Here is a 68,576-nt window from a genome sequence, read left to right on the forward strand (position 1 = left end):
CTGGGGGCTGTTGAGGGATTTTTCCTAAGTTTTAATGGTTCTTAAAATTGAAATATCTATTAATTATACAGTCTTTCTTCTCATCTCAGAGATGAAGAGTTAAACTTGCAATTGATGGGCACATTAAACCAGCCCATTTGGGGAAAGGAGGGTAGTGGGAAAGGTGAAGCAAGCTGGAAGAGAGTGTGGTTGGAAATCTTGAGGACTCCGCCTTATGCCCTGGGCTGGAGTCTTTGCCCTCTGCTGAGAAAAATAAGTTGTGCAGGACATTTGATGACGTATGGGTTTATTATTAAATTCCATTTATAAGGGAGCTCCTCCATCACAGATTATTCATTCAGGCATGGTGGCGCATGCCTGTAATCCCAGCCACTTGAGAGGCTGAGGCAGGAGGATCTCAAATTCAAAGCCAGCTTCAGCAAAAGCGAGGCACTAAGCAACTCAGTGAGACTCTTGTCTCTAAATAAAATACAAAAGAAGGCTGGGGATGTGGCTCAGTGGCCGAGGCCCCCTGAGCTTAATCCCTGATACCCACCCCCCCAAAAAAAAGGCTCTTTGTATGACAATGTTCCATGAGTCTCTCCTGTTTCTGCATGTCTTATACGTAATGCACTTGATACTCTCTGTTCCAGACTGTCTTTCAAAGATGTCTGCACAGCAAAGGAGACAGTGTCTCCTTCTGGCGCAAAGGGCAAGCATGCTTACTACTCACTGCAACAGACTGGAGTTTACTAACTCAGGGCTTCTCTCCTGTAACACAAGCCATACAGTGCACATTACAGGAGGTGCTGGAGGCATTCATGTGTGCCCATGTGTGACAGCTCCATGGGACCCACAGGAAAGAGGAGCTGATGCAAACATGCTGAAGCTCATACTGCTCGCTGGACCTTGTGTTATGAAACCCTTTATTTCTAATCTAGAAGTCTCCTGTCTTCTCTCAGCACCCAGGCTGTGGTAGGCTAACTTGATAGCTTACTGATTAGGGTAAACTCTTAGACCCTTTGCAGTATTTTTTTTTTCCTTTGGTACCGGGGATTGAACTCAGGGGCACTAGGCCACTGAACCACATCCCCAGCCCTATTTCACATTTTATTTAGAGACAGGGTCTCATGAGTTGCTTAGTGCCTTGCTTTCGCTGAAGCTGGCTTTGAACTCACAATCCTCTTGCCTCAGCCTCCTGAGCCGCTGGGATTACAGGCACCCTTTACAGTTCTTGACACACTCTACTTAGAAATGGTTTATTCTCATATTTCAACATTCTTGAACACTGCTGATGAATTTACCTGAAGAAAAAAAGTGGATTCTTCACTGCTGGCTACAATACAGTAACTGTCTTTAAGAGACCATACGATATGAAAGCCTCTTTTATTTGCTTTCCCAGCAGATGCCTTCAAATGGGAAGTAGGCCGACGATACAATATAAAGGGAAAGCAAGAAATCTAAAAAGAGCAAAATACACTAAATGCACTGTCAGTATAAATAATCTGGGAAAGAAGACATAATTATAAATTCACTTTTTCCATGATCAGCAATCCTGTCTGAAGTAAACAAGGACAATTAATACTGTGCAAGATGATTTTGTTTTTAAATGGACCTCTAAGCCAAGATCTGTATCTCTGTATGGAACTGATTTTCAAAGGGACAGAAATGGTCTTTGATCTTTCTGAACCACTTGTCTTCAAATTCTTTCGAGGATGCAGTCACCAAGGCGGTCAGAGCTGCAGAGCCAATGTTCTTCACCTCTGAGTGAACTTCTTCTTTTATTTTTTCTTGAACGATATCTTCTCCCATAACCTGTAGCAGAATAAAAAAAATACTGTCCCAGTAAAAGAGGCAGCAGACATGGAACAGAAGATCAGGTTGTTCATCAACTACAAAGGCCTTCATACAAAAAGGGAAAGTACTTTAGCTACCAGGGAACACTTCCAACATATTCAAAAGATATCTATTCAGAATTTGTCATCCAAGGATCATGTATGTAACCATCACATACTTCCACTCTTCCTCCCGAGTGAAAGAATTGCTGAAGCCTGTCCTCATGCAGCTGCAGTACCATCTGGCCTCCTGGGAGCATCAAGTCAACCTTTTTCTATCAAGACACATGCCCTCAGTGAGAATGCAATTACAAGTGACTCTCCCTCTTGGAAAACAGCTGAGAGGACCAGGCAGAGCTTGGGCAGAATATGACTGCAGCTGTGCATGGGGCACAGGTTCCTATCACCTACAAGTTCCCTAAAGCCATCAAAAGCAGCAAACAATTGAGTAGTAGGAGCTAGGTTGCCTTTTCCTGACCCAAAAGGAGACCATGATCCTGCTGAAGCCTACCCAATCTTGTAAACTTAACAAGCACAGTTACCCAATGAAGGCACAACACTGCCCCCTACTGGTCAGAATCAGGCCAGGATGAACACAGGGTCACATCCCCAGATTCTGGGTTAGTTTCTCTTTGGTAAGACTCACAAAGTTAAGTTCTAGAAAGCCTTACCTGACATCTTCAAAATGTTGGAAGTGGTGCTAAACTGTTTTATACTTTTTTATGAAGGCCTTCACAAGCTTCTAAGTGATCAGCCTTACTAAAATTAAGTTCTAAAACATTTAATACCATTTGGCATGAAAGAATATTATAGAGTGGTCAAGCACGAATGCAGAAGAAATTTAGTAACATGGATTTGGACTAGATGATTTCTATGGCTCCTGCAAACCTGAGATCCAATTTCATGAAAACTCTACTTAATTAGAAATACAATCAAAAAATGGTTCTCAGTGGGTTTGAATCTTCATAGATCACACATTTTAGAGGAAACTGCAATGAGATGTGGAATATTTATTAAAGGATGGTATTTTATCAGGTCTAAGATACTTTTTGAATTTTGACATCTCTGAAATCAAGATGTAGTTTATGATGCATCACAGTGTAAATGGCATCTTATTTTTCTTTGGCACATCAAATAATAATGTTTTACAACTGATGACTTCCTAGATTCAATGAAGTACCAAATACTTATTACACGTTCAACATAGGGGAGTAAGTAAATAAATTATAGTTCATTCAAAAACTGGATGGATATAGCCATTAAAAATTATGTATTCAAATAATATTTAAGAATCTCGAATCATACCCATGTCACAGTGTTAGGTAAAAGTCACAAAATATAAGTTTGGCAGTTACTAAAAATGTTCAGCAGAGTTACATTATATGACCCAGCAATTCTATTCCTAGATATACATCCTTAAAGACAGGGACACAAACATACATGCATACTAATGTTCAAAGCAATATTATTCACAATATCCAAAAGGTGGAAACCACCCAGACGTATCCATCAACAGATGAGTGGATAAACATGGCACATACACATATAGGGATGAGGTTGTTTCGCTTTGATCTTCCCAGTACTGGGGAACAAACCCAGGGCCTCACAAATGCTAGGCAAGCACTTTACCATTGAGTTTTACCCCTACCCCTTTTTATTTTTTATTTTGAGACAAGGTCTCACTAATCTGCTCAGACCCACCTCAAATTCGCATTTCTCCTACATTACCCTTCTACACCACAGTCATGTGCCACAATGCCTAGCCATGAATGAAGTTCTGATATATGCTATCAAATGGACAATCCTTGACAACAGTATACTAAGCCAAACACAAAAGGGCAAATGTTGTATGGCTCCCCTTATTTGAAAAACCAAAAATAGTAAATTCACAGAAAGTAGTTTAGAGAATATGAGAGGTAGAGGGAGGAGGGCATGGGGAGGCTTTGCTTAATGGGTTTATAAATTTCTGTTTGGGGGGATGGAAAAATTTTTGAAATACAGTGGTGATGGTGGGACAACACTGTGAATTACTTAATGTCACTGAACTGTATGCTTAACATGATTATGATGGCAAATATTACGCTTTCTACATATATTTTATCAAAGTAAAAAAAAGGGGGGAGGGAAGAACCATCTCAAAATGGAAGATATATAAGAGACAAAAGGACCAAGTATAATATGTAGACTTTATCTGGATCTCAATTCAAATAAAACAACTAAAAATAAAAAGTAAAAGTATGCAATCAAAGAATATTTAAGCCTATAGGGTCTAGGTCATATCATAAGTCAATTAAAATGAAGGGAGTATAATACAAATAATCCTAAAGAGGGTCCAGACATTCATTACTTTTGAAAAGTTCCACAAGTGTCAGATGCATCGCCTAAGCACAGAACTATCATCCCACTCAAGTGACAGATTTCCCCAGCATGGGAAGAACATAATGATGTTTAAGACATGGTCTGGCTTATGAAGACCTAGAATTTAGATGAAGAGATGAGACATATTCCTGTAACTTTTTAGGGTTCAGAGAGCTATCTTTTCAAGCAACCACTTTATCTGAGTTTAAAGAAGGAAAAATCACCACAGGCAAGAGTATCCAGGAAAGCTGCCCCAATGTATGGGACCTCAGCTGAGATCTGAGGATGAGAAGCTAAGCAGGTAGAGACTGGAAGCCCCAGGATAGGTCTGCTAGAGATGGAAAGACTAGTCTAGTGGTGGCAAAAGATTGTGTAAGGAATTCTTGGTTAGTAAGTTTGGGGTTACACTCTGCAAGGCCTTGGATATCACATTAAAGATCCTAGATCAGACCTGACCTCAGAGGTAACAGGGACTCATCTTAGTTTTTAAACAAACAGGTAACATCGTCAAAGCAAGTCAAGATAGATTCAGGGGGAAAAGCCAGGAAGCAAGGTGAGACGAGACAGAGGCCACTGTGAGAGTCAACCTGAGGTGGAGAAGACTAGCTGCTAATGTGGAACAGAAACCAAAGATGGAAGCTGAAGGAGTGTGGGCTTTGGTGGGTGACTGGCAAGGCTAACCCTAGATGGAAAGAGGCCCAGAGCCAGTGAGGTTCCAGGTCTGGAAAGAAGAGTGACAGACAGTATCAAAGAAAAACAGTTAAGTCAGATGGCTCTTTCCAATGCTCCTCCACTTCCTGAGAGGGTCTGCAAGACTGACGTAAGTGCTTTCACGTCACTGGAAGTGACAGTAGAATAATCAATAACCATCTCAGTTACCTCCAGTAGTAACCAACCAGAGATGTGAGACAGTGCTCCAGAGCTGAGGCAAGAGACACAGACTAAAAGTAACCAACGCCAAGGTGACAACTGAAACCATGGGCACCATTACGATTTCAGAGATGGGAAAAGAAAGGCAAAGAGAAGAGAAAACTGAAGTGAAACCTTAGAAAACGTCATGCCACAGAAGAAACCAGGAGTCCCAAGAGGCAGAGGAACACTAAATAGCAGGGCATGGTGGCCCATGCCTGTAGTCCCAATTACTCAGGAGGTTGAGGCAGAAGGATCATTTGAGGCCAGTACTTGAGCCCAGCGTGGGAAACCCAAGAATGAAAATGAAGGTGAGGGCAGAGTGGAATGAGACAAAGGAAGGAAGGAAGGGAGGAAGGGGAGGAAGGGGTAGGAGAGGAGGAAAAAGGTAGGAAGGAAAGAGAGAGAAATATAGGAGATAAACAGGGTAGTGTAGCCTCTAAGAAGTAAAGAGACGATTTAAAAATGAGTGGCCAGGGCTGGGGTTGTGGCTCAGCAGTAGAGCACTTTCCTAACACATGCAAGGTACTGGGTTCCATCCTCAGCCCACATACAAATAAATAAATAAATTAAAGGTCCAACTACAACTAAAAAAAAAAAGTGAGTGGCCAACAGACATTCTACGCAAAGATAAAGGAAAACAAAGACTAAGGAAAGGCTGAGATACAATTACAAGAGGCAGGTGCCTGTGTGTATCCACGGGCTCAAGGGAAAAACCCTATAGGAGACAGAAAGTTACAAAGGCCAAAGGAGAGCAGACAGAGAACGCAGGGAAAAGTTCATAATGAACCAGCTTAGTGTTGGGAAGAGAGAAAGAAGACTGGCAGTAGAGATCTGCAGTTAAGTACCTTTTTTTCCCTTGCTGGTTATGAAACCCAGGACCTCAGGCACGCAAGGCAGATGATCTAGCACCCAACTTCAACCCTAGCCTCGCAATAAATACTTTTTAAAATCTTTATCTATTTGTTCTTTTGGTACTAGGATTAACCCAGGAGCATTTTACCATGGAGCTATATCCCCCACCCCTTTTTATTTTTTCTTTTGAGACAGGGGTCACCACCATACCCAGCATAATAAGTACTTTTTGAAAGAATGACAACAGGAAGTATACGGGTGAAGTCATTCTCAGGGAAGAGTACCAGAGCTGTCAAGTTTCAGTTGTGTACTGAAAGGAAGTAGCATGAAGAGCTTAAAACATAATCTCAAGTGCCATCTTTAAAAAATTTCAACAGTGTACTTTACAAAAATCCAGCTTTTTTTTTTTTTTTTAAGAGAGAGAGAGAGAGAGAGAGAGAAAATTTTTTTTAATATTTATTTTTTAGTTTTCGGCAGACACAATATCTTTGTTTGTATGTGGTGCTGAGGATCAAACGCGGGCCGCATGCATGCCAGGCGAGCACGCTACCGCTTGAGCCATATCCCCAGCCCCAAAAATCCAGCTTTTAAAAAAGAAAGTTAATATAAGATGCAAATGATGACATTTGTATTTCTCTGCAACCACCAAAGTAGTGACAGAGTGGAGCAGAAAGAAAACGAACTTGCAGCTGACCCACACTGGTTTTAGACAAGTGCTACCACTTAAGGGCCAACCTCAGGGGAGTCACAACCTCCCTGGGCTTCTATTCCAGCTCCATCTGTCCTCACCAGCTATGAGAATGAATGGAGGAAAAGCATATAAACCTGGCATAAATGTGAGCATTCATCCTTTAGTTTCTTCAGCATTAAAACAATGAAGGGCATTCAGGTGTCCCAGCAGGCAGGTGCCAACAAGTACTGGCAAGCACAGAACAGCCTTACAGGCAGGCTCACTGCAGGGTAAGGATGGTGAAGAGGCCACATAAAGGAGGGAGACACAGACCTTCTGTAGATGGGATTTGGTTGTTCCTTATAAAAATGGTGTCAGAGCCAGGAAAAATATCTGATGCCTTGTGTCTTATAAACCCAAGGGGTACACTTACCTCAGTGATCCACAGCAAAGTGTCTTCTTTGAAGCTGAAACTTTTCATTTTATCTTCAATTTCCTGTTGAGTCCTTAGGTTCTTCTCCAAAGCAAATGATGTTTGTTGCGATTGGGTGAACTGAAGTAAAAGTCTGAAAAACCAAAAAGTCCCCATGAGTGGGCTCCACAACATAAAGAGCCCCACAAGGCTCGAGAAGGCCGACCCTCAACAGAACTTTCACTTGAATTCCTATAGCTCCTTACTCTGAATAAACTGCCCATCTTTATGCTGGAAATTCATCTTTTCTAAAGTCAATAGATCAAAACGTCTCAGAGAGAGCTTTAGCCAGCAATACCTCAAAAGAGCTCCCTGTGGAAGGCAAGTGGCTAAAAGCACATATAATTTAGATTGAGAAAAACCACTTTCCAGTCAGACTCCCCCCCCCCCCCACCACCACCACCTAGATTTGTTTCTTTGAAGCCAGGGTTTTATGACCCTTCCATTCCCTGGACCTCACAGCATCTGGACCTCAAAGACTAACTAGCTTCACTGGTAACTTCAATTACCCAAAGCAGGGCCAAACCTTTGATGACCCTCTTACAACTACTCTGCAACTGCCTTACCACTGATGTCCCACGGTGATCCTAACCTGGTCCCCTCTCTTGCCGTTTCCCCCTCCATCCTCATGTGGCTCCTCCTCCTTCTTATAGAGAATGTGCAGATTTTCCCAATTTCCCTCTGGCCTCATTGGTCCCTGTGGCATGCCCAGGAGGACCAGGCTCTGCTATTTACTCATTTTGTGTACTGAGCAGTGCCAGACATGGCTCCAGGCACTGAGAGATACTGGAGAGAAGACAGACCTGGGCTGGCCTCACAGAACGGAAGGAGAGAACACACAAGCATAATTTCAGGTAGTTAAAAGTGCCACAAAAAATAATCCATGAGAGTGTGTCCTTAGAATGGGACAGTGCAGAAAGGTTTCCTGAGATACCATCCAAGTCAAGACCTAACTGATAGGGCACCAGCTAGGAGAATGTCTGAGGGAAGGGGCCTCCTGGCCAGGGGGAAGGAGGCCCTGACAGAAAAGTTTGATGTGTGAGAAAATTAGAAAGAGCATCAATATGGCCATGGCACAGCCAGGGGAAAAAATGCTGCTATGGAGCAAATATTCCCTAATTCCTGTCAAAACCCGACTGCCACTGTGTTGGTGTCCAGGCACAGGACCTTTAAGAGTTAAGTGCATGAATGCATTAAAGCCCTGTGTTGGGAGTGGGTTCCTGGTGTAAGCATGAGTTCAGCTAACTTCCTCTCTGGTCCACATGTGCATGCTCTCTCTTGCCATCTGATGCCCTCCATCATGATAGCAGAGTAGGAAGACCCTCATCAGAGGCTGGCACTTGATCTTGGACTTCCCAGGCCCCAGGATTGGGAGAAATAATCTTTTTTTTCTTCTTTTTTGGCATTGGAGATTAGGCTCTACCACTGAGCTACATTCCCAGCCCTTTTTTTGAGACGATTTCTCACTGAGTTGCTCAGGTTCTTGCTGAGTTGCTAGGGCTGACCTTCAATTTGTGATCCTCCTGGGTCACAAGAATGACAGGTATGTGCCATGGCACCCAGCTGTGTTTCTTCCTTGATAAATTAAGCAGTCCATGGTATTCTGTTATAGCCTCAGCTAACAGACAAAGACAAACGTGGAACTGAAGCAACTGCAATGGCGCTTTCTACAGGAGAAGGTAAAAAGACGCACTGCTGTCTCAGCGCAACCCGTTCATGTCACCTGCCCCGTGGCCGGAGGCAGTGACCATTTTGCCATACTTGCTTTCTTCCCTGTCTCTGTAGTCACTTGAAAACAGAGCTTTTCCTTTCTATATCACGTTCATTCATTCTCAACCTTCAGCCCTCTGCAGCTGTTCTTCTCTCCCTGTCCTCCTACTGAAATCGGCTGCTTAACAGCACAGACGACTTCCTAGTTCTCAAGCCCTCTTCTCAAGTAATCCTACTTGACCTCCACAACCACCCAATTGCTGATCTCCTTCTAATCCATAGCTCCCTTCTTCGAAGTGTGACTTTTATTTCCTAATGAACAACTCCAGATGGGTGAGCCACAGATGTTGAGCCTACATCATTCCTTCCACCCTGAATCTGCCCGGTCATCCTGTGTGTCTAATCTCAGCAAAAAGCAGCACCATCCACCCAGGACAAACTACCTTTCTCCTCACACCCATCCCCACACACTCAGCGGGCCTCCAAATCTTGTCGATTCCATACTGCAAGGACATAATTTTCTTCTTTTGTTTCCTTTACACGGTACTAGGTAAGACTCTACCACTATTCACCAACCATTCCACTGCCTCTTCACTGGTGTCCCCAATTCCAAATATCTTCTTCTAGACCATCATCCCAGCCACCAGGTCTCACTCTGAATCACTGCTCTGACCACACCACCTTCAAATACTCTCCAGGTCTTTAGCTCAAGGAGCAAAATCTTTAAGATGACATCTAACATCTTGTGCTAATAATAATAATAAAATAAAAAAAATCCAATAGCAGCGAAAGTACCAAAAGATAACATTTATCATTTGCCTACTATATACTGCACAGTACAGTAAGTACTTAGATACTTTAATACTACAACCCCACAAAGTAGGCATTTCCCCTATTCCTCCATCTATGAAGAGGAGGAGCCTGGAGCCCAGAGAGTTTTGCACAAGGTCAGACAGCTGGCAAGTGGAACAGCCCAGGTTCATTCACTCAACATCCACAATTCACTGAGTTCTTCAAAATCAGATCAGACTCCAAAGTCCTACCTCTTACTTCCTCTGCTTCTGGCATGGTCTACAGACTACCTACGGCTCGGCTCCTACCACACGCTGTTCTTACCACCAGACTGTGGCTGTTTTACACCAGCACCCCTGGCCCTTTGGGCTGTGCTTTCTCTTTACTCTGCATGCCTTCCCTTGCCTTGGGATTATAACAAGGAATGAGCAAGAACTGCATCTAATGATGGCCCTGGACTTCACAGCTTTGCCACTTTAGGAATGATTTTAATAGATTCCTAGTCCATCAAATAGGATCCTAACAGTAACCCCGGTCATGAGGATTGAGATGAAATCATGCACACGATTACTTAGTCCTTGGTTGGTGAGCATTCCCACCAGGTACATTTGGCAGAAACACCATCCCCTGGAAAGTCTCTGAAGCCTTGGTTCTTCCTGCCACACCAACAGCTCCCTTATCTTGTTCCCCATGGAATTCTGCTCACACTACTGATAAGCTATTTAGCACCTGTGTGCCAGTCACTGACTAGATAATTACAAAATTGTAAGGAGAGGGACTGTTTTTTTGTTTTGTTTTGTTTTAAACAATCTTTATGATCCTAGTACCAAGCAAGGGCCTGGCACATGTGCTTTTGAAAAAAAGTGACACAGTCAATGCCAACTAAGTATCTATGAAATAAATTTTAAAATTTGCCAAATAGATGCCACTTCTCACTTAAGCCTCATTCTTAATAGTTCTTGAGTTCTCCAGAGAGAAAATATAACAATAATCTCTATGTTCTCAAGATGGTGTCTATTTCTTCTCTCATAAATTATAGAACTGGTTAAGGGTATTTTCCCTGCCTTCTTCTCAAATTCTTATACCTTCAGGATTCAAAGTACTTGGAGTCCTTAGGGGCAAACCACGGGAATTATTTGTAGAATGAATTTAGAACTGTTTATTCACATGATCAGCAATTCAAACACAACAACAGATTTTCTTCAGATTTCTTTGGAATATATGAATAAAAATTTCCTTCTTTAAAACAGCTGTTTTCCCTTTTCCAATTTAATTTTCCTAATTTTTTTAGTGTTTTCCAAATTTAACATTCTACACTGAGCACTCACCCCAGTTGTATTCATTTTTTTTTTTAATCTTTATTTATTTTTATGTGGTGCTGAGAATTGAACCCAGTGCCTCACACGTGCGAGGCAGGCACTCTACTACTGAGCTATAACTCCAGCCCTGTATTCTTTTATTTTTATATATATATATATATATATATATATATATATATATATATTTTTTTTTAAGTTGGAGATGGACACAATACCTTTATTTTATTTATTTATTATGTGGTGCTGAGGATCAAACTCAGGGCCTCACATATGCGAGGCAGGCACTCTGCCACTGAGCCACAATCCCAGCCCCCAGTTGTATTCTTGAGCAACTAATAATGTTTCAAAGTTTTACGCAATGAAATGACATATGTTCAAAGGGGTCTGTCTAGATCATAGGAAAAATTCAAAAACATACACCAAGTCTTGCTTAGAACTTTTTGAAATAAATGAAATATATAAAATAAATGAAGCCTTTCCCTGAGCTCCTGCCCCACCCTGTCACACCACTCAGCTTACCTGGTTCGGATCAGAGAGGCACATGCTTTCATCTGCGTCTCTATCAACACGGCTTCTCCCTTTCCAGTCACACAATTCTGACTGTTTTTAAAAGCTTTCTCGGTTTTCTGGCCATTCCTGACACTTGCTTCCACAGAAAGCACAGAGCTCTCAGGCACAGTTTCAGGGAAACACAAAATACAATCCTTTCCTGAGTGTGGAAAGGAGGACAGGACAGTTTTATTACTTGAGGTGAAAGAGTTCTGTCTCTGAGATGATGCAATCGATGCTGAAAGAGCTGGCCCTAGATTCAGGTAAGCCTCTGCCAATTTGCCCCAGCTCCAAGGATTAAAAGGATGCAAAGAAATCAGTTTCTGCAGGCAGAAAATTGTTTTCTCCAAGTTCTGCAAACCTGAACAAATAGCAAGTTGGAGGTAGAGCACAGTGGTTAAATGGTCTGTATTGGTAGCTTTATTTTCCTGAGGAGAAAAGGAAAAAAAAAAAAAGATAAAAAACCGTAATTGTAAAGTGTTTTCCATATAAAATAGAAGATACCCCAAAAGATGTCTAATGTATACAACGTAAATTGTATGTTATACATTAGAAGTATCTTTCAGTACTCATACATTCTGAGTGAACTAAATATACTTCAATGGATCACAAGCTTGAAACCATAAACCAAGAGCAATACATACTACCTAGCAAAATAAACATCAGCCATCCCAAACATCCAAATGTCATAATAAAGTAACAATTCATGTAACAGTGACAAGTCCAGCACCAAAAAATATAAATGTCAGTTTGAATTCAATTTTTATCATTATCTTTGTTTTCAGCCAGACATCTAAAAAGACCCAAGCCAATTTTCTTAGGCCCTGTCCTAATGGTTCCATTTTAACATTCATGCTTTCAAAAAACCCAAAAGGTAGCTGGGCATGATGGTGCATGCCTATGATCCCAGCAACTTGTGAGACTGAGGCAAGAGGATTGCAAGTTCAAGGTCAGCCTCAGCAACTTAGTAAGGCCCCATGCAACTTAGTGAGACCCTGTCTCAAAAGAAAAAAATAAAAAGGGCTGGGGAGGGGCTGGGATTGTGGCTCAGTGGTAGAGAGTTTGCCTCACACATGCGAGGTGCTAGGATTGATCTGCGGCACCACATAAAAATAAATAAGATAAGGATATTGTGTCCATTTACAACTAAAAAGGGCAGCGGGGAGGGGGCCTGGGGATATAGCTCAGTGATTAAGCACTCCTTAGTTCAATTCCTGGTACAAAAAAAAAAAAGGTGATTTTTTTTTTTTTTTTAAGTCCATCTGACATCTTGCTGGGCTTAGAAATCTCGAACATGACAGCCCCGAACATGACAGCCCGAGCCCTGGGTGCTTCGTGATGCATCACAATTGAATCCAAATGCCTTCCCTGCTAATTCTACCAAGGCCAGCCATTTTTGGCCAGAGGAGGTTGCTTGGTTTCATTCTGATCAGAAAACCCTTTTTAAGTCTCCTTAACCAGAACCACCACCTCTTGCCTAACCTGCCATCTGGCAAATACCCTTTGGATTAGGAAAAATAAGCCTGCTTTTTCTAAAGTCTGCAGAAAGCAGATGGCAGATAACATTATCTTCAAGCTGCTGTGAAGGCTAAGGAAAGCCTGGCCTGTGAGTGCCCAGAGCAAGCTTCTGCACACAGCTATTCAGAGAGTGCAGCAGGAGCCAACTCCACGCTGCAGGCGAGAGCAACTGGCACGAAGTCAGGGGAAGCCTGTGGAGGCTGAGAATATTCCCAAATTAAGTGAAACAATATGAAATAAAGCCCCATACACTTTTGGTGATACTGCACCTCATCAAAGACTGAATATACCTTGTTTCATTATTATTATTTGGTGTCTAGCCTTCTCAACAAGACCATTAAGGTCCATGAGAATTTTTACTTAATGCTAAATTCATAGTGTAGAGCATAGTTCTTCAGCCACCATAGATGTTAATTAACATGTAAACATAGAGAGGTTAGATATCTTGCCTGAGGCCACACAGCTAATAAGCAGAAGAGTTATAGTCAAATATAATATAGTCTACAAATATAGATTTGCTATCTATTTTGTTCAACATTACACACTGATCTGTCCCTCTACAGAATGTGAGAAGACAAAAAACTATGAGGAAAAAAACAGTCCTGGGCCTGAGCTAACAGCAAAATAAGAGACCTCAAGTAGAGAAGAAATTAAAAAACAAAACATCAGGTTACTAGGAAATGAGAAAACCTTATAGATAGGCAGTATCCATTAGGGTAATATGCAAGAGACCCCCAAAAGGGGTGAGAACCACTAGTTCCCTGCCCAGCAGGTGCCCAGAAGACTGATAACCAGTTCTGAAAGTCCTGACATGTTACTGAAACCTTCTGCCTGGTCACCACTTGAGCTAAATGAAAAAAAAAAATCATTCTCTAAGCCACAGGAACAGATGCACTGAGTGAACCACAGAAATGGGACCTGGGGTCCCTGCTACTAATCTAGCTGCTGCTGCCTTTAGTGAAAAAGGAAGAGGGTTAAGTTCAAAGATGCCATACAAGAGCGAGGTGATGGAAAAGCAGAGCAGTGCTGTGTCTGAAAAGGCTCAAGCTGCTGTCGATTTGCAGACCAGGAAGACTGGGAATGAGCACAATTAAATCCTGACTTCAATGTTCATAGATTCTTTCCAGAGTAAAGATTAAGCTGCATTTGAATAAGAAAACAAATAACCCAATCAACAAATGGGCCAAGGAACTGAACAGACACTTCTCAGAGGAGGATATACAATCAATCAACAAGTACATGAAAAAATGCTCACCATCTCTAGCTGTCAGAGAAATGCAAATCAAAACCACCCTAAGATACCATCTCACTCCAGTAAGATTGGCAGCCATTATGAAGTCAAACAACAATAAGTGCTGGCGAGGATGTGGAGAAAAGGATACACTTGTACATTGCTGGTGGGACTGCAAATTGGTGCGGCCAATTTGGAAAGCAGTATGGAGATTCCTGGGAAAGCTGGGAATGGAACCACCATTTGACCCAGCTATTGCCCTTCTCGGACTATTCCCTGAAGACCTTAAAAGAGCGTACTATAGGGATACTGCTACATCGATGTTCATAGCAGCACAATTCACAATAGCTAGACTGTGGAACCAACTTAGATGCCCTTCAATAGATGAATGGATTAAAAAAATGTGGCATTTATACACAATGGAGTATTACTCAGGACTAAAAAATGACAAAATCATGGAATTTGCAGGGAAATGGATGGCATTAGAGCAGATTATGCTAAGTGAAGCTAGCCAATCCCTAAAAAACAAATGCCAAATGTCTTCTTTGATATAAGGAGAGCAACTAAAAACAGAGCAGGGAGGAAGAGCATGAGAAAAAGATTAACATTAAACAGGGACGAGAGGTGGGAGGGAAAGGGAGAGAGAAGGGAAATTACATGGAAATGGAAGGAGACCCTCATTGTTATACAAAATTACATATAAGAGGATGTGAGGGGAAAGGGAAAAAAAATCAAGGGAGAGAAATGAATTACAGTAGATGGGGTAGAGAGAGAAGATGGGAGGGGAGGGGAGGTGAGCGGGGATAGTAGAGGATAGGAAAGATAGCAGAATACAACAGTCACTAGTATGGCAATATGTAAAAACGTGGATGTGTAACCGATGTGATTCTGCAATCTGTATACGGGGTAAAAATGGGAGTTCATAACCCACTTGAATCAAACGTATGAAATATGATATGTCGAGAGCTTTGTAATGTTTTGAACAACCAATAAAAAAAAATAAAAAATAAATTAAAAAAGAGAAAAGAAAAAAAAAATATTAAGCTGCATTTGAGAGGATAGGCAGGAAAAGTTCAAGGTCAGCCTGGGAAACTCAGTGAGACCTCCATCTCAAAATAAAACTAAAAAAGCTGGGGGTGTAGCTCATTGGTCGAGTGCTTGCCTAGGATATGCAAGGAGCTGGGTGCCATCTCCAGCATCAAAAAGAAAAAAAGAACGGAAGGAAGAAAGAATGAGTGGATTGATTAACTTGCAATTAATAGAGAAGGGGAAAGAAAGAACAAAACACAGCTGGATTTTACACTCTTAAAGGACTTTGAGAGGTTGAAGTCCTAGGCAGTGAAGCCCTGGGCTAACAAAGATGAATGAGATGGAGAAAGACAACTCAGTAAATGCTTTTGGGGCTGACCTCTGATGACCTACATCCATGGGGCCCAAGATCTGTGTGATAGTGTCTCACTAACACCCAAAAAGAAGGAAAACTGGTCTTTTTATACTATGACTGGTCAATTTAGACCAGTCAATATTGGTCAATTTAGACCAATATTTACACAGAAATCAACAAGTAAACCATAAATGCCCTAATCTGAAAATATAAACAAACAAAATTACAAAGAATTTTCTTTATCCTTATAAAGTTTCTGCAAAATCTACTTAAAAATAAAAAGGACTATTAAGCTTGACTTGGAATGAATATTTAGTCATGTTTTTATAACTTCTGCTTACAGAAGTAATATATGGTACATTGTAGAAATTTTGGAGCACAGAGCCTAAATAAATCTAAAAAAGAAAATAGATCACTCATAATCCTGCCCTATTAACACTTCCTAAGAATAAACCTCTGCAAATGAGATTTTCTCAGGCAATAAATTTCAAGCTTATTACAGGAAAAACATAACAAGAAAATGATTATATCTATAGCTCCAACTGTTCCTCATAATAAAGCCCTTACATGGCTCATGATTTTCTTCTGCTTATGCAAATCCACCCATTTTGCTTCTAGCAAGTTTTTCATTTTGTTCTTTGAAAATAAACCATGAAACTGTCATTGGTATAGGAAAATGTGTGAAAACAAGCAATGAAACGACTCACCAAGTTTGCAGCAATCTCTAGAGCTTCCATATGTCTTCCCAGGTGAGCAAGACACCGAGCCTGGCCTTCCTGGACATCCCTTTTCATGGCAAAATTGGTAGATGACAATTTTTCAGAGATACTGGAATACTCCTGCAGTGCTTTCTGACAATTAGTTGTTTAAAAAAAGAGAAGAAGAAAAGAAAGATAGAAGAGGACTCAGGATCAGGTGATTTTTTTTTCCCTAGATGGAAAATAATGTTATAATTGATCCCACAAAGAACTTGAGTGTCTTAGTACTACTTTGCTCAATAGTAGAGACAGAATGGCTAGAGGTACAATGACCAATACCATAGAAAGCATTCCAGAGCCAAAAGATCAGGCTTCAAATCCTGGTTTTGCTGCTGCCTTGCCATAGAACCTTTCCATCAATATCATCATGAAGATGTAAATATGAGAAGTAACCTGGCTCTTAGTTGTTCATTCTTTTCTTTTCTTACACATTCTGAGATGCTCTTGTAACACCATGAGATTTCTATGCTGAAGACACACAATAATGAGAGAGCTACTGAACCTAAGGAAACAGATCTACAGGGACCCCAAAAAGATTCTTTTTTTGGAGTTATGGGAAACAAAGCAAATTATATAAAGCCACATAAAACAGTATAGAAACTTGAGAGTCTAAGATTATTTAAAAAAAAAAATCCATCTTCACCAACACATTCATGGGCCTGGGGATAGCTCAGGGGTAGAGCGCTTGCCTAGCACATGTGAGGCACTGGGATCAATCCCCAGCATCACATAAAAATAAATAAATATATAAAGGTATTAAAAAACTAAAAACATTAAAAAACACACACTTATTACATAGTACACTGTTAGTCACATATGCTGTCACTGATACAACAGAAGCTCACTTCAAGTACCACAGCCTTACATGTTTGATCCTACCTGATACTCCTGTCGTCTGTAGGCCAGGTCCCCTTTGAATTTCTTGATAGTTAGAACTTCAACATCATCACTGCTCTCAGTTTCTTCATAAAACCACTAGAAATTATGAACAGAGCACATTACAGAGAGTGAAGCTATGCTCTCATCTCATCCTCAGGAGTAATTTTCCATAATATCATCAATTGAACCTCAGAAAGACATACCTCTTCAAGATGAGACTAGGGAAAATATCCAACAAAGAATAACAACTTTAATGATGACCCAGTTTTGATTAAAATTATCACAAGTAATAAATCTATTGATAATATTATCTCCCCAAAAAAGCTGCATGAGAAATGTGGTTTTATTTACATCATTTCCGATACCAGTGTGATGCCTGGGAATTCCCTACCTTTACCCTGCACAGTTCACAATGGTTTTTTAAAATGAGATGTTTTCTTTTAAAGCAATTTTAGAGAATGGAATAGAGACTGACAATTCTTTATGAAAAAGACATAGAAAAAAGAATTATGGTTGAGGTATTGTTAGGAAAAATGATGAAAGGCACAAAAGAATCTAAGCAAAGAAGGAGACAGAAACCAAGGCTAAAAGGAGGCTTTAATGCAACCAAACACCAAAGGGCAACGGGAGAAATGCCGGAGATGCCCACCTGGGATGCTTTCCTTGCTTTTCTACTAGTTTAAGCACATGGAAGCTGAAGAAAGCTCATCCCTGGCTATTATTAATGCGAATGTAACTTCATTTGTGAGGGTTCCACCTTCACATCATAATTGCTGTATTTCTAAAAGAGCTGTCTGACTATCAGTGCTTCTCTGCTATCTTAGTAAAATCAGTTTTCTTGGCCTGATTCATCACAGTGAAGAAGACCAGGAACCATTTCTCTGTTCTCCCTCAAGCACTGCGTCAGCCCATAACAGTCTATGCAATGGACCCACATTTTCCCTGTATACACCACTGCTGTCTAGTCACTGTTTCAGATTAGCCAGTCCCAGCTTTCCAAACCGAAACCTATCAACCTCCATCCAATTTCCATTATCCTAGTGGGAATGATGAAGCACAGCTGGCTTCCTGATGATTACCTATATTCTCCCATACCATGGCAGGCCAAGGATTCAGAGAGATGATGCCTTCCAATACCCCCTCTATTGAGGAAGGAGGGAAGAACCTTGTGAACAGGGTGGAAATGCCTGGATAAGGAAGCAGACCAGGCAACAGAAATCTTCTAAGCCAAACTCTTATTTTCAACAAGGGAAACCAATGTAACTACAATAAGGCCTCCTTGAGCTATTTGTGAGGAGCAGATTTTCAGACTCACGCAGCGAACATATTCTTAAGTAAAGAGACTTTTGGGTTTTACTTTATCACTTGGCCAAGTATCTTCATAAACAGCATCTCATTTCACTTGCACAGTAACCCTGCAAGCCAGCAAGTGTTTTTCCCAAATGAGAAATAAGAAATTGACACATTGATGAAATTCAAGGGTCCTATCTTAAAACCAGAGCTTTTTAATGCTCGACCACAATACAGCTCAAGCCCAATCCCTGTTTTTAGTTTACACATTGAGTACTGAAGGTCACTTTGAGACTTTGCGGATATTAGGAAAAAATTGGAAAAAAAAAAAAGTACAATTCAGAAATTACTGAGTCCCTGGCGTCTCTAAATACAGCTTACTGAGGAACAAATAAGAGAATCCATGTAAGAGATGCCCGGAGAGATGACATTTACCTCATGAAATATTACAAAGTAATACTCTACTAATTCAAGAATACGCATGGACTTCCTATTTTGAACAAAACTGTCAGGCACTGCAGAGTGGGCATCAAGTTAAGAACAATTGTCGTGTGACCATTTAGTGCTGCGGTCTAAGGGCTTTACGAGCACGTTGACAAGCGCTTTAAAGAGAAGCTAACAGCGGGTAGGGGCGCCAAGACAAAAACATTTCACTGGAGGAGGGAATCAGAAGACTTCCTGGAGGAGGTGGCATTTACGATGGGCCCTGAGAAATGGCTGTGCCTGCTCGATGTGGGATACCAGGGCGTTAGTGGGCACGGAGTTCAGGGCGGGCAGGTGCGCGGACGTTCCCGTTTGGGGACACACAGCGCTGAGGTTTGCAAAGAGGGCTGTGGCCCTGAGCGCGCCGCAGCAGGGTCGGGAAGGCACCCCGGCACCCCTGGAGACTGCGGGCCGGGGTGAGACAGCACGGCCAGGCCGTGTCCGGTGCTCCGGGGGCCGGAGTGGAGCAAAGCCTGGCGCGGGACGCTAGCGCCAGAGAGCGCGTCCGCGGCGCCGGCACCGCGGAGGGCGAGGCCCGGGTCCCTCGGGGCAGAGGCCCCCGCCCCTCACCTGCGGCTCGCAGCGCTTGGCGCGGTAGGGCGCGGGGGGCCCGGGCCGCCTCTGCGGCCCCTCTTCGAACACCGAGTCCTCAAACTCGCCGCCGATCCAACACCCGGGATCCATGGCGCGCCCACCACGGGGCACCGAGAGGAGGTGGCGCCTAAAGCGGAGCCGCGTTTGGCCAACCGGAAGCGGTGCGGCCCCCAGGACCCGGAGCGCGGCATGCTGGGACTTGTAGTCTTTGTGAATGTACAGGGGCTGGTGGCGGTGGACGGGGGCAGTTGTTGAGCTGGGGTTTTTGTCTAACTCGCGCACTTTCCGAACCCTAGGACTAAGGGTTTGGCTTCTCCATGTCAGGAGGTGGACAGAGCGATCCTTACCTTCATGCATCAAAAAGCCCTGGCCCAGTTGGGCTTGGCGCGCACTTCTGTAATCCTGTGGACTCGGAGGCTGAGGCAGGAAGATCGCAAATTGGAGGCCAGCCAGACCCTGTCTCAAAATAAAAAATTAAAAATGGCTAGGAATATATCAATGGTAGAGGGCCCCAGAGTTTAGTCTCCAGTAACACACACAAACACATACGAGCTCGCGCACGCACAGCAGTTTAAAACTCTTTAAGTACCATTATAAACCACTGACAGTATTCCAGCACTGTTAAGCACTTTAATTTTGAATTTCCTGTTTCCTCTTAACAACCCTACAAAAGGCAGTGATTCCCATGTTGCAAACGAAGATATTGGGGCTTGACAAGATAACTTGTTCAGGATCACTTTATGGGCTAACGAGATGGCAAATACTGAAAGTCCCCACGTCTCTGGGAAAGATACACCACTACCAGTAACCAGAGTCATTAAAGCATTTATAAAACAGAAATCTTCGAAATTTACTTGAGGGCTTTGATCAGGGAATATTCATTCTGCTGGGAGAAAAATACCAAATCCTAGAATTCTAAGATTAACTTTTGTTAGAATTTCTACACTTTCAAGATATTTCTTGACTCTATAGATTGTCACCAAAAATACTGGCCAATATTGCACAATGCAATATTATTGTACCACATTATATAGAAGGAAACAAAGTTATTTCCCTGTTTTTTTGTTTGTTTGTTTGGTTTGTTGGTTTTGTTTTTCCTCACACTCATCAGTTCCTTTTTCACATTGGTCTTTCAGGGTTCTTTCTTCAACCCGATTTTCTGCTCGACAAACTCATCCAGAGCAATGTATCCCAGCTTTCAAAATCCATCTCTCTGCTGATTAATCCCCAAATTTAGAACCATCCCACTTATCCAACAGTGGGGTTGCAGGCTCCCCCTGGACAGCCTCAGGCATTAGCTACTGATGAATTCATCCAGAGAAGTTTCACTTTTCTTTTTTTTTTTTTAATGTTTTTTATTTTCCCATCAGAACGTAACACTCTATATTAAGAAAAATAGGATATTATAGAAAAACAGAAGGAAAAAGGTAATCCATAATACCATTATCCAGAAGTAATGGAGTCCAAAGAAGGACCTAATTCTAATATGCCCCGTCTTTGTACAAAAGGCAATACAGCATAGTGTTGAAGAGCCTCAAGCGCCAGCTTTGTTTGGTTTCACAATTCTGGTTCAGTTATTCGCTGACTGTGCAACCCTATTTGTGAAATGTGCATTGATTAAAATAATGCACATAGCCTGGTGCACTGGCGCACACGCATAATCAACTCCAGGGATGACTTGAGGCAGGATTGCAGGTTTGGGGCTAGCCTGGACAACTAAGCATGACCCTGTCTCAAAATACACAATAAAAAGGGCTGGTGATATAGCTCATTGATAGAGCACCGGCCCGCATGTGTGAGGCCTTGGATCCAATCCACAGTACCACCACCACCAACAGCAATAACAACAACAACAACAAAAAGAACATAAAGTACCTGCCAGCAAGAAGGTGATACATGCTCATTAAAAATTCCTGCTTTAGGAGCAAAACAAGAAAAAAGCAAAGGCAGGCAAGGAGGATTTTTTAAATTCTTCTTTTGAAGGCTGATTGATCTTAGAATTTCCACCCTCTCCTGTTCTGAGGTCCCCTGGGTCTAGGCTCCTCCTGTCCCAACAACCAAGTGAGCTAGAGACAGGGCAGTTTGTGGGTAAATGAGAATTCTTTGCCCCTTGAACTCAGAATTCCTAGGCTCATGGGTTTCCAGCCTTTTAACCACTTAAAACTCAGTTATTGTCTCCTCCCACTGTTATGGAAGATTTGTGTGCAAAACAAATCTATATTTTAAACTAATAATTGCTTCATTTTCCCTTAAAAATGGAATCTAATTGTATATAACAGATAATCCAAGTTTCTACCCAGCCTGAATTACCAGCTTTGCCTCATTGCATGTAACAATTCCTGCTGAAAGCGAAGAAGGAGCCGTTAAGGACGCTGAGCAGGCTGAGGAAAGGAGAACCTTAACATGGGGACTTGGCCAATAATGGAACAACTCCAATGCCACTATCACTGTTGAGGACCTGGGATTAAGGACCCCAAGTTGCAAACCATTCCTTCAATTGAGAGAAAGGCCTTAGAATAATGTCATTTTAAAAAAGTAAAGGAAACCAATAAAACAGAAGGCATACACACTGTAACTGTAAAATCCACCTTATTCACTTAGAAAATATGGGTGTTAGGCAGTGTTAGTAAACTGGAATTGTGCTACTATCTAAAAACTAGTATGGTTGGGATAAAAATGTTTCTATATATTTATTATTACTTTTGAGGTACTAGGGACTGAACCTGGGGCCTAGCACATGATAAGCAAGCTCTCTACCACGGAGCTACATCCTCAGCACTGCCCCTCCTCCCTTGTTTTTTTTTAGCACTGGGGATTTAATCCAGAGGCACTTTACCGTTGAGATACATTCCCAGTCCTTTTTAAAACTTATTTTTATACAGGCTCTAAGTTGCTTAGGGCCTTGCTGAGTTGCTGAGGCTGGCGTTGAATGTGGTATCCTCCTGTTTCAGTCTCCCAAGATGCTGAGGTTACAGGCATGCACCACCAGTCCCTTTTACTTGAAGACAGAGTCTTGCTAAGTTAACCAGGCAGGCCTTGAATTTTATCCTCCTACCTCAGCATTCCAGGTAGTTGGGATTACCAGCACCATAGCACCCAACCTTATACATTTTTATCTATAAAAATATGATTTTTAAAAATATTTTTTAGTTATGGATGAATACAACATCTTTGTTTTATTTATTTATTTTTTACTGGTGCTGAAGATTGAACCCAGTGCCTCACACATGCTAGGCAAGTGCTCTGTCACTGAGCTACTGCCTCAGCTCCCAAAATCTATTTTTTGATTGAAGTGCCTGGTTGAATTACCCATCCCAAGTTAGACATTACCTCCACTAGGCAGCCCTTTTTCCTCTCTCCTATAATTCCCCCATGCTTTCATCCACTGTGGCATTTAGCACTCTGTGGACTGTGGCAGTTTAGAGATGGCATCATTTTTACTGTTGTAAACTCCGTCCCAACAGGGTTGGCCCAGAGCAACTCAATCAATGACCATTGAATGGACGAGTGGATGAAAGAGGAGTACCAGGAAACAACGGGAGGAACACTTCTCATTTCAAGGGCTCCCAATTGTGAGTTGGGGACCGCAGGAACCCATGTTTCCCTCTGAAACCCCACCACCCCCAACGTGATTAGGGATATGTCCCCCCTCCACTCCATGTCCTTACCTAGTCCTGCTCTTGATAGCTGCTCTCCTCAACACACCTTCCACAATCTACCACCTGAGTCTTTCTCTCCTGCAAACTTCCCTGCCCTGCGCAGCTCATCATTTCCTTTGTCAAATTTCCCCCTCCCCCACCCTATGCCCTTCATCTGGCTGACTGCCCCCCACATACACTCATTTGATCCTTGTCTGGTTCACATAGCAGGTGTGCTTCTCTCTACCAGGGCACCTTGCATCCCCAGTAGTTGTGACCCATGCTTACTTGTTCATCACCCCAGTAGATCACGAGTTCTTTCTAGGCAGGGACTGGGTCACTCATCTGTCTAGCATCAAACACAGTACTCAGCACTCAGCAGGTCCTCACTCAATATTTGTTAAATGGATTAATCTATACTGAATGTTCTTGTAAGGCCATGTTTTTTAGGGGGTTTTAGTACCAGAAATTGAACCCAGGGGTGCTTAGCCAGTAAGTCACATCCCCAGCCCTTCTTATTTTTTATTTAGAGACAGGGTTTCACTAACTTGCTTAAGGCCTTACTAAATTGCTGAGACTGGCCTTGAACTTGTGATGCTCTTGCCTCAGCCTCCCAAATCACTGGGATTACAGGTACGCACCATCATACCAGGCAAAGCCATGTTTTTAGCACACATTATTCATTTATGCATTCTGGGCATAATTTTATCTATTTGAGGCCCAACTCTGTGCCAGGAGCTAAGGACGTAACAATCAGGATTTCTGCTTTCATGGAGCACACAATAAAGTGGGTAAGAGATTTTATAAACATGTAAGCAAGCAAATTATTTAATTACAAACTGTAGTAATGTACCAGGATAGAGAATCACAGGGCTTGGTAGTCTAAAAACACCTTCCACAATGAAATTATCTCTTTTCCTTTCCCTTTCTTACCTAAGCAGTGTTCCTCTGAGCTACACTTCTCAACTTCCCTGGATATGTGTAAAATGGCTTTTTTTTTTTTTTTCCTTTTTCACCTTTTTCTGTTATTTTGAGCAAAACATAATCTTCAATTGCTGGTATGAGAACCATCCCAATAATTCTCATGGATATTTACCAACTTACATTTAACATTTTGAGTTCAATTATATTTCCCATATTATGTAAATTTTATAGTGGATACATTCATTGATTCAACTAAAATTTGTTGAGTATCTGCTATAAGCCAGGCACAGTGTTCAGAGTGAATGATTACAGTGAATAAGTAAGACAGATAAGACTGTTGTTCTCACAGAACTTAATTTCTTAACTTTTTTGGTACTGGGGTTTGAACCCAGGGCCACTTTATCACTAAATTACATTCCCAGCCCTTTTTGAGACAGGCTTTTGCTAAGTAGCTGAAGCTGGCCTCAAACTTGCCATGGCTGGCCTTGAACTTGCAATTCTCTTGCCTCTGCCTCCCAAGTCGCTAGGATACAGGCCTGTATCACCACATCTGGCTTTTATGGAACTTAAGTTATAATGTGGAGATAAATAATAAACAATCCATGTGCCATTGTGAGGCCCTATGCTCTGATTCTAGAGGAAACAGGAAAGACCTTATTTGAGAATTATTGAGTTCTCACCTGTCTGGGGGCTGCCTAAAAGACTAAACAGAAGATGCTCATTTCCATTTTGCATCACTCAGAACCGGGACTAAAAAGCAGTGGGTATTGCTCAAAAACACTGCAAGGTGAACCTATTATCTACAGATTCCTCTAGTAAATGATTACAGGTGACATGCAACAGACTGTGAAGGCCTGGGAGGAAAGACTGGGGGAGATTCTTTGGGAAATTAAGACATTCAAAAATTCCTGTGCTCGGGGGAAATTTTAGAAAGCCATGCACATGCCCAGGTCAAGATGCTTACACAGAAAAGCCCAGAAGGACCCTAAGCTTTCACCTTGGGCTGATCCCTAGGCTCGGAGCAAGCCTAGCTAAATGTTGAGATCTCCAGCACAGAGCCAATGGTCAAGAACTGGGAGAAGTGTTCATCTTATTTTCCCTCTCTTTTCTTTTTGTTTTCAACATGGTATTAGTAGTTTTAGTCAAAGCAGTTAGGCAAGAAATATAAATAAATAAAAGACATCCAAGTTGGAAAGGATATCTATGCACAGGTGACATGATTCTATGTATTAAAAAATCCCAAAGATTCCACAAGAAAGCTACTAGAGCTAATAAATGAATTCAGCAAAGTCAAGTCAGTTGTGTTTCTATATACCAACAATGAGCAATCAAAAACGAAATTAAAAAGCCATTCCATTAACAACAGTATCTAAAAGAATAAAATGTCTAGGAAAAAAATAAACAAAGAAGGTGAAAGTCCACAGGAATGAACTAATTCAAGACTTCTAGGATGGCATCAGAAGATCTAAAAAGTTACCATCTCCCAAATTAACAAGTAAATTACAACTCTGGATAGAGAACACCTGGAATGTAGCCTTTGAATCACCTCTTTAAAATCCCCCTGTTCCTCCTAATGGGCAGAATCACAGCATCTAGCATAGGAGTCCCATTTTTCTCCTTTGCTGGCAAAGCAGTAAAACTTAAAAAAAAAAAAGTGAAAGATTTGCAGAAGAAAACTACAAAATATTGCTTAAAGAAATTAATTTAGGGGCTGGGGATGTGGCCTCAAGTGGTAGCACGCTTACCTAGCATGCATGAGGCACTGGGTTCAATTTTCAGCACCACATAAAAATAAAATCAAGATATTGTGTCCACCTAAAACTAAAAAATAATTATTAAAAAATAAATTAAATTAAATAAGACCTAAATACTAAATATTTGGAATGCGACATCTTGTGCTCATGAATAATAAGAATTAATATTGTTAAGATGTCAGTATTATGCAAAGCAAACTGCAAATTCAACATAATCCCTATAAAACTTCGAGCAGTATTTATTTTTTTAATGGACAAGTCAATTCTCAAATTCATACAGAATCATAAAGTGAACCAAACAGAATCCCCCCCAAAAAAACTTGAAAAAGAAGAAAGTTAAGAACTCACACTCCCAATTTCAGAATTTTTTACAAAGCTATAAAAATTCTTATGCTAGCATAAAGACAGAAATATAGACCAATAGAACAGAATTGAGTTCACTTAGTGAACAGATTCTGGCAAGGATGCCAAATTCATTCAATAAGGGGGAAATAGTTGCTTCAAAAATTGGTGGTGGGACAACTGGATTATCACATGCGAAAGAATGAAGCTGGACCCCCTACCTCATACCATATACAAAAACTAACTTGAAATGGATTGATGAACTAAATCTCAGTTAAATCCACAAAACACTTAGAAGTAAATACATGGGTTAATCTTCAAGACCTTGGATTTGGAAATAGCCTCTTAGATATGATACCAAAAGCATAAACAACAAAAGAAAACATATACTGGACCTCAGCAAAATTAAAATTTTGTGCACTGAAGGACATTATCAAGAAAGTGAAAATACAACCTATACAATAGATAAATACAATAGATAAAATGCAACCAATTGTCATTATTCATAGTAATTCTGCCCTTTAAAGGCCCAAATGCTCCTAGGGTCAGGGTCCTGGAAGCCTCTGGTCACAATATTTTCATCAATCAATATGTAATCTTGCTTTATGCATTTATGTTTATAGACAGTTTATTTCATATATACTATTGATTAACATTGAACAGCATTATAACTCCTGCCTGAATGAAGCTTATCTAATCATGCATTTTCTCCATAGGACAAACAATAGTCTTCTTGCCTTTAGTAATACTAGGCAGCAATTTAGTACAAACTTAAGGACTGTTTTAAACAGTGAAATCACCAGCAAAAAGCACAAAAATATGGGAAACATAACACCAAATAGAAAGTTAAAAGGATGTTTCTTTACAATTTGAGAAACAAAAAGGCAGAGATTTCTTTGGTTGACCTCAGCTAGGATTGTGGGCATTTGGCAATTCAAAATTTTTTCCATTCTGTACATGTGCAGGAATGACCAAGAAGGTACCATTTGTACTGATTTTAAGCTTACAAATAAATTTTAGTGAGTAGGAAAATTTGCATATGCTGAATCCATGAATAATGAAGATGGATTATATTTGCCAATCATGTATCCAATAAGGCTGTAACATCTAGAATATAGAAAGCACTCCTATAACTCAACAACAAAGAGGCAACCCAAAACTGAGCAAAGGACTCTCAGAGACATTTCTCCACGAAGGATAATCAAATGGTCAGTAACTGCATGACAGTATACTTAGAGCAATGCAAATCAAAACCACAATGAGATACCACTTCACACTTACTGAGATTACTATAAGTTTTTGTCCCCTCCTCTCCATCCCCCTATGTTTACTATACAATGTAATCATTTATTTAAACTGAAAATACAAGGTGTGTGCAAGGATGCAGAGAAACTGGAATCTCTGAACACTGATGGTAAAATGTAAAATACAGAGATGCTATGGAAAACATTTTGGCACTGTGGGAAAGAGTTTAGTAGTTCCTCCAAAAGTTAAGCAAAATTACCATAGGGCTAAAGAGTTCCACTCCTAGATATATATCCAAAAGAAATGAAAACAGGAATTCAGATACTTGTGTGCCAAAGTTCACTGAAGCATTATTTACAATAGCCAAAGGGTGGAAACAACCTCAGTGTCCATCAACAGAGTATGGACAGCCAAAATATGTGTGCAAAATATGTGTGTGTGTGTGTGTGTGTGAGAGAGAGAGAGAGAGAGAGAGGGAGAGAGAGAGATAATTCAGCCAAAGAAAAGAACAAAGTTCTGGTATATGCTACAACTATGGATAACCTTGAAAACATTACGTCATTACACTAAGGGAAATAAGCCAGACACAAAAGGACAAATATTGGACAATTACATTTATCTGAAATATAAAAAATAGGCAAATCCATGGAGACACATTACTTACTATAGTCTACTAAGACTACTTCTCAGAGGTTATAGGAGCCAGGGGGAATTAGGAGTTATTGCTTAATGGTTACAAGTTTCTGTTTAGGTTCATGAAAAAATATTGGAAATAGTGGTAATCGTTGTGCAACACTGTGAAGATAATTCAATGAAACTGAATTGTACACTTAAATGTGGGCATAATGGCAAATTTTATCCATAATTTTTTAAAAAACTGATGTTGTTAAAATGGAAAAAAAAGTCACTGAAAACTACTAATCACTGCTAACTTTTATTTGTATTCAAGGACACAATCAACCAGGAGAGAAGAGTTCTTTTGCTCTGTCAAATAAATATATTTAAAAGCTAGAAAACATCAGAGCAGAATTTTATCAAGCCTATAAAAGAGATGGGAAATTTTTATTAATAGTTATTTACAACTATATACAGAGTTAACATATTGCAAGGGAAACATAATATAAATATATTCAAAGGCTTCGTTTCCAATACTTGACATTTCAAATTTTGAAAACATTAAAAATACTATCGAACAAAACTCAGACCACATTAGCAATGGTTTAAAAAAGGGAGCAATTTAATCATTATAATACAGAGTGCTTTAAGAAGTTTTAAACGTGTAAAAGAAAAAAACAGTTTAGTGCATTCAATTGTTACAGTCTTTACATTGCTTCTTTTTAAAAAATGTTAACAGTAGTATGAAAAAAGCCACCCACAAAGCCAGCTGTCTGAGCGAAGAAATCAGCTAAATTGCAGCATTTTGGAATTACTAATAAAGCTATAGTTAAAAAATAAACAGTTTATAAAAATGAAAGCAGCATGCATATTCAAGGTTTTTTCATAACATTTCCATTAGCTGACACATTTAACCAAGAGCTTAATATTTATTATTCATTAAATTAGATAAAATAAACTGGCCAAGCCCACTACATGTGATCATTCAGAAAAACATTTTAAAATCCAAAGCTAATTAAACTGAACATTTCTTCTATGAAGAAACCACATTTTGAAAAATGGTCCTATGATCACAAAATAAAGGGTCCTCAACATAAATGAACAGCACCGGTCTTTACAAAGTTTATAAATCAGTATGAACTTTCAGTCTCCTGGTATGATAAGAGTTAACAGTTAACACTCCCATGATTCATAAGTGAAAAGCTAACTCTTAACTCATTAGGATCAGTTCAGAATTTTTTCTCTAGTCAACGAAATTGTTACACAAAGTAGAATTTCACTGAAAGATAATGAAAATTCTGATCTGACATCTGTATGAACATTTCTGATTCCCACATGATTGTAAGAAAACACTACATATATTTTACATGATTCTTTTTCACATTTTTTTGGTACAACACTTATTTTAGAGTTTCACCCTATTCAACTTCTTACCAGTTTCTTTTCCTTCTTCGGTATTATCTTCTATTTAATAAAAAGCAAATTGGCTTCTAATGAGAAAAGTAACAGAAATATTACAAGTAGAGATTATGGCATCCTTGAGTGTGTTTAATTAAATATCCGATCATTAAGGACCAGTGATACCACAAAACTTATTGTTTCAACGTGTATAGAGGTTATTTTAATACTTGAAGTTGTATAAGCTCACATACAACTTTTAATCTTGGCGCAGGGCCTGATAAATAAGACACAAAATAAATCAGGTTTGGTTTTTCTGTTTTCCCATTCCTAACAATTTTTACTCTGTAAAATGTTTGGTCACTCAAAGCTATAAGCTTAATCACATATCAAAGAATACAAGCAATCCAGCCCTTCTTACCAGACACACAGTAGTAGTAAGCTGGACTAAATATGAGGACAAGCTCTAGTGGTCATTAAACTCCCTCAGAAAGTCCAAGATTCAGATGTCTCTATCATATCAGAATAAAAATGTACTGTATTAAAATCTGAATTTTTACAAGTCGTTTTTTAATTAGTGTTCTATTTACATTGCAGAACTTCCACCAACTGCAGTAGTTTAACTTTGGCACAATATTAAGTTCCATTTCTTTTGGATATTGGATCCTGTTTTTTGAGAGCCCCAAAACATTTTCAGTGTCATCAAAGATTGGGCCCCTTCACAGTAAACCAGACATCTTGAGTTGAAGAACTGATTCTCCTTCAACATTTTAAGCAGCTATAAAAGAAAAACATAAAAAACTGAAACTTTAAGGAAAACCAAACTTTAATTTTACGACTTTTAGATCAAAATGACTATTAACCATGAAAATACATCCTCTGTGCCCTAACACTGAGCTCAACACACACATATCATATAATGCACTATACCTTGTTGGTACCTCATAATCTATATTCTTCATATGCCAGATTTGCTTGTAGACATTTATCACCTCTCTCTAGTCATCTATAAAAATTATGAATAGGAAGTCTATATATCATTATCAGTATTTATAATAAACAAGCTGTGAAATCTAAAGACCTATATTTTTCTGTTTATATACAAAGCTGGCAGGTACAAATATTATATATGTACTTCACTTTTTGCAAAAACTGTTCGAAAAAGTTTGAGTGACTTTTTTTTTGTAAATTGAACCATATTTAAATTCAATAAAACTGAGAGAGAGAGAGAGAGAGAGAGAGAGAGAGAGAGAGATACTGCAGAATGAATCAAGGAACATTTTAGTATATCTGAGTTATAGCTCTTGCCCTTTTTAAAAATATTTTTTTTAGTTGTATATGGACACAATACCTTTATTTTATTTATTTATTTTTATGTGGTGCTGAGGATCAAACCCAGTGTGTCACACAAGCTAGGCAAATGCTCTACCACTGAAATACTGAGCTACAATCCCAGCCCTTCAGCCATTTTTATCTTATTTTAAGACAGGGTTTTTGTTAAGATGCCCAGGCTGCCCTCAAATCTAGCTGTTTTCCAGCCTCAGTCTCCTGAGTAGCCAGGGTCACAGGCATGCAACACACAACTTTTTAAAGGAAACCTAGAGTGACTTCTCTTATAAATGAACAATTATTTTATTAAAGTAATAACCAAAATTAAGGTTTTATAATTGTAGACTTTTGTGCATTGGAAAAGAAAGGCATTTTTCTATACATACCATAAAAGTGCACATATCAAAGTTGCAATACAAATTTTTTAAAACTAGCTTTATGTGAATTTTCTGACCATAATACCAGTGTGAATATATAAGAATTTTCCACACAAATTTAAAGTATGGTTAAAGTAAATCATACAGAAAAGTTCACATTATTTTTAGAAGATTATAACTCCCCAGAAAGTCGCTGCAGAGGCTGCAACAACAATTCACGGCAGCAACAAATTTGTTGATTTAATCTTGGCTGAGTGTGCATTCTTGTGTTTAGCAATAAAAAAAGTGACTGTTAAAAATATTTTATGCATCTAGGTCAGAACAAAGCCTGTCCTGAAGCTTTCCAACAGGAGGAAGTGGAGGGCTACACTTCAGGGAAAAGCTGTACAAAATTCTTGAGCTTCTAGTGACTTAAAATGTGCTCTCTAACCTGGAACGAGATTTGTACAGCTTTGTAAAAGCATCAACATTTTCAGTTCATCTTCTTTTCTGCCTTAAAAAATGTAAATGAAAATAAAACCTGATAAAAAATTGCTAAGAAATAAGGACAGTATCTTGCATATACTGAGGTCTCAAAAATAATTGCTAAAATAAATAAATGAGAGAGAAAATATGGGAAAATTAAGGAAATTATGAGAAAGAGAGAGAAAGTTAAGAGGGCATAAAAGTAAAGCCTGGGTTAGGGATGTAAAAAGCTATGGAAACAGGCAAGCATGTTCATATATAAAATAATAATGACGGTCTATGTCTCATTTCCTCCTTTACTGTTTGAGAACACTGCAATGATTTCTAATAGGAGATGCTATTTGTACTACAGACAGATATTTCATGACAACTACAATATTTTCTGAAAAAAATATACTTTTATACTGGAACACTCCAAAACTGAATACAGAAAATAATAAATCCATGTTGCTGAATTGCAGAAGTAGTAAAACTTGAGGTCCTAACTCTGAATCAGGTAAATGATTCGTAATAAAAGCAAAATTTTAATTAATCTAATTGATAAAGAATAAAGATTTAAAGAGCATGTCAAAATCTTTCAAATTTAATCCACATTTATTTGTACTCTTAAGAGTATAAAGATATATATTTTAATCAAACACAGTACTTGTGGTGGTAGATTTGTTTTATATCAAAAAGATATTTTAAGTGACTGAGCTAATTTAATATCAAATATGTTATTTGCCTTTTGATCTCAAAAACAGAAATAATTTACATCACGGTTTTCAAAAACAGATGCCACCTAGGCAAACATGAAATTTATATAGGGTTGAGAATAGAACTTTGGCTTTTAATAGAAAAAGATACTGAAAGCTGGGGTGGTGGCACATGCCTGTAATCCCAGCAACTCAGGAGGTTCGAGGGCAGCTTCAGCAAATTAGTAAAACTCTGTCTCAAAATAAAAATTTTTTTAAAAAAGGCTGGAGGGGCTGGGGATGTGGCTCAAGTGGTAGCACACTCGTCTGGCATGCGTGCGGCCCGGGTTCGATCCTCAGCACCACATACCAACAAAGATGTTGTGTCTGCCAATAACTAAATAAATAAATAAATATGTTTTTTTAAAAAAAAAAGGCTGGAGATATAGCTCAGTGGTAAAGTGCCCCTGGGTTCAATCCCTAGTACGCGCAGACAAAAAAGGTACTGAATTATTTAAATACAGAAAGCACTTTAAACTGTAGCTAAAAATCTACTAAATTTAGAAAGCAATATGATGACAAGAAAAAAAAATCAGTTTTTATTTAGTTTCCTAAAATTGAGTAATCCTCACTCTTGTGGTAAGTCTTCCCTTTGGTATACTTTTCCCCCTTCTTTGTAGTTTTAGTTTTTTAATTATTTCTTTGAATAGGCAAAAAGAAAAAAAAATGAGGTTTTAGTGAAGGAGGGTTGCAGGAGAAGCACTTTCCTTATCTTTACTGTGTGTGTGTGTGTGTGTGTGTGTGTGTGTGAATCTCCTCTTTCCCTGGTCTGACAGAAAAGGTATCTTTCCTCAGAAAGAAACTTAAAAATATTTCTTACAGGGGCTAGGGATGTGGCTTAAGTGATAGTGCACTCGCCTCACATACTTGAGGCACTGGGTTCCATCCTCAGCACCACATAAAAATAAATAAGTGGAATAAAGCCATGCTGTCCATCTACAACTAAAAAATAAATATTAAAAAAAATATTTCATACAAAAATAAAGCAACATTAAATTCTACATAATAATCACAGTAATCGAACAACATATGTTAATCATCTACATTTTGACTCTATTAGTGGTACCTAGTCTTATTGAGGAACAAGAAGTGTTTTGGAAAAAAAATTATCAAAAGTGAAGATGACTGAAACAACAAGATGGTTGTTAGAAATGCAAGTGGCTGATGGAAAAACTACCAGGTTAAAAACTTACATTTCAGTCATCTGATTTAGAAAGCTTCCGCTTCACATGTCGTGGGGGTTCCCAAGTATCACTATCATCTGTTTCTTCTTCATCTTCTTCCTGATCATCAATGACTTCCTCTTCCTCTTCATTTTCTTCAAATAATTCTATTCCTAACTCAGATCTTCTCTGTCTTTCTGCAAACCACTCTCTGACCTGCTCATAACCCATATGTGATCTGTTGACAAGTTCATCAAGGTCTTGCTCATTAAGAAACTTGTGCTTCAGGTAATAATCCTTCAGTATTGCAGTTCCAGTTTTAAATTTTATGAGTGATGGTGGCCTGTCCCAGTTGTTGATTCGTTTGCCTCCTCTAGGCCGTCCACGAGGTCTTCCTCGGCCCCGTCCTTTGGGTCTCCCTCTTCCTCTTTTCCTAAGGGATGACAGACCATTCATACTGCTCGAATTGGCGCTTTGATAGTAGTAGTACCATTTCAAGTTTCCATTCTTCCAAGCATAACGGGTGTCCCCAAACCAACTAACTATGTCTGTCCTAGCAAGCCCACTTTCTTCAGCCAACTTATCATACTCTTCTGGTGATGGCCACTGTGTTCTGACAAATGCACTTTTAAGCATGTGCAGCTGCTCAGGTGTCTTTTTACAAATCTTGCCTGTATTCCCGGATTTAGGTGGGGCAGATTCATCTCCAGGAGAAGTTTCTCCAGCTTCTTCTTTGGAACTACCTGCATTACTTTCATCTACTTCTATTTTCTCTTCCTTTAAAGCTTTTGATTTCTTCTTCTCTGTAAACCATGCATCAATTTCCCTTCTAGTAAGTTTGGTTTGCGCTCTTAACCTATTCAATTCTTCCTCCGTAAGTACGGAGCTATTGAGAAAACTTGCCTGAAGGACACGAAGTTGCTCAGCAGTTTTCTCTTTAAACTTCTGGGGAGTGAAGTCAGGAAAAGGATTCCAGGATGGCTTATGCTGTGAAGTAATCACAGTTGGGGATTCAGTGGTTTCGTCACTGGAGTCTATAATGATAGTGGTAGCGGAATCATTGTTGAGATGTAAGCACTGATTACTCTTCGAATTTCTCTGGTTGTACCTTGTGTCACTAAACCATTTTTTAATCTCACCTTTTGTCAGGCCTGTTATTTTCATAAGTCTGATAATTTCAGAGTCATGGGGAAACTGATTTTTAAGGTAGCTAACTTTTAATTCTGCCAATTGTTCCTTAGTCTTTTTTGCTCGAATGCCAAATGAATCAGGGTTTACCAGTGCAGTTTCATGTTTGACATTTTGAGAAGGGGGAACTGCTGCTGTTGCTGGCTTTGTTTCTGCAACAGGCGGAGCAGCAGGCCCCTGACTTTTCTGTACATTTGTTTGGTTTGGAACCCCTGCCACGGTCAAGGCTATAGGTGCTGTTACTGGCAAAGTGTTTGTTCCGGCTACTTGAGTGAGAACCAGACCCGGCTGACCAACTATTTGGCATGTCTGTAAAATAGATGGTAAACCATTACTCCCCGTGGAAATGTGTGTAGGAATGACAGTTATGGTCTGAGGTACAGTATGTACTGTCCCATTGAATTGTTTCCTTCTTGCCTCTTCTACTTCCTCAGGAGTCCAGCTAACACCATGTTTAAGACGTTGGGCTGAAAACCATATCTTGATCTGTTCCTCTGTATATTTTGCTTGAGCAGAAAGAACTGTAATTTCTGACATTGTTGGATAAGGGAATTTGTTGTAGGTGTTAAGTAAAAGGGGATTGTTATCCAACGCAGCATTGTAGGTGGGAATGCTACTAACAGGGATTAAGACTTTAGGAATCAAGTTAGAGTTCTGCTGAGCAGACACTGCAGTTATCACCTGTGCTAGTCCAGGAAGAACAGCCGCGGGGGTCACTACTGTGCTGGCAGTATTGGGGTGCATTCTGTTTACAACAGAAGTACTTGTATTAGATTCTGAAGCTGAAGAATTTGCATTTTCCACATTTTCTTCACGGTCTGGCTTGATTTCATTCTCTTTCTCTTCAGGAACATCCTCAGCTGAGTTATGATGGACTGTGATCCGTTTGTTTTCTACTTTATTTTTCATCATTTTCATGATAGGAGTTTTACTGATAGAGATACCTGAAGAAGAAACTTCTATGGATTCTGCTTGTTCTGCATTCTCCTCTTTAACAAAACTACCATCAAAAGTCAGATCGTTTATTGTTTGCTCAAAGATTGTCTGGTTATTCCGTTTCACCATAGTCAACTTGAAATTCTCTTCTCCTGGGTGATATTTCAGATTATGTTCAGAAAGTGCATCATACCTTTTGGTAAGAAAGTTGCATTCAACACAAACATAGGATGAATTTAGCACTACATTGGGATGTTCTGAATCCACATGGAAAGTAAACATATTTAGATCTGGAGTTTGAAAAGTACAATATTTACATTCATAGCCACCTTCAACTTTTTTATTTTGCTGATTGTCAGAATCCACAGATTCATGAACTTCTTCATCACTTGAGATACTCTCTGCCCTGGTGTTTTCTATGGGCGTAAGTACAGGAGGACCTTCATCCAGATCTGATATTAACTCAAGGTCTGGATCCTGTTCACTGGCGAGGACCATGCAAGGTATTGTTGATTTTCTCCTGCTTGCCATGCTGATGTTACAGGGAAAATTTCAGTGGTGATTAAAAAGCATTGAAGCTTAAAACTGTTCAGGATTATTCATTTGAAAACAATGGCTTTTGGTTCTGCAAGTCCACTTTTGTGCTCAACAAGTCTCATTAGCAGCTTTTTCATGGTTCAATCAAGTAAAGAGCTTATTGTTGGCAGATAAAATACCGCTGAACTGCTGAAATTTTTGAAGCACAACTCCAATCACCTACATTAAAATAAATTTAAAATGAGTGACTATGATCTTTTAAGCAAATTAGTTATATTTCACTTATATTGCTGCATAGCTCAATTATAAAGATCAAGAATAAGGTAAGAATCAGGGAAAAAAAAAGTCCTCTAAAGATGAAAATAGATACCTCCAAGCTAAAACTCATTGAAAGTTATGTACTATACTTATCGTCAGATCCAAACTTTTTTATTTCAATCTTATAGCCATTTGAATCTTATAAGAGAATGAAGAGTGGGCCTGCTTTTGTAAACATGCTACTATCAGTGTAAAATGACAATCTCTTAACAAGGTATGGCTGGGGGTGTAGCTCAGTGGTAGAGTGCTTGCTTAGCGTATGAAATTTGCTGGGTTCAATTCTCAGTGTGGCAAAAAACAAACCCAAAACTATAAAAAGCAATCACAGTTACTCAAAAATGATCACCATTACATCCATCAATTATGTCCTCTTTCTCCTACAGGTCTGTTTCATTAGCCCAAAAAGGAAGTTCACACATGGCAAAAAATGGTAAAGATGAAAGATGAATGATCAAAATTTCATAAACAATTATTCTTACTCATTCTATAAAATGCTATCAGGATTTATTAAATATATCTAATCATCTAAATCTGCTAATATGGGTCCCCAATGCTGGAAGAATAAGTTTGAGCCCCATAAGGTACATAATACCCTTCACTGTGGCCCCAACCTTGCTTTTCTCCCTATCTCTGCCATCTTTCTCCTTCTTCCAATTTCCTTATGCTTTCCACACACCAGAAATGACTGCCATTCCAGGGACACTCAGTACACTTTCAGACCTTTGTCCATGCCATTCCTGATGTTAGGACACTTGTCTGTGTACCTGCTATGATGATCTCTCTGTACCATAGGTTACTTTTTTCTCTTGTGTTTTTTTCTAGTCTACAACTTACCATATAGCAGAGGCAACATTTCTGTTCCCACTCCCCATCTACATCTGTGGTCTTTATATTATACATAATGTATCCCATTCTTTTTTAAGTAACAGCTTTATTGCAATAAAACAAAGTCTCCAAAACTCTAGATTGAACAAACAAGCAAAGGAGCTTTTTTTTCTTTTTTCATTCTGTGTTCAGTGCTCAGAAGAAGCCAACATGCTCTTTGCTAAGAGAGCTTGTAACAGCAGTTCTTTTTAAAAATATTTTTATTGGTGAATTATAATTATACATAGTAGTAGCCTTCAGTGTGATTTATTCATACCTGCACACATCATAATTTGGTCTATTTCATCCCCTGTACTTCCCCTTTAAGCAAAGAACCTTTATATCTCAAACGCATTCCCAGATGAGCTATTTTGGTTGATATCTCATTCATATTTGCATCTCTAGTGCACACAAGAAGCCTGTACTCGAGTAGGTAATCGCTAAATGTTTATTAATTTGAATTAATATGAATAGGAAAATAGTCCCGCAAAACTCAATGGAGCCTGAGGGCATCACCATAGAGAACAGAGGCTAAAATTCACAAGACTGAGTTTGAATATCAATAAAATATGAATTATACAGATTCATTTTCATAAATTTTGCAATCAAAATATTTCAAATAAAAATAAGATGCTAAATTAAGGTTTACATGTCTCTGAAATCTAAACCAAATGACAATGAATAAAATGAATAAGAGGTCTCCCATATTTGCCACTGTAATTTAGAATCTTTGCATTTACTAGCACCATCCTTATTACAGATGAAGTAAAGAGAAAAGAGTTTGCTAGATGAACATGATATCACATGCCTGTAATTCTAGCAACTGGGAAGGCTGAGGCAGGGGGATCACAAGTGTTTCAGCAACTTAGTGAAACACTTTCTCAGAATAAAAAATTTAAAAAGGGGTGGGGATGTAGCTCAGTGGTACAGTGCCACTGGGTTAAATCCCCAATAGTAACAAAACAAAACAAAACAAAAAGTTTGCTTAAAAGATTATAAAGCAGGCTGGGGTTGCAGCTCAGTGGTTAAGCACATGCGTGAGGCACTGGGTTTGATCCTCAGCACCACATAAAAAAATAATAAAGATATTGTGTTCATCTACAACTAAAAAAAAATTATCAAGCAAAGTCTGGCCCCTATGAGAAGATATACAGACTCAGTAAAGGGAGATACATTTTTAGGAGACAGCTGTGCAAAGAGAAAATGCCTTAACTTGAAGGTGGTAAGATCCCCCGCACTACAATTACTCAAGTACAGACTACAGATCCATTTGATGGATTCGAGCAGCAGATGGAAGAGCTGGACTAAATGTCCCTATTCCCTGATTTCCCAAATTACAAAACAAAAAGTGCTCAGCTTAGTAATACTAATAGTATTGACAGTCCAAACCCCTACTCTTAAAGTTGTCCTACTTTTTTTTTCCTACAAAATTCCTTTTAACTTCTAAAAGATTATAAGGAAATGTAAAACTATTTTATAACTAAATGTTATAAACTAAGCTAATGTCATCTTCTAATCAAATAGAGGTCATCACTTTTTTTTTCTTAAGTATCAACATTTCTGTTAGATCAATATTTGAATAGGAAATTCCTAGGAATGAAGCTCTGTGGTAAAGGTAAGGCCCTGTATTCAATCCCCTACGCACACACACCCACACCCACACCCACATACACACACAAATAAATAAGAAAGAAAGAAAGGGAATTCCCCAAATAGCTCTAAATGGATAGAAGAATAATAAATGAGCATCATTCACAATGTGGATGACAAAGAAAAACTGTTGAAAGGCAGGAGAGTTAGCTATTTCATTCTCCTGAAATTAGAGACATACTATATTTATTTGTGGGAAGCTAACAGCCAGATAGAGGGTTTCTGGGCACTTGCCAGTTACACACACTTGTAACCCCAACAGCTCTAGAGGCTGAGGCAGGAGGACTGCAGTTTGAGGCCAGGCTCAGCAACTTAGTGTGGCCCTAAGCAACTTAGTGATATCTCATTTTAAAATAAATAATAAAAAAGGGTTAGGGATGTAACTCAATGATAAAGTGCCTCTGGATTCAATCCTCAGTGTTTCTCCATCCTCAAAAAAAAAAGGAAGATGAATTTTTTCTGAAACAACCTATAAGTGATAATTTAACAATTTGTTTTAAGCAAGGGAGACTTTAAAATAAAATACTATGAGAAGCACCAGCTCCAGAGAACTCCAAAATATAGAAGAGTAGGTATCTGGTCAGAGAGGGTAGAGGCTGAACTACTCCCTGAGTCCTACGGATCCTACAACCCATTTACATCTCTGAGGAGTTCCAAGATGTGTTTGAAAGACTGTCTTAAAAACTTAAATACTTTTAAGACACTATATAAATTCCAAAAATCCTTCTCATCCTGGCACTGCTAAAATTTTCAATGGAATTTTACAACTAATACACAGTAAACTGAATGTGCCTTCACTGGACAAGGCAGGCCAGGGCTTCAGGATAGAGCAAAGTAGCCAGCAGAAATAAAAGACACAGAGGAAAAAGGGAGCAACCCCAATCTCTTTATTCTTTTGGCTTTCCAGCTCTCAAGGTTAAGCATTTTATGTTTTATCTGGCATATAAACAGTAATATGCTACCAAACTATTACTTTTATTTCTCTTCCTCCTAGTTCACTAGTTCAGATTGCTCAGTTGATAAAAATTTAAGCAGATACAAGTGAATCTTAAAAGATTTTTTTTTGCCAAAGTCATGAAAAGCATAAAATACTCATATTCTATATTATGATCTTGTAATAGATATCAAAAATTGTGCTTTTTCCTCTGAAAATATTGGTCTTGGCCATATAGTCAAGTTTTAAATAAAGTTACTTAAGAGATGTTTTTAAAAAAAGACTTCAGTAATTGAAAAGCTGAACACCTGGGTGTTTCAGATTTCCTCAACCTCTGTTTACTTCTATATCCAATACATAGACCCCCAAAATACTATTCTTTCCTCTTCTAAAACTTTTGCTCACCACGACCTACCTTCAGGTTCTCCATGACTTTGCTAACAAAACCAGAGTCAGAGTATTAGTTAACATGCTCCTAAAGGAAATACAATATTCCCTAAAGAGCTGCAAGATTTGGCCCAATGGCTTAATTCTGCATAATACACATAGTCTAAAAAAGACCAAAGAGGGAAAAAGGAATGTTCAGGGTTCTTGTTATAAAGTCATAATTTTGGAGGAAACAAGGACCTTAGAACAATTAACCTGTTCTGTGGAAGAAGAAACCCGGCCGAAAGTAATTAATTCTTAGAGGCATTGTAGAATGGAGCTAAACTACAGGGGCTAGGTTCCCTTCGGTAAGATATCTGGTAAAGCCACTCAGTTTCTACCTGAGATTCCTCACCTATGAAACCAAAATTCTTCATCAAATTCATTGAACAACGACTTGTTGAATGTTGACAATGTGCCAGGTACTGCCTAGAGACTAGGGAGGCACTGATGATCAAGACAGACTGCTCTATCAGGTATTAGCAAGGGAGCAAGGAAGATAGGCAGCCAACAATTAGAATAACTATGACCAAAGCTATGAGAGAAACAAGTAGCACAGTGCAGGAAGCTTCTAGAAAGAGAAGAGAAGGTTTCCCTGGGGGAAACAGGAATAGTGGTATGCCCAGAGGCTGTTCAAATAAGAATACTTCCTTCACCCATTCTGATACACAATATGTGTTATCAGAATTAATGTTATCTTCCAGTCTTTGAAAAATTCTTTTGAGAGAATAAAAATACCATCTATTAAATATTATACACTCTACCACCTTGTTTTTTTTTAAAAAGCAAATTAATCAGCTGATAAGACATACAAATTGAATGAAAAAGCAGAAGAAAATATATAGAGTAAGAATTGCTATGATGTTGTTCCAATTAATCTCTCTTTTTCATTAATGTGCAATGGGGCCAGGACAGGAAAACTGTCATATAGAAATCACTATTAGCTGACAGGCATCTCATCCTCTAGTTGAAGGCAACTCAAAACAGGGCTCAAAATCAATTTGGGGGACCTTGCACTATTCACCTGTAAAAAAGGGGTTAGAGGTCAGTTGCACAACTGAGTGGATAGGTGACTTTGCAATTAAAACACAATAAAAATATCATATAAATTCATCCAGCACTGTAAATACAATTACTCATAAAAACTATTTTTAGTTAACCTTTCCTTGAAGAAATACATTAAAATTTTTTTAATTAAATCAATTGTTCTACATTGATTTTGTTATTATTTAAAATGCTAACCAAAAGGTGAAAAAATATTTACCTAAACTTTTTCAAATTAGAACAAATTTTTTGTATTAATTATAATAACTGGGAGGAAATATGTATTTACATGGACAAAGATTTGATGAGCAAAATTTTATAGACAAGTGAGATTTTTACATGAGTTTATAGATGGAATTTTTATGTGTGACATTTACACAGTTTCTTTAATATTGTTATAACACTGCTTTATTATAAAATACAACAAAAACAGTTACAAGTCCTTAAAATTGCAAATAGACTAAAATATTCCTATGGTCATTTGCCTCAAGCTGGAAACAAAGTTTCCTTTCTATTTTTAAGGCAAAAACCATGTGTTCTATAAAGGTTTTTCCACCAGGAGCAGGCATGTCTCGGTATGTATAGCCTTCAGGTATATTCCAGGAATTTTTTTGGAGGGGCCAGGTATATTCCAGGTATTTTTTTGGAGGGGCTGCCACACTCCAAGGAATCAAGCTGGTTCTAAGAACCCTCAAAATCACCCATATTCTATAGGTATAGACCTGGCCAAGCCAATTTCTAGGGATCCATCTGCATCCTGGCTCCTCTCCTGATGCTCCTCCATCAACTCATGATTCTGATATAATCAAAATAATTACAACAAAGTTTCTCTACAGAAAAGGACTTAATGAAAGCAAAATTTATTCATGATACTATTAAAATTCTGGCAATTCTTATACAAGTTATTTTATGGTCAGAGGAATGTCTGCTTGGCTTTCCATTATATCCCTAGGGCCCAACAAAGTGCATATTAGGGCTCCAATAATATCTGCTGAAAAAAAAAACTTGAAAAAAAAATATATATATACATCCTGTGTATTATATTATGCATTTTATTTCATTAAACACTTATTTATAAAGGAATTAAAAACAACCATGTTTGCTTTACAGATTATTTGTGATGGTAAAATCCTTACTGATAAAAAATTACCTTAGGCATTACAATATTAAAATACCCTGTGATCTAAAGCATTCAATTCACTAAAGTAGTGAACATTCTACAAACTCCAGTGACATTCAATAAACATTTGCTAACATCTAAAATTTGCTTGTAATAAATCAGTTTTATGTATGAACAGTATATATCTAAATTTGTGGACTAAGAGTGAAACAAGGTAGATAAAAACATTCAAAGAATTATTCCTACAGGAAAATCAGGAAAAAAGGATATAGTACTTAAAAACATAGTAAATACAAATTCATATTTAGAATCGCTACTTCTCTGTCCCATGAGAAAACTATATTTTTATGGTGTTCTATGACTTTTTTTAAAATTAAAAAGTAAGGTATCAATATAATACAGTACCAAAAAAAAAGCTAGTAGATGGTTTTAAATTCTACTTAGTACTAAAAAAATGTATAATTAAGTACTATAACTGCACTGAATTTGTTAGCTTTTCTTTCTTTCTTTCTTTCTTGTCTGTCTTGTACTTTAAATTAAATGATTAATGGATAACGTCATGTTGGCCTAGTTAGTCACAAAAGCATGTTATTTTAGTTAAGATTTTAAGTGAACGAAAACAAACTTTGTTTTCTACACCAATTCTTGATCAAATAAGAAAATTTTAGAAGGCACTAGTTTTTAAGGTTTGTGTTAATTTTGATTAACTAAACAAAACAGTTTACAAAGCAAAAGTACACACATTGAGAATTCTTAGGAATCTGCATTCATATATATTCCCTGAGAATTCTTAGGCTTTGTATTCAATTTAGTTTCAATTCTCTCTCAGAGTTCTGTTTAGCCAGCTGAAAATACTTATTATCACATGTTTGTATTCAAACTAAAAGTTAACAATCTACCAAAATCATAGAATGCCTGAAATAAAGTAGGAACAAAGAATAATGTGGTCAAATTAAAATAAAGGGTATCCACTGTGTTTAGAGAGAGGGAGAGAGAAAGATAAGGTAGACTTTCCATACTTAAGACATTCACATTTAAAATCTGACATATTTAAAAATCATAGTTAAGTTCTTTTAAATATTAAATCTTGAGATAAATCTTGAGAAAATTGTTAAAAATGGACAAGACAATAGCAAATCAAGTATTAAAGTGAATTTGAAAAAATAAAAATACTTTAAAAAAATTTTTTAAATATAGTGAATATAGACTGGACTGAATGTAATAAAAGTGAAAGCATCTAAGAAACTGTGGTTAAAGATAATCTAATTTCAGAGGATCCTTTTATTAATGCTAATTAATGCTGAAGGGTAAAGAAACTATCTTCTCTGTTTTTTGTTTTTTGCTGCGGGGGTGGGGTGGGGGGGATCAGGGATTGAACTCAGGGGTGCTCAACCACTGAGTGACATCCCCAGCCCTTTTTTGTATATTATTTAGAGACAGGGTCTCACTGAGTTGCTTAGCACCTCGCTGTTAATGAAGCTGGCTTTGAACTCAGAATCCTCTGCCTCTGGGTTTGTAGGCCTTCAGCAAGGCACCCAGCCCTATTTGTTTTTGTCCACCTGTTGTAATGTAGGTAGGCACACAATACACTGAGCGATATGTAAACTAGCACTACTGTAAAATTTTCTAGCTGGTTAATAGTTTGTGACTATTACAAAAGTAATTTTCTTCTGAAAAGAAATTTCCCTACTTTTCTGAAGGAGGTGGTACATCTTTCACAGCCAGTCTAAAACAAGAATTCCATTCTTAGTTCCAAGAGAGAGTATCTATGAGACCATTCTTGTCCATTATAGTCCCTATTTATAAAACAAAGCAACTATTACATACTTCTCTGAGGATATATTCATTCAATTTTTAAAAACACTTTGAAAGAAAGTAATGATTAGTATTGGTAGTATCAACTTGTATGACCTTTATAATTTTTTTTAATATAAGCGATCATCACATTAACGGTTGTTGAATCTTTCCTAATACTTTCTAAACTCATTTAAATAACAATTATACTAAAATATAAATATTTCAAACACATAGTATGTAATCTAAATAGTATGTGAAAAATATATTATTTATTTAAAATATACAAGTATGTATTTTTTAAAAATTTATTTAAAATATAAAAGTATGTATTTGACTATACTTACAGTCAAGCATTTAAATATTGGTATGATTAATAAAAATATTTGTATCATAATTTTCATAACTATAATGAACTATTTCTTTTTATTTTGCATTTGATTTTTTTATTATTGGTTGTATAATGAACTATTTCTAATAGCCTATACATTAAAAATATATTTTTTGAAATTGTTCTTGTAGCTGGGCACAGTGGGATTTGGGAGACTTAGGAAGATCTCAAATTCGAGGCCAGCCTCAGCAACTTAATGAGACCCTCAGCAACTTAGTAAGACTGTCTCAAAATAAAAAATTAAAAGGGTTAGGGATGTAGCTCAGTGGCAAAGCACCCCTTGGTTAGATCCTCAGTATCCCACTCCACCCCCAAAATATGTTCTTGTAAGTCTTGAATCCTTTTTTGGATAGAAAGAAAAAACTAGTAAAATTCTAGATCAAATTCCCCACACTAAAGGTACTGTCCCCGTGATTTTATTTGTCTTATTTACTTCTGTTATCACAGTACCTGGAATGGTGTCTGATGCTCTGCTGATTTTGGCAAATAGTAATTGAAAAATCAATTATAAATAACCACATAAGATTTATTAAGAAGTGTGATACTGTTTCCTTTGAAATTAAAGTAGTCAATTAAAAGTAGATAAATTTAAAGTAGTCAATTTAAAGTAGTTAAAGTTTAAAAGCACATATTTTTAAAAAGTATTAAGCATAAGTTTTTTAAGAAGAGCTTTTACAACATTAGTCAAATAAAGTATCATGGAATATAAAGTGAGTACATTGGCATCTTAGCTTTACATCCCCCCCCCCCCCCCCCCCCCCCCCCCCAACAGTTAAACACATACTTGCCATAGCTTCCTCAGCATCCTGTTCTTTGAAACGGAAGGGTAACCCTTCAAATTAGGTGTGTAGCTCAGGCCATCATTACCAACAGGTCCAAAGTAGTTATCAGTCTTCTCCTATAAAAAAAAAATATCCTTTCATTATTCAAAACATGATCCTAGTCTTAGGAAATTTTACAGTTCATGCTATGACTTTTTAAAAATAAATGCAATTTTTTTTTTTTTGTATGTGGTACTGGGGATTGAACACAGAGGTGCTTTACCACTGAACTACATTCCCAGTCCTTTTTGTTTTTTATTTTGAGACAAGGTCTCACTAAGTTGTAGATGCCGCCCTCAAACTTGCAATCCTCTGGCCTCAGTCTCCTGAGGTGTGCACCACTGTGTGTAACTAAAAATAAATGCAATCTTGGAAAAAAAAAACTGAAAATTTTTAAAATCATCTAAATGCCAACTCAAATATTGATAGAAAACACAAAATTCATAACTACACATTAACAGTTTTACTTATATAGAACAGCCAAGTAGCAGACTAGTTCAATAACATTTCAAAATGTGAATAGATGCAGTCTTTAATGTAAAAATAAGGATGTCAAAATTGGGAATTCTTTAAAATTAGTACATAAAGGTTATGAAAAACAACTTAGCCAAAGAAAGAATTGGGAGTAGGTATATATATGTTTGTGTTTGCACATATACCTAAGTTAGGATATCTGCATCCTAAATATGTATTAACTGGAATGAAAGAAATATTAATGCTGGCCACACAAACCAACAAAGACTTGAATATATTAATGCTATTCTACCCTAACCGTAAGTCTGACAAAATGGCTAGTGTTTAACCATTTAGTTTTTATTAGAAAGCTACCATCAAATGGTATTATAATTACTGTGTTGTAAGCACTAGTACTGAATAATCAAAAAAACTGAAAATCTTTCTCTGAAAATTCAGATTAATATACAAAAAAAGGTTTTGTATAGTACCCAGAGTAGTTAAACCAATCAGGAAATTTTAATAAAAACTATAATTGCCTCTCCTATGAGAATAACAATAAATAGTGCTTTTGAAGGTGAAAGAATTTTTATTGTTTTTGAAGCACAGATACTCCTTATATCACAATAAATGGATAGTAAGGAAAATGATTTTCCTAAAATAGCTTATTTTTTAATATTTATTTTTTATTCATAGTTGGACACAATACCTTTATTTATTTATTTATTTTATGTGGTGCTGAGGATTGAACCCAAGACTTCGCACGTGTTAGGCAAGCGCTCTACCGCCGAGCCACAACCCCAGCCCAAATAGCCTATCTTTTGATTCCTGCTAACATTATACAAGTTTATGAAGAATCCTATTAAGTAAAGAAATAACAATATACAAAAACTTTGTCTAGTAAAATACTTTTGAATTAATGTTTAAGCTAAATAAGTACATTATTTTCAAGAAAAGCAAGAGCATTTTCCTGCTGGGCCCAGTGGAGCATCTTGTTATCTCTCTAGCCTGGGATTCTACAATTTCATTTCCTGCTATCTCCTTATTCAGCCACTCCTTAGCTATCCATCTATACAGGATGTGGACTAGAAAAGAAGATAGGAAACAGCTGCCAAAGAGGAGAGGTTATTTTCCGAAATGAATTATTAATACTGTAGGATATTAGTAACCTATTTCAATCCATTCTTAAATCACACAGAAAAAGCAAGATGTTTTGTGGACCCAAAGTCTCTTAAGAAGAGCTACCAAGACATACAAAGGTGCAAGGCAACCAGAGAATGAATGAGCTCTTTGATACTTCTGAATTAAATCCTATTACTTTAGAATATTTCTACTTCAAAATATTTTTTAAATATAGCATGAGTAGATTTCAAAAATTAAGGAATCATCTCAACCATATATCTTATATTTATATATATCTTATAGTTGCTTAGGCTGACCTCAAACTTGTGATCCTCCTGCTTCAACCTCTCAAATTGCTGAGATTATAGGCATGTGCTACCATGCCTCAGCAAACACAAAAAGCTGTTCTGGCAGTAGATAGATTTAAAAAAAAAACAAAAAAACAAACAAAAAAAACAAGTGCCTGGGCTCTGGAACAGACCGGGTTCAAATATCAGCAGTGTCACTAGCTGTGCAGCTCTAGAAAAGTGACTTAGCCTATCTGTGCCCAGGCCTCTCATTTATAAAATGGGGCAAATAATAGTTTATTTATTTATTTTATGTGGTGCTGAGGATTGAACCCAGGGCCTCGCACATGTTAGGCAAGCGCTCTACCGCTGAGCCACAACCCCAGCACAAATAGCTTTATTTAGTTAATAAAGCTTTGTGAGGATTGAAAGAAATAACACATGTAAAGTTTTTAGAATATTTCCTGGCACTTAGTAAGAACAAAAACAAGTGTTAGATTTTTTTCTGATTTTATTTAAGGTTTTAACTTCAAGTTACATAACAAAGGAATTCTTTGTTTAAAATTTGCCAAGTGTTGACAAACTGTAAAATATTTTAAAATCTGAGTAAATATCAACCAATAAATTTTATTTTCCATTTCATACCTTTGAACATATTAAATAATTCTGGAACAAGTTAGCTTTAACAGGTAGACATTAATCAACGATAATTTAATATCTTCTCTCTCCCCACTCTCTTTCATACACACACACACACACACACACACACACACACACACACACACCTTTCTTTGACCTCAGTTTCAAAATGAATAATTTTGAACCATTTTAACAGGTATTTCTTAAAACAAATCTCTGATATAAATAATCTTATAGTAATGAAGAGAAATTGTTCTTTTCTCATCAACCTTCATACTCCCAAGCCCATGCCCAGTGAAGTTCTAACAAACTTCTATTTGACAATATTGGGCTGTAAAAGGGAAGACACCGGAATAGAAGAAAAACATAATTCTAAATGAAGTGTTCAGAAACATCAAACTTCCCATCTCTTTTCATTTCTCACAACAAAGAGAAATGGGAAAAATCTTTAGGAAGGAGAAAATTGAAATCACCAAAATGTAATGACAGATATTTTACTCAAAATGATAAATGCATATGATATGGCTATGACAATATTTTAATTTTGGAAGATAAAAATTTTTTAAATCTAAAAACTTCATAAAAATCCTGCATTAAAAATGACTTATTAAGTTAGGCATGGTAGCACATGCCTATAATCCCAGCAATTTGAGAGGTTAAAGCAGGAGGATCACAAGTTCGAGATCAGCCTCAACAACTTAGTGAGCCCTTGTCTCAAAAAAATAAAAAGAACTGAGGATGTAATTTCAGTGGTAGAGTATCCCTAGGTTCGATCATCAATACTGACCCCCCCAAAAAAGATTTATTCAGTTGACTCCCTTAAATAAATTTCATTCTGAAATTGCTTATGTATTCTTTTCCAAAGTTATCATTGTATTTGTGTAGGCCAAAGATATATATGCATGGATTATATAGCTTTATGTGTGTGTGCATATCTTTGTGCTTCTTAAATTCATTATGGAGGGCTGGGGATATAGCTCAGTTGGTAGAGTGCTTACCTCACAGGCATAAAGACCTGGGTTCAATCCCCAGCATCAAAAATAAAAACTTCAAAAATACTGCTTATATAAAATGCCAAGATTAAGTATCTTTTAAGACCAAAAGCTGGTAAAAAGAAATTTACTTTTAAAATAAATTGTTTAAAATGCCTATCTCCAAAATGTCAACTCAAATTAATATCCTGACTAGTAATCTAAATCACCAACTTCATTATGCAAATATGGTTACTTACAACTATAGATATATCAGAGCAACAAAGATCCAATAATATATTTCAGTGATATTATAGAAACACTGGCTATTATTCAAAGGGTAATAATCAGTTTTCTAAAATAAATTTAAATTACTTTTGACATATATAGTATAAAAGAATTTTGTTACAAAATTTAGACTTCAAATTAAATATGCTTGCCATAATATAAATGAATAAACAGATGTCTTAAAAATAGGCAATATGGGCTATTACTATGAGCAGTACAATAGTTAATTCTAGATAGCTCTCTGAATGATTGCATTGACTATACTAGATTAAAAACTTGCTTAGGTATTTAACTTTCAACACTGTTAAAATTAAAATAATGGTCTTTTGAACCCAAATACATAATGCTGCAACATAAATAAAAAGGTTACTTTTTCAACTACATTTGTGATCAATTTCATTATTTTAAAAGCACTTTAAGTATTAAGCCAGAATTTATGGCAAGCTAAGTCCAAATATCACATTTTATGCTCAATGTAAGAAAGAAAATATATAATATATCATACCATCACCTTTTCAATTTACTGTGAAATATAAAAAGGAGAAACTATGCAAGATTTACCACTACACATATGCTATTAATTTCATTAATAACTGTAAAATGTTATTCACATTTATTGAAAAAAAAAAGAACTTACAAGGACCATTAAAGGTAAAATCACTGCTACCTCATTCATGACCTACCCTCCAAATTTAGTGAAATAATAAGCTCAGCTATAAGGGGAATAAATCTACTAACGAGCATCTACCACACAGGCACATTTATGTTTTCAGCCTTAGCATATTTTCAAACCATCTGGCATCAATGCCTCTCTGGTTCACCCAGCCTAATCTGTTCAGAATTGAATATAAAACTAGAGTTACATGCACTTTGGTGAAACCAAAGAACAGCACACATGTATACTAATGTTCCAAATGTGAAGCTCAGAACTAGTTTATACTGTATCTTTAAAAAATTTCCATTAAAGACATTAAAGCTCTTTTGAAAATGCAAGAATGGCTCAAGAAATCTGTATGAATCATAACTCTATCATCAGTTACCCAAGTCTTACTTTAATTTTTTTCTCATTTTAATTACAACTGTTAAATAAATCATGTGAAGACATACTTCTATTAAAAAAATCATCAATGCAATTTTTATATTGAAAGGATTCAAGGTTAGACATTTTATTTGCCTAAAATTAGTCTGCATAACCCTAAAATACTTAGAGGAAGGAGAGAAAAACTAAAAGGAAAAAAATATCATGAAAGCCTTTCTTTTTCTGACCTGTTACTGCTGTATTGTCGTTGGCAGCATTCTCAATTCTTTTGCTTAAGATCAGGAGTCACAATTGCTACTTTAGAAATTAAAATAATCTATGAATATACTAGTGCCAATATCCCCTTTAAAACCAACTTTTTAATTTTCACTACAAGCTTAAAAACAAATGACTTTTTAAATATATATGTTTTTATGACTTTATTTTATTTATTCATTTTTTTATGTGGTGCTGGGTATCGAATCCAATGCCTCACCCGTCCTAGGCAAGTGCTCTGCCACTGAGTGCTCTGCCACTGAGCTAAAGCCCCAGCCCCCAAAACAAATGACTTTTTGAGGGCAATTTTTTTCAGAAACAAAGGTAATTCATGTAGCACCATATAACAAAACTAAAAGCTTTTAGACAAAGACAGAAATAATGACCAACATCAACAAATGTAAAGGTACACTTACACACACACACACACACACACACACACACAAACTCCAGTCCAAAACAGTCACTATTCCCGGGGGTGGGCTGCTTCATCCTAACTGTGAACTACTGTACATTTCATGTTGTGATTTTCCTTTTTTTTTCTATAATATTACCCTCCAAGAGAATTTATCAAGTTACATTAAACCTCAACTTAATCACAAGTTCCCTATCAGCCTTTTAAACATTTTTCTCTGAACGTGAAGCTCTTCTCATCTGTCTGTCTGTCTTTTTAGAAAGCTGGGCTGATGACAGAAACGTGCTGTGGAATTTCTGCTCTACCCAACCTCTTCCCTGCATTCCTATCCTCCGTCCCCGTTCTCGCTTCCTAATTCCCCTGCCCTGGGTCTCGCTGATGCCTTCCCAGAGGCTTGATCGCTCGCTAAACTAAACTAAACATATCAAACGGAATCTTTTCTTTCTACAGGCTTTTTGCTCTTTCCTTACCGCTATTCACGGAGGGAAGAAGAGGGGAAAACATACTGAAACAAAGACTTTCAAGTCCCCTTGGAACTTTGGTGTAAATACATGGGGAAAGGGCATCTGCCAGACTCTACTTTCCGGCTACTAGACGCAGTTCCTCTCATTTCCCCTTCCCAGTCTTCAGATCCCTCTCAAGCAATCACCAGGCCTCAAAGATTGAGAGACTCCTCTGGGTCTGCCCCCCATCCCCTCATACGCTGGCTGATACGGACAGATGGCATTTCCATGCTCTTTAATTAACTTATCTCCTAAATCTCAGGGTTTCCTCAAAATGGTAATATAGTTGTTAAGGACTCAGCTCCGAGTCCTTTCCGAAGTGGGGGCGCGGCCTGGCCCCGAAATGGGTGCCCAACCTTCCTTCCAAGGGTCTTCTGGGGATCCCACCCCAAAGCCAGTGCGCTCAGTTCCAGCAGGAGAATCTCTTTACTTTCAGGGAAGCTGGGTCCCCACGAGGTGGCCACACGTCCCCGAGGGCAGCACTCCTGAAACCCCCACCCCAGGACCCGCAAAACTGCCAGCGTCCTCGAGCAGGCGGACCCAATCCCCACTCTCCTCAACAACCCCAAGTTGTTCAGACCTCTCCCAAGGAAGGGGCTGAGATTTTTCCTTCCCAGCGCCCCCGCCCCCAAGCTCCTTCCGCGCTGCAGAAATCCCGAGCGCGAAGGAGCTGTGGGTCTGTCCCTCCGCCGCAGCTCCCCAGCCGCAGGGCAGGCCAGGTCCCTCCCCCTCAGACGCCCCGCTACCAGCAGCCTCCGGCGGGCACAGCCCCGAGTCTCTGCCCTGGGGCTGCCCTCCTCCGGCCGGCCCCCGCGCCGCTCCTCTTTGCGGGCGGGCCGCGGGCTCGGCGCTCCCTTCCCACTCGCAGACCGGGGCGTCAGGGCCCGCGTCGCGGAGCCGGCTAGCGCAGCTACCTGCAGGGGCCGCCGCGCCTCTCAGAGCCCCGCCGCCGCCATCTTGCATTTCAAACCGGCTGCACTTTTCAGGGAGTCAACTCTGACCTGTGAACCCTAAACCCGGAACCACTCCGCGGTCCCGCACAGGGGCCTCGGAGCTCGGCGGCCAAGCAGAGAGCGGGGACCCGGGGTAGGGGTGCCAGGAGAGACGCGCGCCCCAGCGGCTAGCCGGGCGGAGGGGAGGGGAGTGAGCTGGCCGAGGCGGGGCCCTCTGTGCGCCCCAACCCCGCGCTGAGCCAGGCTGCCCACGCCTGGACCCTGCGGCTCCCCTGGGATCCGACCCCGGCCACTCTCCAGCATAGAAGAGCCTCTGGAGGTAGGGAGCTGCCCCGCCCCCCTGTCAACATAAGCCCCGCCTTCCCCGCTTTCACAGCGGCCCCGCCCCTTGCCGGCGCTAGCTCCGCCCGCTGTCGTCAGAAGCCTGTGCCCTCACGGGCCAGAAGGCAGCCCTGCCTTCGGGGCGCTCTGCCCCCCTACGGCGATGGTCAGGCCGTGAGAGGTGGGCACGCTGTCTTCCGCTGAAATGCCGCTGTCACTGCAAACACCGTGTCCTGGTGGCCGGAATACCAAGCTACGCCCTTCTGCAGAAGCCCCGCCTACTGTCACTAGAAGCCCCGCCTAGATTCCAGCCGCACGCCCCACCCGCTATCAACAGTCCCGCGCCCCGGGTCAGCGGCAGCTCCACCTCTTCTCGCCCCCACTCCACCACGAGCCGCAGCTGCAACCGCTGACGCCAAAAGTTCAGTCCAACCTCACTTTAAATCGTCCTGCGAGACGAAGTCTTTCTCTGCTCCCTCTGCACCTCAAAAGCACTGCTACCCCCTCACGAGCTCTTCTGGAGGGTTCTGCCCAAGCCCTGGTCTTCAAATCCCACTGCCTCAGTGTGAACCAGCCCCGCAGCGGACCAGCTGAGGACCCAGGCTTTCGGGAAAACCGGACAGCGTCACCGCCCCTCCCCTTCCCCCCACCCCATCATTGTTAAAATGAAGAATACAACCAAAGCAAAAAGAAACGACTCACCCTCCAGGCAACTCGGCGCACATTCACGGCCCGGACGCGTGAGAGCTCTTTGGCGCCTCGGTGTTCTTCCCCACCCCCATCCCAGTCGTGGACCCTTTGTGCTTTGACAGCAGCGCTCCACTGAGCCACATTAATCCTCAAATATGCAGTTACTTAAAGTGAAAGCCTGATTGTTGAAATCAATGTACACCAGCTTCTTGTAGGTTGCATCTTAGAATCCTAAAAACTTCGTATGCTGGAGCTTAATGATCTTTTAGTCAGAAGAGCTCAATCCTGCCCTGCTAAGCCCTGTACTTAAAAAGAATTTTAACACCACTTCACTCTCTTGGAATTAAATTCATAATATAAACTACTTATACAAATAATTTTAAGAAATCAGTATAATGTTCTAATCATATAAAGACAAAAAAGCCAGAGTAGTTTTTAGTAAAATGCTGTACTGATATCAATTTTAAAAAAATAACTCAATAATAGGTTTTTCATAATGTAAATGCTTTGGGCACCAGATAAGAGAACTACAAAGACAAAAACTGCCCCCACAAAATTTCAGTACACCCCCTAGAGACAGTACTGCACCCCATAACCTATACTTAGGGCTTACTCTGAGGTAAGATAAGAAAATACTTCAAATATCCAAATTTTTTCTTTTATTTATGCAATTAGCCACTCGGATTTTAGTATCATGTATGTCAGGCACTGTGGGAGAGTAAAGCTCAGTTTAGCAGGGGATTAGTTCTACAACCTTTGAAGAGATCAAAATCTCAACAATGCTCAAGTGCCTTATGTAAAATGGCATGGTATTTGCATAGGATCCACCCAGATCCTCACCATGCTTTAAATCATCTCTAGGTTATTTTTTTTTATTGGTTGTTCAAAACATTACAAAGCTCATGATATATCATCTAGGTTATTTATAATATCTAATACAATGAAAATGCTATGCAAATAGACTATCATTTGGGCAATAATGACAAGAAAAAAATTGGTAATGTTCAGTACAGATGCCTTTTTCTTTTTCCGATCGGTTGAACCACAGATATGAAGCCAACGAAATTGGAAAGATGACTGTATTCCTATTTTCCAAGAGCTTATAATCTAGTAGCTGAGCAAAACACGTGAGCATGAAAGTGTGAAAGGTGAGAAGAGATCCAGCAAAGATACAGAAAGAGACCCTTTAGATAGGCCTGATGAAAATCAGCTTCACTTTTCTCTCTTTTCCTTCCCTTCCTGCTCTCTTCCCATCCTTCTTATTCTACTTTTCCTCCTCTTTATAGAGTTTATAGAGTCTCCTACTCTCTATAAGCTGTCTGCCTGGTTCACTGCTCAATGCCAACAACCCAGAATCCTCCCAATTGCCACAGGGCAATTCTGTCCAGGAAAACAATTTCAATAGCACAGTGCTGAGAACAGTGTCCTTAGCTGGAGTGCTGCCAATTACTTAGTATCCTTGTACAAAGCAAGACTGTTACCACTTGAAAAATCCAGTTGCAGACTTAAGCAATATGCATATATGTTTAGCATAGCAGATTGTGCCAGCCCACATAAATCTGTTTAAAGATCATGCTCGCTGAGTGACTTGTTTTTATTAAAATAAACTCATTTATAAAAATTGTAAATATGACTGATTTTAACAGCTGCGTTGCTCCAGAAGTAAGTTTTTACCCTGGGATTAGCTCAGTTAAAAGAGTTTGCATTTCTTATGCATATGTTTTGTGGTTTGTCATACATAAACCGGTCTGGCAAAACTTCAGTACTGTTAGAGATGAGAAGTCGATCAGCAGGTTTTAAAAAGCACAGCACTTTGGCTCTTTAGAGCCTCTTCTACCTTTGCAACAGTGAAAAAAAAAATATGTTTGTAGGAAATAAAGAGCTTTGAATAAAAAGTTCTAAGTGCTGGTATCATCTGAAGAACAGGCTTCCAGCAGCACTTTTTGTAGTAGTTTCCTTCTGTTATTATTTTTCCTTTTCTACCTTTTGTGAAAAAATTATATATATATAAAAAAAGAACGCCATGAAACAGACCAGTCAAAAAGACATCAAACTAAGACACTTTAAACTTTTAACTATAGTTAGGTGAACTTGAGACTTCATCCCTAGTGAAGTGGTCCTACCATTTTCTCTAATGGCTACTTCAGAAGATGAACAAAAATGTTCCTGCTAAGGGTAGTTCAGGCTGAACAAGCTTTCAAAGTCAATCTCGGGTCAAGTCCTTTCCTATTCCTCTTAGTACTTGCTCTGTGAAAATAACAATGTTCTTGGTAACAACAGTAAAAAATAAGTCTATATTCTGCTACTTGTGAAATGCCCTTCCTATTCCATTTCTCCCCTCTTTCTACATCTGACATTGGGCCACATATAGAACTATAGGACAAGAAAAATACAGAGAAAAAAGTCATTTCCCAGTTTTAATCCAAGGAGTAACACTCTGATTCATATTCTCTCTCCTCTCTTTCTCCATGTATGTATATGTATGTATGTGTGTGTATATGTATGTGTGTGTTCATATATATATATATATATATATATATATAACAGGGATTGAACCCAGGGGTGCTTAACCACTGAATCATATCCCCAGTCCTTTTAATATTTTATTTTGAGACAGGGTTTGACTTAGTTTTTAGAGCCTTGCTAAGGCTGACTGAGGCTTGCTGAGGGTGGCTTTGAACTTGCAATCCTCCTGCCTCAGGCTCCTGAGTACCTGGGATTACAGGCATGAGCCACTGTACCCAGCTTCTGATTCACTATTTCACCATCCTGTTATCTCAATTCATTCACTCATTGCTAGGTAACTCTTTCTACCAGATATTTAGTGGACGTGTCAACACCATGCAGGTCTGAAAAAAGGTGGCAGTATATATTTTTTGGCAAAATCTTAGGTCACAAATAACCCTAGAAGAACACACAACTAGAAAACATTACTACAGTGAGAAAATATGATTCATTGTGTTGAAAATTTTAGCTGAGGAATGGAAGTAGTAATCCTTCATTTTAACATCCATGAAAATCACTAGGGAATTTTGTTTAAGAGGGACTGCAAACTGGTGCGGCCAATCTGGAAAACAGTATGGAGACTCCTGGGAAAGCTGGGAATGGAACCACCATTTGACCCAGCTATTGCCCTTCTTGGACTTTTCCCTGAAGACCTTAAAAGAGCGTACTACAGGGATACTGCTACATCGATGTTCATAGCAGCACAATTCACAATTGCTAGACTGTGGAACCAACCCAGATGCCCTTCAATAGATGAATGGATAAAAAAAATGTGGCATTTATACACCATGGAGTATTACGCAGCACTAAAAAATGACAAAATCATAGAATTTGCAGGGAAATGGATGGCACTAGAGCAGATTATGCTTAGTGAAGCTAGCCAATCCCTAAAAAACAAATACCAAATGTCTTCTTTGATATAATGAGAGCAACTAAGAACAGAGCAGGGAGGAAGAGCAGGAAGAAAAGATTAACATTAAACAGATACATGAGGTGGGATGGAAAGGGAGAGAAAAGGGAAATTGCATGGTAATGGAGGGAGACCCTCATTGTTATACAAAATTACATATAAGAGGTTGTGAGGGGAATGGGAAAATAAACAAGGAGAGATATGAATTACAGTGGATGGGGTAGAGAGAGAAGATGGGAGGGGAGGGAGGGGGGATGGTAGAGGATAGGAAAGGTAGCAGAATACAACAGTTACTAATAGGGCATTATGTAAAAATGTGGATGTGTAACCGATGCGATTCTGCAATCTGTATTTGGGGTAAAATTGGGAGTTCATAACCAACTTGAATCTAATGTATGAAATATGACATGTCAAGAGCTTTATAATGTTTTGAACAACCAATAAAAAAAATTAAAAAAAAAAAAAAAGAATAGTTCTGAGACCCCACCCCTGGAAGAGTCAAATTCAGTGAGTCTGGGATAAGATGGTGAATCCACAATTGACATGCAGCTGATAATCTTTTTTAAAGTTTTTTTTTTTTTTTTTTAGTTGTAGATGGACACAATACCTTTATTTTATTTATTTATTTTTATGTGGTGCTCACATGTGCTAGGCAAGTGCTCTACCACTGAGCTATAATGGCAGCCCCAACAGCTGATAATCTTTTTTTAAATTTTTGTTGTTGGTGGTGGTGTAGATGGATAGAATACTTATTTATATTTGGGGGGTTGGTACTGGGGATTAAACTCAGAGGCACTCGACCACTGAGCCACATACCCAACCCTATTTTGTATTTTATTTAGAGACACGGTCTGACTGTGTTGCTCAGCCTTTTGCTTTTGCTGAGGCAGCTTTGAACTCATTATCCTCTGCCTCGGCCTTCCCAGCCACTGGGATTATAGGTATTTTATTTATTTTTATGTGCTACTGCTGAGGATTGAACCTGTGCTCCACACATGCCAGGCAAAGACTCTGCCACTGAGCCATAGCCCTGGCCCCCTGGTAATCTTCATGTAAGCAAGCTGCAGGCCTCACTTTGAGAAATACCTATATAAATAGATGCATATAATCAAGGAAAAACTTATTTTCCCTTAATAAAATATTCACTGGCATTGAAATCAAATGATCAAATGGTTACTGTTCAAGTCCCGGATCCTCTGCCACTTGTTAACAGTATCAAGCATAACAAACCCACCAAAATGAGTTGGAAATGTGGTTCAGTGGTAGGGTGCTTATCTAGCATGCATGAGGTCCTGTGTTCAATTCCCAACACAGCCCACCAAAATTTAGCAGTTCTTTAGCTCTGGTATGCATGAGACCCTGGAATCAATTCCCCCCCACCACCAAAAAAAAAAAAAAAGTTTGGACCAAGCTACCGGGGCAGCAGGGGAGGGCAGGGCAGCCCTGTAAAGAAAGGTCAGCAGAAGCTGTGAGGAAGGGCACTCATTCAGAAGGCGGCTGTGAGCCATGAAACAACGATACACCTCTCCCGGAGTCTTCTCTCATACTTGAAATTACCTTTCCAATAATGTCAAATTATTCAGCTTCAAGGACCTAATAAACAAATACCCATCTTCCCTCTATTTCTTGATAAAATGGGGCAAGGTGTCTTTTTCTCTTACCAAATACCCACCTGATGCTTTAGTTTTCACATTAAAAATGCCACAGGCTGGATGGCTTAACCACAGACATTTCTTTTTCTCCTAGTCATGGAGACTGAAAGTCTGAGATCAAGGTGTTAGCAGGGTTGGCTCCTTTGAAGGCTGTAAGGGAAGGATCTATTCCAGGCCTCTTTCTCTGACTTGTAGATGGCCATCTTCTGGGCCTTCACATTATCTCCCTTCTAGTTCTGTGTTCAAATTTCTTCTTCTAAAGATACCAGTCACATAGGATTAGAGTCTCCCGTAATGACGTCTTTTAAACTAATTGTGTCTGCTAAGACCCTATCTCCAAACATAGTCACATGCTAAGGTCCTGGGGGTTAGGAAATCAACGTAGAATTCTGGGGGCAGTGTGGGTGGGGAGACACAGCACAGAACAGGAAGTCAGTCTTCTCTATAAACAATACTGGGTGTTCTGAGCCTGTTCTTTCCACAGGGCAGCATCACTGAGCTTATCTTCAGTCTGCCTGTGGGAGCAGCCTTCAGTCCCTGAGAGTATCCAGTACTACTTATTGACTCTGTCTGTAATTTATTCATAAACCTTTCTTAAAGCTCTGCACCCATGAATAGCTAGCTAGTCATACTACTTTTGAAAGCTTTTTATATTATGAAAACTTTATTTTAAATAATGTATAATCAAATAGCATTTTATCTGTTTTCATATTCCTTAAGGGTGTGGGTTTTCAACCCTGGTTAGACAATAGAATCACCTGATGCTTTGAAAAAATATTTATATCTCAGTTCCATCCCCAAATAAATGAAATGTTCTCATTTATTTGGTTTAGGATGGGACACAGACACTGTGGGGTTTTTTGTTTTGTTTTAGAGCTTTCCAAATGATCTAAAATGCAGTCAGTTGTGGAACCACTGGCCTCAGGTAAAGGAGAGGGCAATGAAGCAGCTCTTATGAAGCAGCTCTACCTGCCAGGCCCTGAGGTCAGGCTTTGATATATGTAATTTTCAAAACAATCTATGAGTAGTTATACTCATCCCCCATTGATAGAAAACTGAGACTCAAGAAGCCTGGCTTGATCAAGTTCAAATACTGGGTGGCAGAAGCCTGGGCGAAGCTGGGCACTGAACAGGACTTTTCCATTGTTTGTAGAAGGAGGTGGCACAGAAAAAGGACACGCCAATTTTTGACCATCTTTTTAAATGAATCTCAGTATTGCCTTCCCACCAACTTTCTATCACAGGGTCAACAACCATCATATGAATGTATCATCTGTTCTTGTGAGAGGAGAACAGGTTACGCTGTAACAAACCCTACAAATCCAAGGCTGAACATATGATTTGCTTGTCTTTTGCCAAGGCTTCTTGGAGCGCTCAGTGACTCTCCAGGGCAACCCCCTTTCAAGTGGTGACTCAGGGATCCAGGTTGCTTCCTCTTTTGAGCCATACACAGGAAACATGGGTGAACAAATGGACATTTTCGTGGAAGTAAATGTCTTTGCCATGTTACTTTGACCAAAATGCGTTTTTGTAGAATGTGTCCAAAAAGATTGAAACCCATGTTTGACTCTAGAGGACCACCTTTTCCACGACAAGGTGAAGATTAGTCCACTTTTCTGTGCCTTGAATAATAACCAAGGTTTGAGACAATGAATATTTACAGGTATGTGTAGATTTAGATGCAATTTGATGTATTTTTATTGTATTATAAACTCCTTAGGGAGAGGCAGAGACCAAATTTCATTCCTATTTGTATCTCTCCTAATGTGTTGCAAACAATTAAGTCTTCAATAATAGTACATATGGGGGCTGGGGATGTGGCTCAAGCGGTAGCGCACTTGCCTGGCATGCGTGCGGCCCGGGTTCGATCCTCAGCACCATATACAAACAAAGATGTTGTGTCTGTCGAAAATTAAAAAATAAATATTAAAAAAATTCTCTCAAAAAAAATAATAGTACATATGTCCATATACACATAAATTCAGCAAGTATTTATTGAAAAAGACAGACGTAGTCCCTAACCTTGTGACTGTAATTAAAGTACCCCAATAATAACTTATGTTGGGTCTTGTCATTTGTAATGTGGTTTAGCTACCATAATCTCATTTTAAAATTATGAATTTATATAAATTGCAAATATGGACCGGTTAGTTTGGACTTCTCATTGAGTTACTTTCTCAGTTTGGAATCCACTTACACATTTCTTTCCCTCTGTGTCACAGCTGGATGAGAGGCAAGCAGGTCCCAGTCAGCAAAGTAATGCTATGCTTATATTACACCTGTACCTGTGGTTGAACCCCTTCCTTCTTGATCATACAGCTAGATTTGCAGACTTTTAACAACTTTCTTTAAAAATACTTACCCTGGCTAGGTGTGTTGGTGCATGCCTGTGATGCCAGCTATTCAGGAGGCTGAGGCAGGAGGATTGCAAGTTCCAGGCCAATCTCTGCACTTTAGAAGACCCTGTCTTGAAATAAAAAAACCTGGGAATGGAGATCAGTTTTGAAGTGCCCCTGGGTTCAATCACCAATACCAACCAACCAACACTTCCCCAAAGACAGTTAAGCAACAATATAAAAATATAAGAAATACATAATTTTCAGTTTGGATATACAAGGATTTTAATTTTTTTTGTCTTTTTTTTAGTACTTTAGATGTTTTTAACTACTAAAAAGTGACTTTCATAAAAATATTTTTATTACCAAAGGAGTATAATCACTGCAGAAACAAACAAAAAAATTGAGAAACGAATTCATCCATGTTTTTCCCTTCCTCACTACCATTAAAATTTTAGTGTATTTGCAGAATAGCTATTTTTAGATGAAAGAAAATGTTAGGTTATCTCTGCTTCTTCTCCTGCAAGGTTATTTGGGCTGAGAATATTAGGAAACTTTTTGGATAGACATTTTCTTTTAGCTAGGATTTTGGTGATTATATTTCATGCCACAGCTGTGAGGTGAAGGTTCAGAAGAAACCAGGGAATTTGTTTGAGTGACGGTGGTAATTTACATTTTCTCCCTAGTGGGGTGGGGAAAGATCTTCAGAAAAATTTAAGGAAGAAATAGAAAAGACACATATGCTGTGGTCCTAAATATAAAACATGTAAACTGAATGAAAAAAAAAATTTACAGAACATAAGATTGGGGATAATTTATTTTTCTTCCAAAATAATTAAAGTGAAAAAAAAAGCTTGTCTGATTTTCCTAAATATTCACCACAGTAAATAGCTATAATTGGGATTCATCACACGTAATCAGTTTCCAAATTATTTCATGAATACATTATCTATTGCAATGAGCCCCTTTTTTTTCCTCCCCCAAGTCAATCTCCAAGCCAGTTCAAAGTTTCACAATGATCCTTTAAATCAATACTTGTAGCTCACAATGTCTGCATGTCCAGAGTAACCATGTCTGGGTCTCTTTGATCCACTAAGTGTTTTAGTCTCATATCTTTTGGACATTTAAATCATTTTGATTCGACATGTGTTCTGAAGATAGAAGTATTCCAAGAGCCCTCTCACTGCATGTTAAGTGCTGTTCTCTGACTCCCAGCCAGAGCTGGGATGTTGGCAGACTGGATTGCTCAAATGTAGTGATTTCATTTCCAACCTTTGTGCACTAAAATTACACAGCCTAAACACTTTCTCCTCTTAAAAACAGAAGAAAAACATAGCATCGCTACAAAATAAAACAATCTTTAAAATGGGAAAAAATTGAAAATAAATTGTTATGCTGTCACAATAAACTGTTGAGGAAATTAATGCTGGTTTATGAGGATCGATAGCTGAGAAATCTTGCATAGTATTGCATGCCTGTAATCCCAGTAGCTCAGGGGGCTAAGGCAAACTAGAACTTCAAAGCCAGCATCAACAATTTAGAGAGGCTATAAGCAACTTAATGAGACCCAGTCTCAAAATTAAATATAAAAAAGGGCTGGGGATGGGTTCAATGGCTAAGCACCCCTGAGTTCCATCCCTAGTACAAAAAAAAAAAAAAAAAAAAAAAAGTTAGTTATTGTTGGAGCATTTTATATTTTTCTACTTTTATTTTACAAGGGATTGAGTATCTTAGGTTGGGTTCCCCCTAAAGTATACCCTAAGAGATATGAGAGGGAGTGGTTTATTTGGTAGGTGATACTATAAGGTGCTTGTAGGGAATCTGAGTGGGGGTGAGAAAGGGAAGGAAACTAACAAAGGGGACAGCTTCAAGCAAAGCAATGCTATGGGTCCTGCGCCTCAACCCCAATGGAGAACCTACCATGCAGAACACACCACAGAGTTGTACTAAAGGGACAAGGAAATGGGCCTCTGCTACTCACAAGGGTGTGAACTCTGTCGCCCCAGCCCACCTCCAGTGGAACCATGAGCAAACCCCAGGTGGGGTTTAGATGCTTACAGGAAGTTGCCATAGGCTCATACTGGAATGCTCAAAGCCACAGGGAGATGAGTCGGGATCTACAATGTCTGTTTGAGGAATGTGGTTAAAAGCCTGGGTTTTGCCAGGTATGGTGGTGCACACACACCATCTCCAGGGGAAGATGAAGCAGAAGGATGGCAAGTTCCAGACTAGCCTCAGCAAGAGATTGACCAGATTTTGTTTCAGATCTGTGGAGATGTAGCTAATTGGTAGAGTGCTTGCATGAGGCCCTGGGTTCAATCCCTAGTACTCCCTGAAGCACACACACAAACATGGGTTCTGAATCATATAGACCTAAGTCCTGCTTCTGCCACTTAATATGTGACATTGAATAAATGACTCAATCTGAGCCTCAGTTTAAGTATAAAATAAAAATAATACAAAACCTAACTTCTAGGCCTTCTGGAGCCATTGGGAGGATTAAACAAGATACAGTAATAAACTGTACACAAGGCAAGAGGGTTCACCACGTGTATCAAAGAACTGGCACAAATGCACATTAGAGGTTATGATGGTGGATTGTGGTTTTGTTAACCTCATGACAGGCTGCTGGGCTTACACCTCCTTATAATGTAAATTTCACATCATTGTCCAAATTATGTGACTCTGGCTCCTGGTCAGAGCTCTGTGGACATTAGGACTAGTCCAAGTCTTTTTCTGGGGAGGGGAGTTGTTGAAATTTAGGACAGAGAATCACTGAGCCTGGATGATTTGGCTTTGCTGAGTCACATTAATGGCAACCATTTTGAGAACTCTTGCCAAGGGCTTGGTGCAGCTCTAGTTTTCTTTCATTGAGTTTTGGGTTTTCCGACCATCCACAAGGTAATTTATGTTCTTTATGTTAGTAAGAGAGACTTTCTGTTACTTGCAACCCAAAAATCTTAGCCAAATAAAACCCATTTGGTTTTTTAAAAATATTTATTTAGTTGTAGATGAACACACAGTATCTGTTTTCATTTGTTTTTTATGTGGTGCTGAGGATTGAACCCCGGGCCTCATACATCTGAGGCAAGCACTTTACCACTGAGCTACAGCTTCAGCCCCCCATTTGTTAATCCAACAATTTAACTGATGACTGCTCTCTTCCTTCGTCACTACATATAAACATAGTATTTCTTGGTATTTTGTACTTGTTCCCAGTTAGTAAAAAACACAACAAACAAAACCCTAACAACCTTCTAGTCACTTTGCTAAGTGACTGTGCAAATTTTCGACTACATAATTACTTAGATGGGTTTTAGTCTCATGAGGATGCCCAACATGTAAAAAATTAACTATAAGGAAACCAACTAAAATTTTATTCTTTCACAGCCTTAAATCTAACGGAAGCAGCTTCTAAAAATATAATAAAGATAATCCTGTATCTATTTTAAAACTAGATATTACCTAAATCCTACTCTGCTTCTCTAAAGTTTGGGCTTCCTTTCACAGAGCCCCCATTTCTTATTAATCATGTCTTACTTTTGTACTTTTTAATTTTTTAAAATTTGTTCTAATTAGTTCTACATGACAGTAGAATGCATTTCATTTTGTTGTACATAAATGGAGCACACCTTTTCATTTCTCTGGATGTACACAATGTAGAGTCCTACCATTTGTGCAATCATGCATGTACCTAGGATAATATCCTTCTCGGTCCACCATCTTTCTTATCCCCATGCCAGGTCCCTATTTTTACTCTTAATCTTCTCTCCTTAAGCGAACTGACATTTAATGTCTACTATAAACCTATTATGGTAGTTGTAAACTTAACTCCTAACCTTAAAGAGGCAATGATCTTATGGTGAGACAAATATTAAAAATATCTTGGCTACTGGGTGAAGAATGGAGGGGAGTGGGCAAAAAAGACAAAAGAGAAGTTTCCTGCAGTTTGTCTAGACATGTGATGATAGTGGGTGGAGAGAGCGAGGTGGAGGAAATGGAGAGAATGGAGGGGAGCCATGTTGGAGGCAGAATAGTCAGGATATGGTGATTGACCCGAAGTTGAGGGAGAAGGTTCTAGGTTTCTGGCTTCAGCATTTTGAGGGATGGTGGTGGCATTTATTGACAGAAGGAACTTCATGGGGGTGGAAGGTTTCAGGGAAAAAATCAGTCTATAGTGTAGAACAGTGCGTGACCTGGAGATAGAAATTTGGAATACAGATGACATTTAAAGTCTTGCAAATAAGGAACAATAAATGTAAAGAGAACAGAAGAGAACCTAGGCTAAGCTCCAGACCACGTGAAGGCTAAGGGTATATGAGAGCGCCATAATCAAATTAAAAATAGGGCCAAGGAGCGCTGGGGTTGTGGCTCAGTGGTACAGTGCTTGCCTAGTACTGGGTTCAATTGATGATTTAAAAATAAAAGCATATTTAACATATAGCAAGAAAAAAACCAAACACTTGTATATTTCATGATAATAAAAATGTGTTGCCACAAAAATCTATAAAACTAATAATAATTTTAGAGGAAACAGTATCAACATTGGGAAATATAGTTAATTAAATGACATTTTTATGCAAATATTTAATTGTATGTTACTACTAAGAATAAACAATTGATTCTGTGGCAAATGAGTCATTAAAGCATGAGTTTAATTTTAAAAACTAGAAATATCTTCACTTTATTTCCAGTTGAACATCTTACTGTTAATGGGCAAGTACACTGTTCCAGGTTTTGATGATTGTAAACACCGCCACTTAAAATATTCTTGTGTCTGTCACATGTTACACAGTTCTACTTGGGAATTAGGGAAAAGCACTTAAAATAGGATAATTCAAGGGAAGATTATGGGTATAGGAGAGTGACAGCTTGTAACTTGGGGCTTGTTATCTCTACTCTTTATGCCTTTACTGGTTAAGAATTGCATTCCACTATCAATAACAGAGACCCACCCAAGAATAGTTTAAACAAGGCAGTTACTCCTCTTTCAAGAAGTCCAGATGCAGTTAAGGGTTTGAACAGCAATCACCCGAAATTATCATAAGCACAGGTCCTCTTTCTGATTTCATGAAGTAGATCAGGATACCTCATAGTCCAAGACAGTTTCAGGAGTACAAGCCATTATGTATGTGTGTATGTGTGATGTAGATATCACACATGCTATCTGTGTTCCAGATAGCAGGAAAAGGAAGCACAGAGATGCACTCACCCTTTACCATCCAAAGAGCTTTCCTAGAAACTGAGCACACTTCCTTTTGTACTTCATTGGCCAGACCTGTCATGAGGCCACATTTTTTGCAATGGAAGAAATATTTCAAATTTCCAGGCGAAAACATTACTCAGCATTTTTACAGAGAACAATGGAGGGAAAAAAAAGGGTATCTCAGGAGGCCAACTGGCAATATTTTTTTTAAAAAAATAATTTTTTAGTTGTAACTGAACACAATATTGGCAATATTTCTCATGAGTTTTTAAAAAATATTTGTTCTAATTAGTTATACATGACAGAAGACCTAATGAATTTTTATGTCCACAATATCCAGCAGGAAGCAGAAATTACTCCCTTTCCCCATGCTCTTCTCTAGAAGTCAAGGCATAACCTAATTTTGTTTTGTTTCTGACGCTGGGTATTGAACCCAGGGCCTTGTGCATGCAAGGCAAGCACTCTAACAACTGAGCTGTATCCCCAGCCCTTATAACCCACTTTTAACGAGTGGGGAATGTGCACTAGCTTTGCCTTTTGCTTTAATTCCATCAGGGCTATCTATAAGCATGCACTGTGGGATTAGGCTTATTCCAAACTTCTATCTTTGCTCCATCACACACACAATACGCCGAGTATTCTGTTGCTCAAAAATTGTAATTTTTCAGTGAAGAAATCCTGGGAAACACATCAGCCAGTAATTAAGGTTAATCAACAACCCCAAATCAAATTTGATAGTATGCAACCATCACATGAACATTTTACCTGCAATCTTCCTCCACAAATCCCGTAATTCTAGTCTATTTACAAGAAATATATCAGAATGATGATTTAAAGAAGGGCATCTTTCAAACTACTTGACCAGTATTCCTAAAAACTATTAATGATGAGCAATAATATCCATATCCATTGAGTTCTTTTTAAGAATCCTATATGGTACAGCAGTTTTTAAACTTTGAAGCACAAGATTTAAATTTTTTTAATATTTATTTTTTAACTTTAGATGGACGTAATATCCTTACTTTATTTTTATGTGGTGCTGAGGCTCGAACCCAGTGCCTCATGCATGCCAGGCGAGCACGCTACTACTTGAGCCATATCCCCAGCTCCAAGATTTTAAATTTTTGACCAAGTCAAATCTTTTTTAAAATTCTAATGGATAAGTTTCTTTGACCCATTTTGTTAATTTTTACAATATGGTATGAAGTGAGAGGATCCAGCTTCATTCTTCTGATATATAGGCTTATTTCTGGACTTTCAGTTCTACTCGAGGGAGCTGTCATTATGCATGTACCACACTGCTTTAGAGCGTAGTTTTGTGTTGTGTTTCAAAAGCAGCAAGAGTTTTTTTTTTTTTTAAATAAAGTTCACCTCATGTGGAGTACCTTGAAATTCTGTATGAATTCTAGGAGTGACTCATCCATTTTTCAAATAAGGCAACTAGGATTTTGATAGAGACCACACTGAATATGTTGATTGCTTTGGATTACTGACAGCTACAAACAGCATATCTTCTGCTCCATGAATACAGGGTGTCTTTTTGTTTATGTAGGTCTTCGTTCTTTCAGCAATTTTGTAGTTATCAATGTACACAGGCTGGGACCTCCTGGGCTTAATTTATTTGTAGGTGTTAATACAAATGAAATTGCTTAATTTCCTTTTTGGACTTTTGTTATTGTTGATATATACAAATATAACTGATTTTTTTAATCCTAAAAATATTTTGTTGAATTTATTTATAGGCTCCACAGCTTAACAGCTTTTTTGGGGATTCTTTAGAATTTTCTATACATAAGATGTAATTTTGACTATAGATATTTCCAGTTTTTCCTTTCCAATTTGGATGACTGTCCCCCTCCCTCCTTTAAATTTAAATGCTGCAGATGGACAGTACTTTTAAGTAAAACCAAAAACAAAACAAAAAAATCTAACCTTGTAGGGCTGGCTGGGGTTGTGGCTCATCAGTAGAATACTCGCCAAGCTCGTGCAAGGCCCTGGGTTCAATCCTTAGCACCACATAGAAAATAGTTCAAACAAAGGTATTGTGTCCTACTACAACTAAAAAGTAATTATTAAAAAAAAAAAAAAAAAAAAAATCTGGGGTTGGGGATGTGGCTCAGTGGCAGAGTACTCGCCTAACATATGCGAGACCCTGGGTTCCATCCTCACCACCACATAAAAATAAAGGTTTTGTGTCCAACTACAACTCAATATATATACAAACACACATATATTAAAAAATATATCTAACCTTGCAATTTCATCAGGGTTTTCAAACTCTACATAGGAATGTAGAACTATCACTTTCAGAATCTGCAAACAGTATGTCATGAAAAAAACAAGAACAATAAGCATTTTAGTCTTTCTAAAGAACACACAACATATCAACATTCCAGATTCAACAGCATTTTATTGATTGATTGACACAGAATCTCACTG

The 68,576-nt window shown here is 38.6% G+C and overlaps 2 protein-coding genes across 2 annotated transcripts; both read right to left on the bottom strand.

Annotated features, from left to right (window-relative positions):
* Positions 1 to 1,346: 1,346 nt before the first annotated feature.
* Positions 1,347 to 19,729, bottom strand: CUNH8orf76 (chromosome unknown C8orf76 homolog). The gene is made up of 6 exons (XM_046464669.2): positions 19,562 to 19,729; positions 17,219 to 17,314; positions 16,289 to 16,432; positions 11,419 to 11,876; positions 7,040 to 7,172; positions 1,347 to 1,794 (listed from the first exon to the last, which is right to left on the bottom strand). The coding sequence occupies exons 1-6, from the start codon at positions 19,673 to 19,675 to the stop codon at positions 1,597 to 1,599; spliced, it is 1,143 nt and encodes a 380-aa protein (XP_046320625.1). The 5' UTR covers positions 19,676 to 19,729; the 3' UTR covers positions 1,347 to 1,596.
* An 8,674-nt stretch (positions 19,730 to 28,403) lies between these two features.
* Positions 28,404 to 52,810, bottom strand: Zhx1 (zinc fingers and homeoboxes 1). The gene is made up of 4 exons (XM_046464668.2): positions 52,479 to 52,810; positions 45,556 to 45,669; positions 33,600 to 36,449; positions 28,404 to 30,279 (listed from the first exon to the last, which is right to left on the bottom strand). Exon 3 carries the CDS (start codon positions 36,222 to 36,224, stop codon positions 33,603 to 33,605), a length of 2,622 nt encoding a protein of 873 aa, XP_046320624.1. The 5' UTR covers positions 36,225 to 36,449; positions 45,556 to 45,669; positions 52,479 to 52,810; the 3' UTR covers positions 28,404 to 30,279; positions 33,600 to 33,602.
* Positions 52,811 to 68,576: the final 15,766 nt, after the last annotated feature.

The sequence above is a fragment of the Marmota monax genome, unplaced genomic scaffold (genome assembly GCF_021218885.2).
Source record: "Marmota monax isolate L192 unplaced genomic scaffold, Marmota_monax_Labrador192_F-V1.1 WCK01_AAM20220418_F8-fsc00003, whole genome shotgun sequence".
Taxonomy (NCBI): Eukaryota; Metazoa; Chordata; class Mammalia; order Rodentia; family Sciuridae; genus Marmota; species Marmota monax.

What these genes read in the sequence shown, in the direction of transcription:
- Zhx1 (XM_046464668.2), bottom strand. Translation starts at nt 36,224, where the DNA reads ATGGCAAGCAGGAGAAAATCAACAATACCTTGCATGGTCCTCGCCAGT.
- CUNH8orf76 (XM_046464669.2), bottom strand. Translation starts at nt 19,675, where the DNA reads ATGGATCCCGGGTGTTGGATCGGCGGCGAGTTTGAGGACTCGGTGTTC. An exon ending in CCAAGCGCTGCGAGCCGCAG is followed by an intron (nt 17,315 to 19,561) that starts GTGAGGGGCGGG and finishes CATAATTTCTAG; the next exon opens with TGGTTTTATGAAGAAACTGA. An exon ending in TAGAGATTGCTGCAAACTTG is followed by an intron (nt 11,877 to 16,288) that starts GTGAGTCGTTTC and finishes TTTTCTCCTCAG; the next exon opens with GAAAATAAAGCTACCAATAC.